The following is a 72,089-nucleotide window of genomic DNA, read 5'->3' as shown; positions in this document are numbered from 1 at the left end:
TCCGGAACTCCGGCCTAACCATCGTCCCCAAACTATCCCGGCTCTCACCCCACGAAAAAAAACTAAACGGGCGGTTAGAACCAAACAGCCACACATCAGCCCTAACTACCGTTTCTGACGCAGATGGCTATGCGAAGCCATGTCAAGACGAACCGCAGCCCTAATCTCCTCAATCTCGTGCGGCCACCACCCTTCCGAACGTTGTTGGTTAGCCATTAAATCGGCCGCCTTGTTTCCTTCTCTAAAGATGTGAGAAACCTGCAGCGAGAAATCATCTAACATCTTTAAAATCCTATTCCACGCCGCCTTAAAACGCCAAGGCACATTCAAAGAACGAGAATTAAGAATGAGTATCACGTAGGTGGAATCGGCTTCAATCCAAAGTCTGTGCCATCCACGATTGTGAGCAATTTGAATCGCCGAGATAACTGCCAGTAGCTCTGCTTCAAAGGCAAAACCCGAGCCACCTTTGAAGTGAAAACAACCACGCACCACATTCCAGTTATCTCTAAACACCCCACCTGCATCAATAGTGCCCGGAGTTCCCGTCGCTGAACCATCAGTATTCACTTTGATCCACGGCGCCACCGGTGGCCACCAATGTACCTCCACAAACTCCGGAGGAGGAGCACTCCTGGTATTAACACCCACTGCCCGGAGAATCAGATAATCCGACCAAGAATTCCACATGTAGCCTAATTTAGCAAAGTTATTATCAATCTCTTTGAAAGCAACTTTCACAGTGTGTATGACACGACGTGCTTCGAACTTTTGATTATCAAAGATACAATTGTTTCTCTGCATCCAAATGGCCCAGATGACCGTGAGAACAGGATAAATTTTCTCAAGTTTAACATGAAAAGATAGGTCATAGATCAATAAAGATGTAACATTATGATATGCCGAAATATTGAATCAGTTTTTTTCCAGAAATATTGAATCAGTTTAAAACATAAATTATTTTCGCACTCTATTAAAAATATTTTTCTAAATCATGAACTATCATCTATCTATTTTCCAGCTCCAAAAAATTGGCGTGGCTCGTCGAATGCCACGATATGTATAAAATTATTCTCATTTATCTCACATAGCGTAAAACGATGTCGCTTTATGCTTTACTAATTATAAAATTCATGTTAAATTTTACAAAAAAGATTTTTTGCAATGAATAATGCACAAAATTAAATTGTTTAGTGCCATATAAGCTAAAATTGATCAATTTTAAATTTATCGTTGCATAGACAATTAGTCACGTCAATTTTTCGAAGTTGAAAAATAGATCGATAGATGGTAGATAATTGATATTAAATCAATAATTCTTTATTTGAAAATATATTTTTAATAATTTAAAATAGAACTAATAATGTAGAAAATAATTTAAAATTTAAAGTGATACTCAAAAGTATTGATATCAGCTAGTGTTTCAACCTTTCCCCTCCCCTTCACCATTGATTTGAAGGGTTCACCTCATTTTGTCTAATTTATCGGAGCCTCTTGAAATTAATGGTGCTACTTCTTGAAAAATGTTTTTTGTTTTGAAATAAAGCTACGCAGTCATATTTTCGGCCGCCAGCCAAAAAAATTTTTGAGTATCAATGAAGAAGGCCAAGGTTCCCACTTTCACTCCCAAAAAATTTTTTGAGTATCAATGAAGGGTGGGACCCACTATCCACCACCATTCCCCTCCCATAAATTAGACAAAATGGGAGGGGAATGGTGGTGGATAGTGGGTCATCTCTCTCTATATATATATAGGGAAGAGCTACAGTAAAAACAACTCTTAAAATAAAAACTACAAATCAACAAAAATGTATGAATTTTATGTAGAACATGTATGAATTCACTGTATAAAGGTATGAATTGCGAAAAATAAATTTTTTGCTACATATGAGATTCGAACTCAGGACCATGAATTCATCCAACAAGGTGATGAATCAACCGTAGATCTTGATGATCTAAGGGCTGAAAATGGTTTCTATTTTATACAATAAAATATATTTTTATTATAGCCCTCCCCTATATATATATATATATATATATATATATATATATAGGGAGAGGTTCAAGAAAGAACCATAAATAAAAAAAGACCGGAGAACCATTTTCAGCCATTCGATCATCAAGATCTACGGTGGATGCATCATCTTGTTGGATGAATGCAGATCCTGGGTTCGAATTCTGAAGGGAGCATTTTTTTTTTATTTTTTTAGTGCATTAATTTTAACAGCGAATGCATTAATTTTTACAGTGGATGCATTAGATTTGATGGTTCTCCCGTTCTCACAAATAATGTAGTTCTCTCTAGAACCACACCCTATATATATATATATATATATATATATATATATATATATATATTATTTTTTGTGATTCATGTTCATGTGCTCAGATTGTAGTGATTATTTGCGGTTTTTGAAGTTTCAACCTTTGGGGTCTTTTTACTATTACAAACAATTACTTCTGAATTTGAACCTAAGTCAAGAAGAAGGTTTCCCTGGTTGCAGAATGTGACCAAGTGGAAGAATGATAATTTAGGATTCTGATTTCAATTCTATGAATTTAATCATAAATATGTATAAAACGACGTAATTTCGTACAAGAATCAAATATTATATTTAAGTTATCGGACATTAACAATTGTGGTGCATGCCAACGAGCCAAATCTGTGCCATATTGATTGTGAATTGGAGGAGAATGAAAATGGTGAGAAAATCGTACAAATGTGAACATTTTTGGTAAAAAAAAAGTAGAATTTTAAAATTCGTGAACAAAGCATATTTCAGTCAAAATTTGTGTAACATGCATTTAATCTTAAAAAATTAAATATCGTGCATATTTCAAACTAAAAACATATCGTGTGTTCGAACCTTATGATATTGCCTATTTTTTATTTATTCATTTATCCATAAACTCACACTAACACAATTAGAATTTAGAAGCACTGTTTCAAAGAATAAGTATGTAACTATTATCCCTTTTGATGTTAAGAACTTATCGTGTGTTCGAACCTTAATATATACCAAAAAAAAAATTATTTTTATTCGTTTATCCATAAACTCACACAAACGCAATTAGAAGCACCGTTTCAAAGAATAACTGAATATAATAATGTAAGTATCCCTAAGATGAGATCATGCGCGTGCTGGGTGGGAGGAGGTTGCGGGGTGCTTTCCAAAGTTGACCCAATTTTTGTGACAGGAGCTTCAAATTAAGCACAGTCAATTAAATTCTACATTCCAAATATCATTATGTAATACAATCTCGAACATATGTAGATATATTATTTCTGTAATTCATGTCCATTTAGTACCTCATTTCGACAATACATGATTCGATGCGCCAAGGACTCGTGGAAACGAGGTAAAAGCAACTTGCACGTGTTTTCTTGAATGATAATTGTTACTAAATCATAATTTTTGCTATATTTTGTTCGATTTTAACTCCATTTAATAATACACCACAATTCGATTCGTAGAAAAAATTCAACATCCTCAAAATAATTAACAAGATTCGTTCGGTAAACGTCATTTATTCACTGAGATGGCGTAATTTTTACGCTGAAAAAGTAATACATGGTGTAATATTATTGAATTTTTTTTTTTTTTTGAAGTGGTGTAGAAATTGTAAACAAGTAATCATAATAGCAGCAAGTAATCATACATGGTGTAGAATTTTTTTTTTTAAAAGCTATCCCAATCTCTAGATTTTAAAAATAGTCGCTTCTATCATCTGCAACAAGTAATCATAATAGCAGCATTTGTTGAAAGGACATTTCAAGCGCAATGAGCATTCGTAAAGCAAGTAGTAGTAGTAATTTAATATTAACAGTCCAAAATTGGAAAAAGAAGTCAGTGATGATTCAAAAAATCATGACGATCAACATGAAGATGAATTAAATTAGGAAAAGACAGCAAAATGAAGGAAGAGAACGCCCACACGGCCACATGCTGCTAAGAGTCGACAACTTACCCAAACAAACCGTGTCCAAACCACCTGCTCGTTTGCAAAAAGACCATCTGCGCGTTTCGTCATTACCATTACCAAAACTGGCAAACACAGTTCGGCATTCCTACCATATGAGATATCCATCTATTACTCAACTCACAAGAATTCCAAACAAACAATCAATCAAGCCCACATGCTGAAAGGATGTCTCGACTTTCATGTTCACACTCGGCCACATGACTGAACATTAAATGAACTAACAAGCATGACTTCCTGAATGCAACTTATATCTAATAAAAGAACATTACCAAATGCAGGGTGTATGAGGATAAACAAAGTCAAACAGACTTGAGAAAAGGAGTGTTATTAGTTCCTGATCAATATATATTCGATACAAGGTGATCTGATGTGAATGTGGAATGTTAGCCTGTTAGGTATCGAGAAGCTGTTAAATCATCATTAATGGTACAGATACAACTAAACTAATATAGGGCCTGAGGCATAAAAGGGTTCAAATTTCCTCAATTTCCCGAGGAGATCAAAATGTGTTTTGCAGTCTAATCTCTCCCTAAAGAAAATCAGAGCCTCTTCTTTTTGGTATCCGCTTCACTTGAAATCTTAGATGGTGCCCACTGTTTTAGATTTATATATATCAAAATCAATACGAACTGAGAGAAACATAAGCTCATAATCACAGCTTCAAAGAGAAAAGGATATTTTTCTGGAGGGGTAACTGTTATGTAGACGATATGAATGACAAGAGAGCAAGCAGATGCAAAAAATTTTAGAATGGATGGAATGGAATCAGACACTCCTGCATCTTTCCTGACACCAGGCGCATGGTAGAGTAGGACGAAAAGACCATACAGAGCAGCATATGGAACTACCAAATTGTCACGCCTTAAAAGAGGGAACATGGAAAGCAAAGCATAGTACATAAACCACCGGAAGACAAATGGTTCTTCCACAGCCAAGAAGCTTGCAGGCAGAAGTGGAAGCAGGATGGATTTCTCATGTACTGTAAAATTGAACCGCCAATTTCAGATCAGATTAGATATAAAAAATGCAGGAGCGAATGATGGACTAAGCATGAACGTCCTGTTAAACATACCTTGGAATGAGAATAGGTAAAATGAGAATGAGCAGTTTAGCAAACCGTGCAGAAAACCACGTTTAGTTGGTGACCATACAAGCTGGATCATGGAAGGAAGACATGTGGAAACAGTTGCAACAAGACTGAGAAGTTTCAGTGATTGTGTTGTAAACAATCTCTTCCATTTCACAGCAACTGAAGTTGTGCACCAAAAGTTTGCAACATAATCCTCATATATACCTCTCTCAAATGGAGCTAACCGAGAAAGAACCTGTTCCAAGCATCAATTTCCATGTGTCACCTACATGTGCAAGTATTTGTCCAGAAGTATTCGCAAAAAACACAATTCTTCTGATAAAATTGCATTGTATGGTAACCATGAAATGACATGTGCATTATAAAACAACCACAAATGACATGAAGATTATGGTAGAACCAGTAAAATGACCTTTTACCAAAATTCAAGATGACTACCTAATAAAACAATGTAGATATAGGACTTTAACATACTGTCTCCATGCTATCATGGATGCAACAGGCCCCATAATGGGAAAAATGGCAATCTGCAGGTGGCAGTATTCAGTCCTGGGCAGTGTCCCTGGAATATATAACATGCGCTGCTAAAATCTTAGACACAAAATTATTTCCGGTCCTCTTGATCCCTGAACTGATACATTTAATGACCCATGCCTATGTCATTATTCTAACACCAATTAGATAATTTCTGCATGCAATTATCTGATAGAAGCCAAAACAAAAGCAATTTTCCCAATTCACTCAAAAATTAATAAAATAAAGATATTCCTATGAAATGCAATGAGACTTGAGACTTATCAATATACACTTGACTGCAGCAAGTACATGTGCTCAGGTACTTGAAGAAGTGGATTTAGTTGTATACTCAGCATTAAACATATAGAGCTTAAGGGCAGAGAGAAAAGAAGGTAAATAAAAATATAGTGACATACCTCCAAAAATGCATCCACTGAATTAAGGTATGGACACCAAACTAGAGCAAAGGTCCCCAAAACCACCAAACCAAGTTTTAAAACCTCAACTATTGGATGCTGGCGTCTCAAGCACTTACCAAAAAGATAAGCAAAAAAAGCAGGTGCATAATACGCACTCATCTGAAAGTTCAAAATTATGAAGCTCAGGAAGTACAGCATTAATAAAATGGGCTGTGTAGAAATGTAATGTTAAGATATTTATCTGACAGATATTACGATCCAGGTAGTTCAGTCTCCATTTCATGAAAAAATATTCTGTAACTGGTTCCAGATAGTGACTTGCGATATATCAAAGACAGATGGAAGCCGTACAATCAAATCGACCTCTACTTTACCATTCAAGAAAGGCTACGAGTCAAAACAGTAACAAACTAATAAAAACTAGTACACACGAAAAATACTTTTGGGTTATGTTGTTATAAGAGCTATACTTTCAATTAAGCTGAGGATGAAGGATGGGAAGTTTGGCTGTGGCTACCATCTTGGTGACTGACAGACATAAATGGCCAAATGAGAGTGGCAGCAACAGTAGGTGTGGCTTAGGCAAAGGTAAATGGCGGCACTATGTTTCCATATGCTTATAGCCTTATACTACCTGTGACCTGTTTCTAACATTTTTTTAAGTTTTAAGACAGGTTATTATTGACTAGGGCATTTGTTAGAAAAGGAAGTAGCTGAGTTCTAAATGGAAATTCCATCAACCACAAGAGTAATCACTCAAGCTAGATTCAAAGGCATAGGGTTCAAAGGATGGATTAGATACTAAGACATACATGCTTCATAAACATATCAAATGGAAGTAATTGCTTCTTTAAGCTCTAGCAACTGAATTACGTAATGTTTTAGCAAATTGGAGCCCTCTGTACAACATAGTTATATCACACAGTTATTTGAACAAGATCCAAACAGAATATAGATGAGAATAATTTCTATTAAATCTTAAGGAGAAAGACACCTGTTTGTGATTAAGAGCAAGGCAAAATAGGATGGAGCCAACAAGGTCTCTGTTTGATAAAATTGCCGCAGCAGCAGCAGTAGTTAACCCCAAACTAATACAATTGTACTGAAAATGAAAAACAACAGAGACATCAAAAGACAGGTACGAGAGAGGGAGAGAGAGGACATTAACACATTATAAGTGGGCTGAATAACTCTTGCATTTCATGTTATACCTGGAAATGGCCATGGTCAATCAAAATGAGACATGGGTTCAACAGAATCATCATAGTGTGCCAAGCCTTATTGCTTTTCTTGCCATTGGGTTTCCCAGAGTAATACACGGTTACAAAATAAAGAACTGCAGGAAAGAATATCATCAAATCAGACATCAGAACCGTCCACCTCATCAACAGCTTCCTACATAAAAGCATCACAAAAATTACAATCAGATAAATCCACATTTTTGTTCTTATATCACTCAAGAATCAATGAAAATAGAAATCCTAATCCACGATTTTAGCTTCTCCCTGAAATCATGTCATGTTCCACATTTCCTCCATGACGAGCAGGGTGATTGTGCGACAGTTGCAACAGCTTTGGAATAATATATACCATAAGTGTTTAGTAGCCAAAACACAAAATTAATTCAAATTAATATAAATTTCAAATTTTAGCTCGTATCAATCTCCAGTTCAGCTAGAAGTGAAAACACAACTTCTAGAGTTTATTTTATTGCCTCTGTGCCCTGTAAACTCCAGTCATAATCCTCAAATCAGTAATGTAAGGCAATCAAAGCATAAATCTTCGTAACAAAGCATAATCCGTAAACCGAACCGGTCAGAAGACATTAACATACACAGAATTAAATGCCACATTATAAACCAGGATCACAAACTCAAATAATCAGCATACCCAATGTAGGACTCATATCCACGAGAATCCGATAGCGCAACCGACGCCGGATCGAACAACCTCAAGAAAATTCCATGGAAGTAACTCTGGTACGCAGTCAGAGGGGGGTAATCGAGTCCCCAATATCCGAGATCATTCACGGTGCTGTTGCGGTACCACTCTTCCGGCGGCAGATTGATAGTAATCTCCATCCAGTGGCGCTGCGCCTCGTAATCGCCGAACATCGGCGGCGTGTTGGCGCCGGAATAGGGGTGGAGCGCGACGGCGAGGCGAATAAAAACGGCGAAGAGGCTTATGCAGAGGAACCATGATTTTGTGCTTCTGGCGGTGATGAATGACCAGAATTCAGATTGTGGATCGGGTTCGGGCATGGTTTTGGGCGGGTCGTTAGGTCCGCTACTCTTCTTCTTTCGGCTCGCCATTGTTGTTTTGCAGGAAAATATTTTGGAATTTCAGCGTAGTGTTTTTCGCCAGAGGCTGCTACGAAATTATCTGTATTGCTTAACTACTAGCTGTGAATGAATCAACCCGCCTGCAAATTATTCACTGCTCGACTTTAAAAAAATTCATTCAAAATTCGTTGTCTTCTAAACCAGTGAAACTCGAATATGAAATCAAACTCGATAAATTATAACTCGAACTTACACATGTTTGACTCATAAGCTCGCAAACATATTCGGCTCGAGCCTTAATGAGCTTGTTCGCGAATAAGATCTCGTATAAGCTCACGAATAAATTCATTAAATAATACTACTAATTTTATACTTCATTTGTCTCACAAAAACATGAACATTTGTAAGTAACACACGAGTTTTAAGAAATACTCCCTCCGTCCCACCCAAGATGCAACATTTTCCTTTTTGGGCTGTCCCAACCAAGATGCTACATTCTTTATTTGGCAAAAACTAACACTAATTAAATATTTTCTTATTACATTCTCTCTCCTACTTTATCACTTTTTTATTTTCTATTTCTTACTTTATCACTAATTAAATATTTTCTTATTACATTCTCTCTCCTACTTTATCACTTTATTACTTCTTCTCTCCTACTTTATCACTCCTTAATATATGACTCCTTAAATCTTGTGCCCAAAAGCAATGTTGCGTCTTGAGTGGGACGGAGGGAGTATTAGGTAAAAGTGTTTTGTTAGTGGAAAAAGGGGTCCCACTTTATGAAAAGTAGAGATGAAAAATAAAGAGATTGTGGTGGGGTAGTGTACCAAAATAAAAATGTTCATGTTTTTATGAGACATCCCAAAATGGCAAAATATTCATATTTTTGTGAGACGGAGAGAGTATATTCTATTCGTTAAATATTTTTTGAAAAATAAAAATAATTCTCATAATTAAAAAATACTAGTAATTTGTACCTAACTTGACAAATTATCTATGAGATAGAAATAAATAATACTCCCTTCGTCCCAACTTAATTTTAGTATTCATATTTCCTTTTTTGGTCGTCCCATATTTTGGTATCCATTTTTATTTTTAGTAAAAGTAGATGGGATCCTTGCTCCAATTTAATTATTGTAACACTCACATAAAATGTGAGATCGTTATTTCTTTTATAACACACACAACCACTTTGTTAAAACTCGTATCACACCTAAATGGATATTAAAAGCTGGGATAAAGGGAATAAGTTATAATTCATATATAGATTTAGAAAAGTAAATATATAAGGTACCATATATATTTAAGGGGTATTAGCTTGTAAATACTCAAACTTTTCTCATTTTTTTTTGTTTTGCACCACCCAACTTTAAAATTTGCCTATAAATATTTAAACTTTGTATTCTTTTTAGGGCAAAGGTGCAGATTAGTCCCTGAACTCGACCCCCCTAGAGCGTTTACCCCCCCACACTCGACCCAGGCGCAAAAACCTCCCCCATAGTCCATGAAAAATATGCAACTTAACCCATGAAGAAAACGGACTTCAAACGCCGTTTCCTTGAATTTTTTATTTTTTTCATTCATTTTGTAGTGGGTCCCACCTTAAATAAATCAACTACTCTCCTCTCTTCCCTTTCCTCTTCCTCCTCTTCCGACCACCACCACCACCACCTCCATTCCTCCGCCTTCTAAGGCAGCAGCGGCGCCTGGGAGAAGCAGGTCCGCCGCTCCTCCGTCCCCCGCCGCCCAAATAGCTTCTCCGTCCTACTCCTCCACCCCCCCGCCGCCCCATTAGCTTCTCCATCCAAGAAGCGCGGAGACGCGGTTCTCTCCGACAACTAGCTCCTCTACACCGTCACATCTGCCGGCGACGCGGGTTCGTGCGGGAGCCACCGCGCCGAGGTTCGCCGGCGCCGCAGAGGAATGGAGGTTGTTGGCGGAATGGAGGTGGTGGTGGTGGTGGTCGGAGGAGGAGGAAGAGGAAGGGGAAGGTGGTGCTCAGCGACGGCTGCGTGACGCCGGCTACCTCAAAGACGCTATCGCCACTGTCAAGGCGTTGAAAAATGGGTGGTTCTTCACCGGCGACGTGGGGGTTATGCATCCCGACGACTACCTAGAGGGGTCAAGGATCAGTCCAAAGACGTGATCATCAACGACGGGGAGAATCTGAGCAACGTGGTGGTGGAGTCGGTGCTGTACGGCCACCGGGCGGTGAATGAGGCGACAGTGGTGGCGCGGTCGGATGAGTTTTGGGGGGAGACACCGTGAAGCAGAAGCTAATATAGAAGCTGTTGGGGCGGCGAGGGGTGGAGGAGCAGGACAGAGAAGCTATTTGGGCGGCGGGGATGGAGGAGCGGCGGACCTGTTTCTCCCAGGCGGCACCGTTGCCTTAGAAGGTGGAGGAATGGAGGTGGTGGTGGTGGTAGTGGTGGTCGGAGGAGGAGGAGGAAGAGGAAAGGGAAGAGAGGAGAGTAGTTGATTTGTTTAAGGTGGGACCCACTACAAAATAAATGAAAAAAATAAAAAATTCAAGGAAACGGCGTTAAAAGTCCGTTTTCTTCGTGGGTTAAGTTGCATATTTTTCATGGACTATGGGGGAGGTTTTTGCACCTGGGTCGAGTGTGGGGGGGTAAACGCTCTAGGGGGGTCGAGTTCAGGGACTAATCTGCACCTTTGCCCTTCTTTTTATTTTGCACTTGACGAATTTTACCCACAAATCGTTGCTAACATGACAGTCGGATTGAGAGGGAAATTTGAAGTGCATAATGAATCAAATAAGTTTGTTGTCAATGTAAAATCTAGAACATGTAATTATAGGGTTTTGGAAAGTCAATTTAGCTGTCATGTCAGCAAAGATTTTGCTGAAGATTTGTCTGGTGCAAAACAAAAAATAATACAAAGTTCAAGTATTTATAAGCAGATTTTAAAGTTGGGGTGCAAAACTTAAAAAAAAAAATCAAATATTTATAGGTCAATACCCTTATATTTAATTTATAGTTTGAAGGGTTAAAGTACAAATCCACCCTTGAAGTGGACACCCCTAAAACGTATCACTCACCATTCTTGACGTTGGTCCAACTAAAACCCCAGAGCCCATAAAAAAAGTACATTTAAACCCAGTGACTAAACGGCAAGTTCACGCTGTTTACATAAAATTTGTTTGTTTGTTTTTTTCCTGAGTGGGTCCCACCACCAACTACCCTTTCTATCTCCTTCTCCCTTTCACACAGAACACACACACCCATAGAGACCTCTCCTCCGCTCTACCTCACACCGCCAGCCCGCTGCGTCACCGGCAGACGGCGCCGCAGCAACCGTAGCGTCGCCGCGCCTCTATTCTTCCTTGCCCTCCTCTCTCGCTCGCTTCCTGGCCGGGCAATGCACAGTAGCAGCGCAGCCGCGCCGCCCGAAGCTTCCCTTCCCTCTCTTCATCGGCCGCCGTGGCACAAGCAGTGCCTGGCGGCATCGTCAGCCGCCTCTCTCTCTCTTTCTTCCGGGCTTGTCAAAAGCAGTTCACCAAAATTTCCCCCATCTCACTCTCTCTCTATTCCTTGTGCAGAAAGATAAAAAATTATTTGATTTGTTTTCTTATGAATTTCAGATGAATGTTTCTTTAAGAAAGTTTAATTTTTGGTATTTATTTCTTGATTCGAAGGTATTGTATATGTGGATTTAAGACTTTTCATCATTGTATTGTGATATGAAATCAATGAGAAAGTAAATTGAACTGCACCTTACTCGACCATCCCTCCGCGAGGAGTTGCTGAGAATTGAGGTTTTTGAGCAAGGAGGTCTTCTTCGAAGAAGGGGATTCCCCGTTGATCCAAGCTCCGCCATTTTCCTGATAATAACAATCAGCCAGTTTAATCCCGCGGGATTGCGCTCGGATTCGACGTTGAGCTCGTCAACCTCCTCCTCCGACGATATACAACTGATAGGGTGAAGGGGAGGGGAATGGTGGTGGATAGTGGGTCCCACTCAGAAAAAAAATTAAGGAAACGGCGTGAACTCACCGTTTTGTCAATGGGTTTAAATGTACCCTTTTTATGGGCTCTGGGGTTTATTTGGGCCAACGTCGAGAATGGAGAGTGATACGCTAGGGGTGTCCACTTCAGGGGTGGATTTGTACCTTAACCCTAGTTTGAAATATTAAAATGAGATTTTATTAAAAGAAGAACGAAAACCTAAAACTCTTGAAAGCACAGCGAAGCAGACTAAGTGCCGAGCCTCATTAAAACCTCAACTTGAGAAAAAAGAGTACTCGTCTAAAGAAGCGAAGAAGAAACTGTGAGATAGCAGAGTGAGGCCACCTCAGATGCTCCGGCCTAACCATCGTCCCTAGGTAGTCTCGGCTACCCAACACAGAAAAGAATAAAAAGTATATTTATAGTTTGAAATATACTACTCCCTTCGTTCATGAAAGAACTTCCTAGGAGGGAGTGGCACGGGTTTTAATAAAATATTGTATAGTGTATTGAGAGTGGAGAAAAAGTTGTAAAGTGTATTGGGAATTGTGAAAAAATATTAATAATTTATTGTGTTGTTTTAATTAATGTTATTTGAGTGGTGGGAATTGTCTTAAAAGGAGAGTATTTTTTAAGTGGTGGGGTATTGTCCCAAAATAGGAAAAAGTAGGAAGTTCTTTCGTGGACGTCCCGAAATAGAAAAATAGGAAGTTCTTTCGTGGACGGAGGGAGTATAAGAAAAGTTATTTCTTTTGAATTTGTCTAATTTTTAGCATATTTGTTTGGCATTTTTTATGTAACTTGAATACTTTTTGTATTTGTAGAATGATATTAGCTAGGAGCTTCGAGATCAAGTGTCATATTTTTCATGATATTAAGTTTGTTATGTAATTTGATAATCATGTCATGTGTTCTTATTTGTGGATTTGTTTTGTGATTTTGTTGTGAAAATTAATTTTAATTTGTGGATTGAAACTTGTAAAATGAACTACAAAATATCTATCAATCGAGTCTGATCTCGATCTCAAACAATATGTTCTTTTTATATATAAATCACGAACCGAACTCGAACCAAGCTCAAATTTGAGCTCTAGTAACAATTCAAAAATACTCTTTGAGCTTGATCTCAAGCTCGCTCTAATCGAATTCAAACTAAGCTTGAGCATAATATTGATCTGCCGAGCCAAGCTCATGCTCAATTTAAGGCTCGAATACAAGTTCGAGCCCAAAAAAATTTTCACGAGCCGAGCCCGAGCCCGAGCCATAAAATATTTGGTTCGGCTCGGTTCGTAAACAACCCTAACTACTAGGGTGCAACCGTTGAATTTGGATAGAGTCACTTTACAATGTTTTTTTACTTTATAATCTCACCCTCTCAAAAGAGTATGCTTAATTTATTTCACACGAGTTTTAATAAATATTAAGTGAATTTATTGTGAGTGAAGTGGAAAAATAATAGAGGATTATATTGATAAAGTGTAAATAAATATTGAAAGTGAACATAAAAATAAAAAGTTAGTAGTGATGTCACATTTAAAAATGAATTGTACATACTTTCATGAGACGGATCATAAATAAAAGTGAACATACTTTTATGAAACGAAAGAATATTATTTTTATAATCAGTATATACTTCTAAAAAAATCATAGTATATACAACAACTTTTATATAAATTATTTTTAAAATTTATTTTAGCAAAATAAAATTGATGGTGCAAGGGAAAACGTATTTTCATAGTTAAAAAAAATGGAATGTTCATTAAAGTTAAAAAAACAATAAAAATTATAAAATAATTATGAAATTAATATAAAAAAAATAACTTTGTGATAAACACTCATTTTGCATAGTTTTTATGGCGTATATTCTGTGGATTATGTCGGAATTGTACTCGTTGTGTTATCGTCTAGAGTTTATTTCATATAATTTCATGATTTCACGTTTGGGTATAGTTTTGGCTAATTTGATGCAGGAATGAGTGTTTCTGGAGCATTATGAACCAAGGGAATATATCTAGGAGAATAGTTAGAAGAGAAACGGGAGACGAGAAAAAACGAGAAAAAGAGAAAAATCTGATTCCAGAAGGAAATCGACGACCGAGAGACAAAGTCGCCGAGTTTGAGTGTTTCGAAGAGGAATTTCGGTGCCCTAATCGGTGGTCGCCGTCTGGCTCGCTGAAGCCCTGCTACTTTTATGTTTGGAGTTGAAAAAACGGCGACCGCCATTTTTATGGAATTTTTAGAAGGATTTCGGCGACTTGATCGGCGGTCGCCGATCGGGCCGCCGGTATCCCCGTGTTTTTCAGTTATTCACGTTTTTATCGGTTATTTTCGATTTTTGTACTGGATTTTTCCTTGAAACTATATATAGGTATTTTATTTGACCTATTTAGGGTTCCAAACTTTATTTTCAGAGTTCATAACTTTTAGTTTTCATTGCTTTCCAGTTTTTTTAGCTTGAATTTGATTTATGCAAGGAGGTTTTTTATATAATTCAATTTAATTGTTGTCTTTTTAATTATGTTTATGTTTTATTTTGCTATATCTGGCTAAGTTCTTTATCTGATTCTAGGGTTTGTAAATAGTTAATTGAATTCACATGATTAATTTGTTAATACATTTTTGTCTTCCAATTTATGATTCATAATTCGTGGTGCTCGAATTCTTGTGAATTACTTGATCAATAATTTGCATGTGTAACTATTCGGTTTGAGACCTAACGTTGATAACTGTTTAGCGGATTCAGGATATATATGATATAATTTTAACATTGAGACCTAACGGAGATAGGTGGATCATAGGAAGTTATTCCTAGGTGCTTTTAGGAGTTAGTAGATTTTCTTGAGACCTAACGGTGTTAGATAATTTACTAATCTACTGTCATTGCTGCTCTAGCGAAAGTAATTGATTAAATGTGTGATCTCTCATCATAGCTGGATTAAACTGGTAAATAAGATTAATAGATTGAATACGTGAGTTGCTTAATGAATTTACTTCCCTAGAATCAGTCGTTTTATCATTTGATTAAGTATTTGCTTTGTTCTAAGATTAGTTTTAATTAAACCTTTCATTTATTTGCATTGCCTGGATATTGCTAAAGTTGTCTTTAGGATTATTTAGAGTAATTCGTTCATTAATCCTCGTGGATGCGATACTCTGCTTGCTATTTGTTGATACAATTACACTGTTATAGTTGCAGGTTTGTCGTTAATAAAATAGTGATCACTTTGCAAATGATAGAATTTAGAAAAACAAGCATTCTTAAATATATGTAAAATTCATAAATACATTTGTTATATTATATCAGACTTTTAAGTATCATTTTACCTAAAGCTTTAAAGTTCGCAATTGGCATGTGAACATTGAACTTTTGAGAATCATTATTTGGAGCTACAAAGACCATATTTAACTTTTGAGCATCATTGAGAACTTGAAAGACCACATTTGACTTATGAGCGTTAGACTTTTGAGCATCATCTTATTTTAATCTTGAAAAACAACATTTAGCTTTTGAGCACCAGATGTCGAAAGCGATGTATCATTTAGAAAGACCATATTTGACTTCTCAGCATCAAATTCTAAGCAATATCTTATCTAGAGCTTGAAGGACCACATCTGATACAAAACAACGTTGTCTTACGTCATGTTATTTAATAAATAAAATAAAAATTATACACAGTGACATTCGACAAGCTCGTCAATATTTCGGGGGATGAAAAACGGACGCGGGATATTTTTGATGCAAAGCCTAATAATTTGAGATTTAAATAATTTTTTCTCATAGTTCAAGATATTTTTTATAAAGCTATATAGTTGGGTTTAAAGTGATATTTAATTTACGTTATGTCATTTAAAAAAAAGTACACAGTAACATCTGACGAACCACTTCAAGATTATGGGGTCTAAATAATGGACGCGAGACATTTTTAGTACAAAGCTGATAATTTAGTGTTTAAATTTATACATATATATAGTCAACTTGTGAGATAGCCATATTGAGCAATGAACTCAATATTTGGCCACACATCTAAAAAACACAAATTAAACATGAAAACGCAATCATTTACTACGCAGTCAAGCCATGCCCACCCCATCTTTCCTTCCTCCATCTCCAAAAGGAAATAGAAATTCGCAGGCAAAACGCGATAGTTTTTCAGTTCAAAGTCTTGTTCGAGATTTTAACTTTGTGGATAGCAGTTTCTATCTTTTCCTAGAGAATCTTATAGCCATAATTTGTACCACAACGACTCTGCCATGACGTTTGCTTCTACAACATTGCAACAGATTCAATGGTAAGCGTGGCTTGGTTGTGCAGAAGATTTTTTTTTTTTTTTAGAAAACCAATTTTTTTACTAACGTAGATTGTATTGGTTTTGGATTAATTTTTTATAATTCTTTGATGAAGGTTCTTACGGTAACATGCAAGATTGCAGATTTTTTCCTTTGCCAGATACACTTGTTTACCTAATTAGTGCTGCAATTAATTTGAAATTGCATTCTCACTATTTTGTAATTTTGATATTATCTTACTAATCGGTGAAGTTTAATTATTTTTCGATGTTATGATTTATTTAATGTAAATTTTTTAAGGTAATTAGATGTCGATTCATGATTATTTCTCATTTCTAGGGGTGGGAAGATAGGGTTCGGGTATAAGGTACCCGAATACCTGACCCGAAAAAATCGGGTATCGGGTACCCAATACCCGAAAAATTAGGGACCGGGTTCGGGATCGGGTATTTAGGGTGGGGAAAAATCGGGTATCGGGTATTGGGTATACCCGAAATACCCGATTTTTATTAAATATATATTAAATTATTTAATTAAATTTTAATTCCTTAATTTCAATTTTCAAATCAAAGGAGTGAACTACTGAACTATAACCCTACCTACAAAATTTTCAATTTTCAATTTTGATTTGATGTTATATATTATTTATTAATACAGATTTTTGAATTTTTTTTAAAAAAAATCGGGTATTTTCGGGTATTAGGGTACCCTAATACCCGATTAAGGAAAACCGGGTACCCTAATACCCGAAATACCCGATTTTACACAGTTTGACCTGAAACATGTAATTTTGACCGGGTAATTAGGGTACCCGAATACCCGACTCGGGTACCCGAGTCGGGTATTAGGGTACCCGATTTTTTTTTCGGGTTCGGGATCGGGTATCGATTTCCCATCTTAATCGGGATCGGGTACCCGATTTTTTCGGGTAGGGTACCCAATTCCCAGCCCTGTTTCATTTCTGTAAGTAGGTAATATGGAAGCAACAAAAGAAATATAAGAAAAAGAAAGGGTGTACAAAAAATAGTTCAAAAGCTAAGCGCATGTCTCTGAAAAAAGCTTCGGTAAACATATTTTGGAAGCATAGGTTCTTATAGGTGAAAATGTAAATAACAGTCTTAATTCCAAGAATGTCATTATGTCCAACTAATCCAACATTACCGTTCAAATTTAAGCATGCCAATTTCCATTAATTGTCTCTTATATTATGATAATCAATAAAAATCAAGGATAATCATTATCTCATGCTTGATTATTTTTACCATGACCGGTATTCACACATGACCAATTCTATGTAGCTATTTCAAAAGTACGTAGTCGAGGTAACCTCAAAATTTAATTTCAGAAGAAGATCAAAATGATAGTCAAATTTCAAAACACCCAATACTAAATATTATAAGGGTTGGAATTAAATCTACCCACTTCAATAAAACATCTTACAAAACTACCCACTTTAAAAGTCAAAACCGAAAAGTACACTTGATGGTGATGGATTGCTTGGTTTTTTGTAAAAGTTCTTACACTTTTCTTACACAAGTACAATTGTGTAAGAAAATGTGTAAGATAGGTAGTTAAAAATGCACAAAACCAGATAAATGTGCAATTATTGTAAGATGATTGACGTATAATGCCCTAAGTTTGAAAATAATGAAGGTAAGTTTGTGTATAATAAAACAGTAATACGAGGATGTAAAAAATTGTACTTTAAGTATATTTGGAAACAAAAAAAAATTCTAAACCTAATGTATACATTATCCGCCAGTAAAAAATAGCCGCTAGAAATAGCCGCCGGGTTTTTTATACTGGCGGCTATTGCTAGCGGCTACTGTTTACTGGCGGATAATGTATACATTAGGTTCAAAATTTTTTTTTGTTTCCAAATATACTTAAAGTACAATTTTTTACATCCTCCTATTACGTTTTTATTATACACAAACTTACCTTAATTTTGTATTCTTTTTTTAAAATATATTCTATGAAGTAGAAATACATAATAGGCTTGTATTTAGACAAATTTGGATCATAGTGGTGTAATAAGTCTCGAATTTTTGATTTTATTTTATTTAACATGAATTAATGTAGCCTAACACATAAAATAATAGAAAATGTTGGATAAAAAACATATATAATCATATATTATGAAGCAGTAAAATATTAGAGAGCCTACCAAATACGTATCCGCCAGTAATTCGTATCCGCTAGAATTAGCCGCGTGAAAGAAACCCTAAGCGGCTACTACTAGCGGATACTTTTTACTGGCGGATAATAGTACCATGTCATTTATAACTGGTTTTTATATCACAATATATATAAATTTTATTTATTAGAGTTCATATTAATGGTTGTTGTATTTTTTTCAATTTTGAAGAGCTAAAGCTAATTCAATTGTGATTGGACAATTGAACCGGCAACTCTAGTATGGGAATCTATAGGCTTTGCAGAAAAGTGTAATTCACGGGTATTGGAATACTTTTGGCACGGCTTTTGTGGGTTTCTTTGACCACATTGAAGATTTGATAAGGTCGAAATCTTGGGTAGGGCCCATTAGGGTAACTTTTTATGTTAAATTAGGGTAGAATTTTTGAGAAGCAGCCGCACCATCACCACATTCAAGAGGGGAAGGACCTCCGTAGCCCCGCCAACATAGTGTATACCATCGACGACTCCGTTGTATCTCACATATATGTATCTCACGAATTCCATCTATAAAACCACATAAAATATAGTATTAAAATACGCTTAAAAAGTTTAAAACATCACAATAAGCTCGAAAAATAAAGTATCCGCCAGAATATTGTTATCCGTCACCAGTAGCCGCTGACCTTGTGGGGTCGGCGGCTATTGTCGGCGGCTAATGAAATTCTGGCGGATAGTTTAGTTTTTTTGTTCAAAACATTCAATTATATTAGAAACAGGTTTAATATTTCTCTAAAAAGCTTTTAAATGTCAGATAATAAAGAAATTCATTAAAATAATGTAAAACATGCTCTCAACGTTAAAAACAACATACGATTAAACATGCAAACTATAATTTATACAAACAATACAGGAGAATCACCTTTTCGGGCTGAAATTCAACACAAATTGCCTGCTCTCGCACAAAACCACTCAAATCTTTAGAGTATGCCTGAATTTCTGAAATTCAAGGTGAGTATTTCAATTTGTGTTTTGGTCATTCACAAATGCAGCCTTATAAGGACTAAACTTGATTCCTTACAAACGTTTCACGTGAAGTGTAGTGTTCATTCAATACGGCTTCAATCTATTATTGCATGTCACCTCACACATGCATAAAATTAGCATTAATGCCCCACTACAACCAAAATTTTTGAAGAGTCACCTTCTCAGTATGTACTTTTAATTTTTTACTATAAAATTAACAAAAAAAAAGCAACAAATACAAAAGAGTAATGCGTATGTTATATTTAAACATTCATAACAAGCTGAAAAATTAACAATTATACATATTTTGACATAAAATAATATTTTCTGCCTCACAGACCCAGTATCCGCCAGAAAATCGTACAAAAGACCCAGTAGCCGCCATATATGTTTTATTAGCGGCTACTGATAAAGAAAATAATTTAATGACGGATACTTTACTTTTTGGCTATAGAATATTATTTCATTTCCGAATATATGAATTTCAAAATAATTGGTATATAATTTCTTATTATTTTATGTGCAAGTCTATTATTTTATGTGTAGTCAAATCATGCATAAAGTGAGTGTTATTACCCCCACTATAATCCAAATTTTGGCAGATTCACTATCTCTCATATTTCCCATCCATGTGTACTTCTTGTACTGTAAATATTTCACTATCTCTCATATTTCCCCTTGTAAAATTAAATAAAAATCTAAAAATAACGGTACATATGTAACAATAAAAAATCACGAAGGATAAAAATTCACAATCATGTTAATTATGAAAAAAAATATTTTTTTGCAGCGAATAACACAAGTATCCGCCAGTAAATAGTAGCCGCTGAATAGTAGCCGCCAGTAACAAACTTCAGCGGCTACTGCGGCCGGCTACGAATTACTGGCGGATACATGGTTCACTGGTTTCAAAAAAAAAAAATTCTTAAGAATTGACATATTTGTGATTTTTTTGGCCTTCTTATCAATGTTTGTAACATACAAACGTCCCCTAATTTATTATAAATTTGCAAATCTATTTAATCTTATAATGCATGAAAGTGACGTGAGGTGACATTTTCTCACATTTTGTACCAATTTTAACTGTTTTCTTACACAACTCTTACACAATTTCCATCATCATCAACTTTTACACAAAAAACCAAGCAACCCATCACCATCAAACTTGCTTTTCGGTCTTTGACTTTCAAAGTGAGTAATTTTGCAAGACATATTATAGATGTGGGTAGATTCCCCTATTAACACATATTATAATGTCAATTCATATTAGATTAAATCACACACACACAAGTACATATATATATATATATATATATATATATAAGTGTAATTAATATTGTACCGAACATCAACGTGCTAGTTTTTAGATTAAATTTGAAATACTCGATAGTAAAAATAAACAACAAAATTTTATGTTATAATATTTTCTTAAAAGATTATGTAATCTAATGATTCTTATAGCCACACACATTAATGCAAAACATGTACCAAAGCTAGAGCTCTAAACAAACAAAGCTGCTCGCAAATTATTCGAAGTTAGACTTGAAAAAAGCTTGTTTAGAGAAGTTCGATAAATAAACAAATCAAACTTGTGCTTGATTATATTCAGCTCGTGAACAAGTTAGTTATGTGATATAACTTGATAAATTATTAGTAGGTATAACTTATACTCCCTCCATCAACCAAAAATAGTCCTAAATGTGGACGAAACGAGTTTTAATAAAAATAATTATTGTATTGTGAGTGGAGAAAGAAGCTCACTAAAAAGTAGTGTTTATAATGATAATCAATTGTATTGTGAGTGGAGAATGACCAACTCACGAAAAGTATTGTGAGTTGTCACTTAAAAGTAGTAGTTTTTATATTTTTATTCAGTTTCTGCATAGCACATAAAATGCCGGGATTACTTGGGGGCGATGGTAAGAACAGAGCTCCCGAAGTTTTCACATGTTTCTGATGCTTTTGATTTTTAGACGAGTACTATTTTTCCTTCTTCTCTGGGAGGTTTTAATGAGGCTCGGCCCTTAGTCTGCTTTGTGCTTTCAAGGGTGTAGTTTTCCTTTTCTTCGTTTTTAATAAAATTTCATTTAAAAGAAAATTTGTATTGTGAGTGGAGAATGAGACCAACCATGTGATAGAAAGTTTCAAAAAATGGAAAGAGACTAATTTTTGTGGACATCCAAAATGACAAAAATGAACTATTTTTTGTGGACGGATGGAGTATTTATCTACTAAAATTAATAATGATTGTATTAAATCTCTAGTTAACTTTGTTTATTATAAGAAAATAATTGATATATTTATTATTATGAATGAAATATTTTTTTCCAAAAAAAAATCAATATTTTAAATATAAATATAAATTTAGAAAGTTCGTATATAATCAATTAAACTTGTGAGCCCTGCCTCACAATATTCAATAAACAAAATTCGGTATTCGACTTGATAGTAAACAAATCAAACTTGAACACATTGTTATTTGGTTCGGCTCGATTTGATTACAGCCCTAACCAAATCTACATAGATTTGGAGATTCTATATATGATTTCGATCTCTATTTATTTTGGTGCCAAATTCTAGACAAAATTGAAAAAGAGAAAAAAATCTAAAATGTCACCAATGTCTATTACTTCCTTCAAATAGCTACTTAGGAGAAGGTAACACGAGTTTTAATAAAAGTTATTTATGTATTTTACGAGTGAAAAATAAATCATACAAAAAATTAAGATTGTGAAAATACTTTTTAATATAATTATTTTAAAAAATAAATTAGAAAAATATTTTGGTAACGAACTAATTAAGATAAAAAAGGAAGATGTTTGAAGGATATAGATAGTAGTAATTTCCTTTAAAAAAAAAGATAGTAGTAGTAAATTTTTTTTTTGAGTGTATTCATAATTGGATACAAGTATGCCGGTCAGTAACATGCTGTTAGAACATCCGCATCGCTTACACGATGCGGCCTATTCGTGTAAGGCCGATATCGTGTAAGCCGATGCAGTCGTTGCCTACACGAGGGCTACACGTTCTAATGTGTAGCCCATTTGCCCATTAATGAAAGGCGCGTGTTTCACACGCGTCATTAAAAAAAAAATAGAAAATTCAATTTTTGAATTTTGAAGGCAGCTTTGACTGCCTCGATTTGATGGAGCATGTTTGAGCACGTTTCGGACCTCTAGGGCCGAAATAGTTATTTGTAGGATTTGTTTTTATTTTATTAAGTTTTATGTAATTTTAAGATTTCAAAATTAATGCAATTTAAATTTGAAGTAAATTGTGTGATTTAAATTTATGCAATTAAATTTAAATGAAAAAAAAAATAAAAAAAAAATTAAAATTAAAAAAATTATGCAGGCTATCATGTAAGCCCAATGCGGATGCTCTACCTAATCGCCAACTTTCACCTATATAAACGGCGCGAAAGGCAACAGTTTGCATTTATCTGTGTGATTTAAGTGTCCTTTTTTTTTTGGTATTTTTTCATTGTATCGATAAGCTCGTACTTCGCCGCCGACCACCGGAGATCGGAGGCGCATTTTCCGACGCGCGTACGGACGTGGAGGCAGAGAAGCGAAACGATGAAGATTTTCGTGAAGACTCTCAAAGGATCGCAGTTCGAGATCGAAGTGAAACCTAACGACGCCGTATGAATATCCTTTCCCCTTTCGCTCGATATGTGCGTGTGTGGGATGCCTAATTGTTTACATGTGCGCGAAATGTGTTGGATTTCCAATTAGTTGGTGTTCTATGTGGCTGGAGAGTGACTAGGGTTTTCGAATGCTCATCATTTTTCAGTTTGTTGATTGGGATTTGTTTTATTGAAATGTTATCGTAATTGAAGTATCAGTAGTAATGTGTTTTTGTGTGTGCTTCTTTTGTCTTGGCTCTATAAAAAGGCGATTACATTTCCCCCGGGTACTTAGTGGCGAGGTGGGAATTGGTTCAGCTGTGAATTTTGACCAATTGATGAGATTTTGAATTCTTAGAGCATTAACTATGTGCAGTAAATGTATGAAATTTTGCACTTGTTGGAGAAGATTATTTCACCAAATTTCCATCGATCTTTGACGCTTGTAGTTGCTCAAATTCACATGTCAAGAATAATACTAGTAGATATTTTCAGATGAATTTGAATTTCTTACTCTTTAAATGAACGGATTAATGTGAACGTTTAATAATGGATGAGGACGAAGCTGTCGCTGTTTGCTCTGGGTCTTTTAGTTACTCAAATTAGAGCAGGTCTTTATCTTTATTGTGCTTGTGCATGCACTTAGAAGCAGAGTTTTCTAGTGCAGTTGTTATATAACCAATGGATATTAGGCGATATGGGAGATGGGGGGATCAGTGCAATTTTTAGCTTTTACTCACTAGTTATGGCGTAGGGTTACACTGTTCCATTCTCTACAACTAGCATATACTGTTACCTTTCAGACTAATTTCTATAGTTACTAAAGCTACATATGGCAGATGTATACTCCTACTCCTTGTTTGTAGATGGTTTGTGCACTTGAATCACTATAAACTGCTTCGTTTATGTGGAAACCTTGTTGGTTGGATCTTGCTTGATACTAGTTTACTCAAAAAAAATTCCCATCAATGCAAATCAATTGCCAGAAGCCTTCTCTTTAGTATTCACTCCCACTTAGTACAAGGTCTCTTCTGCTCTAAGTTTCTAAAAATTAAATAAGGTGTTCAACGTATGTAATTTCAGTTATTTTTCCCTTTCCTGATTCAACACACAATTGTGTTTTGGATGTTCACTAGGACAGGCTAATTTCTATTTTCCGAAAATAACTGCTCCTTGAAGTGGTTATGGGTACCCTGTGAGTCTATGACTATCATTATTCCCATAATAAATTAGTTAATTAATAAATAAATATGTATGACTCCCTTTCAAGTTCTATAGTGCTCCATGTCACTCAACCTGGATCATAGGAGGATTTTAACTCTTCCAAATAAAAAAAAATTCTTATAATCAATTGGGAACTTGATCCAGCGGCCATGAATTTGTGAATATTCCTTGACTAGACGTCTCATCTTCATTTATATTGGTGCTTTTTTCTTAATAAAAATTTTGTTTCTTTTTTACAAAGAAGTAGTGGGACAATCAATAAGATCCTATACCCATCATTGTTTATTCTTTTTAATTGAAAAAAAATAGTAGTTCAAGTTATCTCATTATTTGCAGGTGGCAGATGTAAAGAAGAACATTGAAACAGTTCAGGGTTCTGGTGTCTACCCAGCTGCTCAGCAGATGCTTATCTATCAAGGGAAAGTTCTTAAGGATGAAAGTACACTAGAGCATAACGAAGTTGCTGAGGGAAGTTTTGTTGTGATTATGCTGACTAAGGTAATTTATTATCCTGGAGAAGATTCCTCCCGCAATTACTTCTCATTTTATTTTGAGTGAGAGAGCTTTTTATATATCAGGGGTGATTTGCAAAATATGATAAAGAATTAAGATGCAACTCACACTAAAGGAACATGGGAGGGAATACCTGAAATTGTAATTAATACCCCAAGGAAAGCTTTATCCCTCTATGAGCCAACATATTACTTAAATAAGCTTACCTAGCACTAATGAAAAGTATTGTAGCCCCAGCATATTTGATTATATTTCTGATTGTGTATGTGGGAATTTATAGAAGAAGAGTTCACCGAGTGGATCTGCATCTGCTGCACCATTGAGTACGGTGAGCTAAAATCTCTCTCTATCTCTCTCTCTCTTGTTTGAGATATGTTGCTGTTTTCTTTTTTATGTGTTAGTTGCTCACATATGCTAAGATGTTTACGTGTTTCAAATGCTGATTTAGTGATTTTAGTACTTGATTAGTAAGGGTAGATATGCCCCTACTATCTACTCCAAGGTACAAATAAACTGATAAGGTATTGATATTGCATAAATTATTATACATGCCTTCAATATTAGTTTGTTAGTTTTATTTCTCAAATTCAGTAACTTGTGCTCTAACATCTTCAATACATGCTCTATAATGTCAAATACAAAACTAACAAGCAAAATTATTTATAAATTAGTCAAAAGACACTTTGAGAAGAGCACGATGTGAGCGTTGGTCAACATTAAACTTGTATTTAAACTTAAATATACATTAGTAAATAAATAATTTAAAAACTGCACCACGGTGGACTCGAACCCAGGACCTCAGGCCTTAGGCATTAACCACTTACCGCTAGGCCCACACACACACACACTAAGTAGTTTTTTTTTTTTTTTTTTTTTTTTTTTTTTTTTTTGTAACTTTCAATGGTTGTCCTTACCTTAAGTAAAATTAGGGGCATTTGGCCATTTCCCCAACTTCAATACTATGTTCTTACAAATATTTCATTAACTTATGATTTGGACTAGGCCTGATGGGTTATTTGTCTGTCTACTTTTAAGCTTGCTAAGCATGCAGCATTATTCCAGGACTTCATTTTGTACATTTTTAATATGCCCTCCGTCCCTTAAAATTATGCATTTATTTCCTTTTTGGTACGTCCCCCAAATATATGCACTTTCTATTTTTGGACACTACCTCATACGTAATTTTGACAATTTTACCCTTATAACTTACACTTATTTACAATCAATACACTCAACAATATAGGGGACGGAGGGAGTAATATTGTTGAGATAGGGATGCTTCAGTATTGGCTTCTGCGAGAGAGAAGCATATTTGCCAATGATTTTGTTCATGAATGATTACAAAAAAAAGGAGCTAAAATGCATGAAGTTGTGCATATATGGCTTTTAAATTCGAGCATTTTACTATTTTTGCTGAAAACTTGGAGAATTTGAACTCGAATTTATGTATGTACATTATATACGTATATTTTTTTTGTTCTAATATATATTTGATTGCTTTTGGTTGATATTTCTATTTATTTCTTTAGGTGCAACCTGCAAGTGGCACTCCAGCTGTGCAACCAATTGCAGCTGCTTCAACACATCCATCTACTATTGCACCGTGAGTTGATCTTAGTCCCTTAGTTTTGGCTACATGATTAATTTATTCTCTTATAATTTATTTTCTTGTATTTGTAGTCAACAATCAGATCCTGAATCTGCTCCAGCAGCTGCTCCTGCTCCTAACCCTGCTTTGTGAGTACATTTGATCCGTTCATTACATGCGATGTTAACTTTTCAGGCTGTTTTGATTGCCCTTAATATTTAAGAGATGCTTGTTTTTTTCAATCAGCTCAATAGACATCTATGATCAAGCGGCATCAAATCTTGTAGCAGGAACTAACTTGGAGGCTATTGTTCAGCAGATCCTAGATATGGGTGGAGGAAGCTGGGACCGGGATACTGTTGTCCATGCATTACGCGCTGCATATAATAATCCGGAGCGAGCTGTTGAATACCTCTACTCTGTGAGTCTCTTTATGAAAATCTTGGATTTCTCTACTAAATTATGATTTGATCTTTTGTTGCACTTCCATTGACTTGGAGTTGAAAACTTATTATTAAAAAAGTGGGAAAATAACTTTTAGTTATTGTATACAGCTAACTCTTTCCTCACGTACTCATTTAATGGAGTCATTGTGATAATCCAATAATCCAATCTCAGGGTATTCCAGAGCAAGCAGAAGTTGCTCCTGATGCTCAACCTCCTGCTGGCGCGCAGCCTGTGGCCACTTCAATCGATGATACACAGCCAGCTGTACCTTCCGGTGGACCAAATGCTAATCCTTTAGATCTTTTCCCACAGGTAGAGATACATCTTAACTAAACATTTATTAAAAAAAAAAATCAGAGGACAACATTAATTGTTTCTCTGGGCCAGGGTCTCCCAACAATGGGCTTAAATGCAGGTGCTGGCAGCTTGGAATTTCTTCGCAATAGTCAACAGGTTCGAAACATTGTTTTCTATTAGTTGCCATGTTTGTTTGTATAGACTCCGTGTAATTAATCTCTCTCCCCCGCCTTCTCAGTTTCAAGCCCTGCGAGCTGTAGTCCAAGCCAATCCCCAAATCTTGCAGGTACTTTTTTGACTATTTAGTTAGTTTCTGCAATTTTTAGGTGTCAATGCATTTTTTTGAGATTGTTTCATTCTTTGTATGTAGCCTATGCTTCAAGAGCTGGGAAAGCAAAACCCTCAGCTGGTTCGGTTGATTCAAGAACATCAGGCTGACTTTCTGCAGCTAATGAATGAACCTGTTGAGGAGGGGGAAGGGTGAGAAGTTGTATATTCACTATCATATTCTGCTGTCTCTTTAATCTCCCTCTCGAAATACGTTTTGACTGCCGAGTTTTGCAATGTCTGTAGGAACATATTAGGGCAACTTGCTGAAGCAATGCCACAGGCCGTCGCTGTTACGCCGGAAGAGGGTGAAGCAATTGAACGTGTAAGTTCTTCCCTCTTCCCTATAGCTGATTTTGTTTGGATTTCTTTTTTAGTCTCAGTGGTGATTTATAATCTCACCACTCAGTCAAGGCCTTCACATGTCTTCCCTCATGTTTCTGATTAGCATCTCAACTCTCGTTATTATGACTGATATAGTCGATCACAGTCAATCAAGTCCTTAACTTCTATTGATATGCGGGTTTGTTGGCTGTAGCTCGAGGCAATGGGTTTCGATCGTGCATTGGTATTGGATGTATTCTTCGCGTGCAACAGGAATGAAGAGCTTGCGGCCAACTACCTATTAGACCACATGCACGAGTTTGATGAGTGAAATTTTGCTGATTTCTTCTCATGTACAATCATTTTTTTTCTTCTTCTTGCTCGGTATTAATATATTTCCCAGAGGGCCTTCTATAAGTCATAGTATTGGAACATTTTTCCCAGTTGAACATTTAGACTTTGCATTCATTTCTAGTAGCTGAGGCAATTTTATCTTCTCTTATTGAATTCAACTGTAAGATTGCTGAAAAATCAGTATCACTGCGATTATCTGTTGACAGAGTTTTCTGCTGTGCTGAGATAAGTAGAAACTAGCATTTGTTTGCAATACTGTAAATGTTGTTTTAAAAATGAACATCGTACTTGATTCAATGGAATGCAGCTTCAAATGGAATTCGTAATTTGCGCATCTGAAGTTTTGAAAATCTTAAGGCTTGATTTGAGTAAAACAGAGATTTCGCTATTAGGTATAAACTCAGCCTAGCAAACACAAAAGAGGGCCACAATCAATCACTGCAAACAAAGAAAAAAAATATCCAATGCGGTTTCAACACTATAAATACCTCTGCGCTTGGTTTATCTATCTTGACGAAAAAGTATATCCTACAATGCTAGTACAGATGAATAAACCAGAAAAAGGGCATGAGGGCTAGTAGTAGTAGTCCCTCCAACAAAAAACAGGATATGTAATGCAGCTGTATTACAACAATCATCATGCAACTCCCATGGCCTACTAGGTAAAATTACTCCCCTGCCATTTTCTGAATCATCAGTAGGAGGCAAACTGGACTGAACGTATAGATTACTCAATTCTCTCATGATGCCCTGAAGTAGAGCCCTCTACTTCAGAATCATTGGTTGAGACCACCGAGATGATTCGGTCAATGTTACTGGTCTCTTCAGGACGATGCTCATTAGATGGCTCAGCATGCTCTGCTGATAACTCTGTAGGCTGATTACCTTGCTCTAAAGTGTGAGAAGTCCCAACACAATGTTCATCAGATGCATTGCTATATGAGTCTGTGCTATATGTGCGTTGAACATCCAAAACAGTTTGATTATCTTCATTGTTCGATTCCTTAACCGAAGGTTCAGTACGTTCATCCTCAATTTGATCGGACTGAATATTGGGCAGCTCTTCATCTATATCTGGAAACACCTCAGCGGACTGCTGATGTTCACTGGAACCATCTTCAGGTCTCTGGCCATCTTCCATCTGATTGTTACCATCGGCTATATAAGACGTACTTGCAGCTTCATCAAACTCATGATTTTCAACGTTAGAACTCTCTTTAATGCTAAGAGACATAGAAGCAGAGGGCCCTTGGTCATCGCTGCTTTCTCCGCTGTTATTGCCTGAGACGGATGGGGGACTTTCTGGAGCTGGAGCAGTTTCATTGCCTGAAGCTGGAAAAGACTGGAAAGTATCCCAATCATCCTCCTCATCTTCGTCTTCGACACTACTGTTATTAGAATCCTCTGGTGGGGCTGCTAATGGAACAGAATTCTTGATTACGATTTGCTCAGTCTGTGAAGGTAACTTTATCACTAAGGGCGGTCCAGTGGATGTCATGGGCTGTGGGTTCTTATCTTGGACAACAGAAGCACGGATTATATCCTGGAAGCAGGAACTGAAATCAGAGATAAAATCTAGATTTCTAATCCCTCGAATAGAAAATTAACAAAAAAAAATGGATAATACATGACAAAATTTTCATGATGCGAAAGAAACCAAGAAAAGCAGGAACATCACTTTGGTTTAGAATAATTATTACTTCAACTTGAGAGCATGGAGTTGATACAGAAAGGAATATGCTCAATGAAAAGTATTTGACCCTAAGGACTGTCAAATTCCAAGCGAGCAAAATAAAAAAACCTGAAGCTGCTGTCTTCGCGTAGCAGGCATTGCCAAAAGAATATCCTTGACAGAAGCTGCTGAACTAGGAGTTTGAGCAAGTTGCGAAACAAGCTTAACAGCTATGTTTTGTAAATCATTAGCCTCCTGAAATTGAAGTTGATGATTAGAGCAGGCGAGATTAGAAACAATGTGAACGGATAAAACATTAGCATTACCTGAGAAAGAGAACCATCAGAGGTCACAAATATCATCAGAACAGATTCCAGAAGAAGATGTATTAGGCATTTCTCATAATTGCATTCTTTTGATAATGTCTGAAGAAGCATTAGAAATTTGAGACACTCCCCAGCAATAGCAACTGCTTCTCTGTTAATAGGGTTCTGCAACCAAAAAATCACATGGTAGGCCAATCAGAATGTGAAACCAGCATGATGAAATAACAATAACAATAATGATTCTTGTATTATAGACACAAACATAATATACTATTCTTCTCATGTTTCAATACTTTACTACTCTATAATAATAATAATAAGTACTCCCTCCATCCCATTACAAACGTCCCATTAATTTTGGGCACGGAAATTAAGAAATGTGTAGAAAGTAGATAAAGTGGATTGGTGAAAATTATTTAAATATTAGGTATAGAGAGATAATGTATTGCCAAAAAAGGAATGAGACATTTGTAATGGGACATCCCATTATGGAAAGTGGGACATTTGTAATGGGACGGAGAGAGTATTAAATTATTATAGGAAAACTCCCACCTCTAAAATGTTGTGTAGAATGACGAACATATCGCCAACAAGCTCCCCAAGGTAGAAAATTAAGAAAGGATCAGATTCTGCACCGATTCGTTTTTGTAGCATGACTTTCACAACTTGCAAGCCAACTGCTTGAATCTGCATGTTGACTCTCAGTCAATAGTTTGTATGTGAATGTATCAATATGAAGATATTTACGAAATGGTAACCTGTATGTCAGGATCAGTAAGCACAGCTCGTGTACACTGAATACTATGATGCAAAACCCTATAAAAGACGGGATTCATTTCTTGCCTCTCTCCAGGACCTTCGAAAGTATAAACTAGAGCAGCATAAGTAAAAAGCTGTTCGACTGAATAGGCAAGCTTCAACAGCAGCACCTTGCGCAGATTGGACCTCTTCTCTTCTAGTTGATGAATTGCTTGGACGCAATTATTAGTCAGAATAACCGTTGCATCCACACAAGCTCTGGTTATTGATACAAAGTGTGTAATGCCATCAGACTCAAGTTCGGATTTTCCTGCGAGGAAAGAAACCATCATCCTGATTCATAATTATGCTAAACTCAAAGGAAACTTAGCATATCCAGAACAACATCATAGTTTTGCAGGATGCAGATATTAAGATAGAACTAGATGTTACTCAATATCAAACCTCGGAAAACAGTTTATTTAATTATATATGAGAAACAGCTAGGTCCTTCTCCCCCCTCATTCCATTAACACGGCCAGCTTCCCAGTTCGGAAAGTTCACTCATGATGCAACTTACTCCCTCCGTCAACAAAAAAATTTCCACATTGTGGATGGCACAGGTTTTAATAAAATGTGAGTGGAGTTATTAGTGGCGTAAGGATCCCACTTTAAATGTGAGTGGAGTTATTTTCTTGTTAGTCAAAAATTTATAACCTATATTACTATGCCATTATCCTTCTATTATAGCTTATGTCTAATTACTAAGTGCATCTTCTACAGGGTTACAGCTCCCGAGATACTACAGCAGCATTTAAGAGTAATGCTGTTCTTTTATTTGTTTTATTTAGCGAGTCAATTGAAAAGTTATACACATGTAAAGCTCCCTTCCTCAATGAAGGAAACAACTTTAACTTTCCCATCTGGAGGATGTTAATTCACTAGTGAAGATTGACTTCTAGATGGTCAGATTGCAAGCCAGTAATACCTCACCTAAAGAAGAAGCAGGTTCCACTGTAGCCTCTGAAGAAGCCAGATGGAAGAAAATAAACTAAAAGATATAAAAAAGGCAAGTTCAGCCTTGAACAATCACCTTGAAACTCCCAAGTCATGTTTATGATGATTATGAGACAGAGAGAGATTCAAGAATTCATTTCATAATCACATGTGACTCAGAAATGGAATGGGAGTAAGATTACCTAATTACAACTCGAACTCTTAAAGTTTGAAAAAGGAGTTGAGTGGAGTTCCCATTTGGGACACAAGTGCTTATCCAGATTTTTTCAAATAAAGTATCAGCTAAGAAAAACAGATTGGCGGGTGTAAGGAAACTAGGAAATTCATGATTTCATGAACAGACCTACAGTGTTGGTCAGTGAGGGAAAGAAAAAGCCATTAAGAAGTCCAGTATCACAGGTAAGAAAACAATAAACTTTTAATAGCATCCCTTATCAGGAATCAAATTCATGAGGTACTTGCCGAGTCTTTTCAATGAAGAATTAATAGTCTGGCTAAAGTAGTTTATTCTTGAAAGGGCCATCTCAGTTGATGCTTCTCCGATGCACTTGTAACCAATAAGGAGAAAGGGCAACAATAACTTTAGCTGCATCTGCACGAATTTGCAAACTAATAATAAGTGACACAAGCATGATAAAATGCATCAATGCTTCTGGCATTCAGGACTAAAATTTCGGCACTCATTCACCATCACGAATGTATCCTACCTTAGCTTCAGAGCGTTCCAATAGAGTTGAAGCAGCACTAAGTGAAACAGTAATATTCTTTTCCCAGTCTGACAGTTTCTGAGAACTCCCATTCCCATTGCAACTGATAAAACCAACATCATTATTTCACCCATTATTCTTGGAATTCTTGAAAACATATAACATATATTGTTACCTTACTAAGTCTTTGAAGAGAGAAGTTAGACATATTTCTGTTGCCAAATATGTGAAACTCTCCACTAAAAGGAAATCGTTAGGACAGTTCTGAATAACCTGCAAGGCCAGCCAAGAAATGAGTGCCATGACAATCATGTCCATTGAAACTCCCCTATAATGAAGCACACAGACTTTTCAAGCTTTTAACAGTTATAAACCACTAAACAAACTTGGTTTCTATTGACTCATGCATACATGTATTTGTGAATAAGTTTACTCAGATATCTTGTCCTTACATACTGATAAAAAAAATAATAGTTCCTCTATTTTGATAGGAAACAAAAAAAACTACTCCCTCCGTTCCATAAGAGTGTGCATGATTGTTGGCGGCATGAGTTTTAATAAATGTTAGGTGAGTGTGTTGTTAGTAGAAGAAGGGGCCCGCTTTTATTAGTGAAAGAAGGAGTCCAAAAAAGGAAAGTGCACACTTGTGGGACGTCCCAAAATGGAAAAGAGTGCACACTTATATGGGGCGGAGGGAGTAATTTATTAAGAAAAATACAACTACAAAGGGGGTGAGGAATCCAATATGAAACGAAGAAAGCTAACAAAATTACACTGCTCCAAAACATCAGTAGATCACTCCAACTTTTTTTTAAAAATCCTCCTATTCCTTCCTTTATAAATAGACCAACTATATTGAGTTTACCAAATAAAAGAGAACAAATTTTATTTGCACAATAATCAGCCATTTAACTAGGTGGTTAATTTGAACAGAGTTCATTTATTTGTTTTTATATGGTTAGCTTCATCTACCAAACTGGATGAGTTACAAAAGAAAAGAATAGAAAAAGATAAACCAAAATCATTACCTGCGACAGGAAAAAGACTGCAAGACAATCCCATCTATCTTCCCCGAAAACTAGATAAGAGAATACCTGCATGCAGTGTGTAAAGTGTGAGTTTAAGAGCCACAAAGGTTCACATCCATTTTTTTAAGCCATTGGCACAATGATGTTCTAGCAGTCTCTGGGTAATTTAACAGAACAAACTAAAAAGGCTAGGCTCCAATACAGTAAGAAAGTCTTCCCAATGCCCAAATCTTTGCAGGAGAAACACGTGCAGAATGGAAAAGAATCTGGCATACGTAGGCAGGTATGCTAAAAGTGGTGACAGAAAATTATATTCCTAAAATCATATACTTGAACTCAAGTCACTATCTTTATCTTTCATCAGCTCATTTCCTTAACACAAACATCATATAACTAATTATAATTTTTTTCTATTATTATCTAGAGGAAAATAATTAGGTTCATTCTTTGGTAACTGGAGAGTAATCCTTAAAGTGACTTCCTAGCTTGCATGATTTGAAAGACCATGAATTCCATAATCTTGAGGGGAGCCACATAATATTGAACAGTTTTATCTACTTGAAATATAAGCTTGGGATAATATTGGGACAAGAACTAACAGCATATGGAATATCAAAAAGCTTAAATTGACTGTATGTAAATGTCTGTAATATGCAGAGCATGATGTCCAATACCAGAGTGATATAAATGTATAGAAAAAAGAGACTGTCATTCAATGGCACTATCACACATCGCACACCCAAATCATTCTGTTGCCTTTCCCTTGGTAAAAGATGGAAATCGAACGCATGCATACCTGCAGTAATTCAGTGCAAGCATCCAAACTGAGATATCCAGAACTGAAGAAACTTTTGGTGGACATAAATTGAAAGACTGAGAAGAAAATATTCTTCAAACTTGAAGAACTGGAGTCATCAGCTAAGATTTTACTGCTGAAATTGGATTTTATACGACAAACTGGTATAATATGCTCAATGGGTGTAACATCTTGCTCCTGAAACAGAACCAGCAGTAAAAAACCCCAAAGGAAGTTGAAATCATCAATCTGCAACTCCACCATGCTGTGTCCAGAAGTAGGAATATTTTCTGTTCTGTCTGTTGGAGGAGATTCAATCAAATCCGAATTTGCAGGAACTGCATCCAGCACCAGTGCTTGTAGAATTACAGGCCAAGCTTCTTCTAGACATGGGTGCAACTCAGCTGAAACAACTGATGATTGAATTCCATCAAGAAATGGCTCCCACTGTATTTCAAACAATCAAGGAAATAATAGTTTAGTTTACTCTCAGTGATAATATTAGTTGAAGTAGGTAGCTCAACTGAGAGAAGAAGTTCAAGCTCACATTATCCAAACGTAATTGGAAATGAACAACGCTGTAGTCCTTTAAAAAAGAAAGCCAATATGTTCCCAGAGTGTTTGAACTCTTAGCAAACAGTGGCAACAGAGCTAGATACTCATCGGGAATTTCATCACCTTGTCCCCTTAAGGACGCAAACATGTAGCATTTGAGAGATGCATAGACCGTGAGAAGCCTTACTTTAATCTGTAATTACCAAGACAAAATTAAGCATCTCAGAAAGGCTCCAGCATTCCCCCCCCCCCCCCCCCCCACATTTGCTATCAGTACTGATGAACTATCAATCTAGCACCAAAGAATGAATAACTTGACAAAGCTATATGACATGTTCAAAGGCAATTGAACCTTGCATGAGACCCATTCGGCGTATGATGGATAAAAAAGATCATTGAAGTCATCCAATGGGCGTGAAATCAATGAAAATATTCTCTTGACTGCAACTTGATCCCGGCTAATGATTCCACTTGTTAGCATCTGGAAAACCCATGATATCAGACCATCTGAATTCATAATTGAAAATTTACTTTGATCAAATATCTGCATGCCTTCTATACCTTAGTGGCTAACTGCAGGCCTGCTTCCAGTAAAATTGGGCCTGATAACGAGTCCAAAGCACTTCGGACAGCTGACACCAGTTGGGCCTAGAACCAAGTAAATTCAAGTTACAATTAAGGACTCTGATAAATATGTTGCAATTAGGCATAAATAGCTTCTCAGTAGACACTATAAAACAAGTGTCAAATAGCTAATTATGCAATAAAATTTGCATGACTGATAAGTTCAGCAACTATGGTAGCAAACCTGATACTGTTCCACAAGGAGGTGATCGGGGAGCTCAGGATCCGGAATTGCTGCAAACTAACCACATATAAATATATAAGAATTTACTCGTACAATTATATATCATAAACAACAATGATTCTATTCTATCAAAACCTTCAGTTTTTAGGGCCTCGTCACTTTATTGAATATGGGAGGATTGCAAGACAAGAAATTGTCCAATGTTACTTTTTTTTATATTAAATGGGTGGATAAACCATAGCCCGTGAGTATTTTGGATTTGAGTGACTAAATGATTAATATGTATCTCATCTAATAAAATGGGACATGAATTATCCATCTCTTTCTAGTTAGTACATCAAAGTATGCACGAGATATATTTAGTGGAGTATAATTTATCATATCTAACGTTTAATCCACCAAAAAAAAGAAGAAAAAAATCATTTCTTCAAAGTAAACAAGCCCTAAATATTATATTCAATCACATGTGTCTGATTTTTCTCTTATACTTCATCCAGGCCAAGGTTTAAAATAATTAATTTATCAAATCTATTAGTCATGCAGTGACCTTATTACAGTATTGCAAATAAGCTAGCAATGATGGAATATCATTTCCTTGAATTATGAATAGAAATCTCCACTAAGAAAAGCTTGAATATAATGAATTCAACATGAATTGAAGTTCTTCATGGAATTCACCATCAAGTTTTCTCCGATTATTCACCAGCTTCTTCAGGTAAGGCAAGCGTACATTTGCCATTGATAAATATAGAAACCAAAATTGAGAAAGTAATTGAAGGTTAAATATATAAATTGCATGGTAAACATAATCTAGTTTGTGGTTCTAGTAATAAAAAACAAGTGATGTTTAGGTAAGGTGAAGTACCTTGTCCATAATTGTACACAGAAGTGTAACACCAATTGGCCGCATTTTCTCTAACTGGATGGTGCTTATCTACAACTCAAGATCAGGTATCAACAATCTAAGTCAGTTAATTCAACAAATTGAAGTACAAGTTTAAGATGGCTGTTTAATATGTTCAGCACCTGATAAGCAAGAGAAATGAGCTCTTGCAATTGAAGAACCAGCCAGTCTCCTGAGAGATGCCCCTTAGAAGGTTGTGCCCTTGCCAATGAGAGGTCAAAGTGAGCAGGACTGTCACCAACAGCTTCAGGAAGATGATTCAAGCACCTAATTCCAACCAGATTGACCATTTCAGTCACAATCAGCATGCCATATACAAGGGAATGTCTGCATCTAATAACCTAAGACTAAGTATAACTAAATCGTGTGATTCTCATAGCCACATCAGATCATGGAATTTTAATCAAATACTATATCAAATCAAGCCACACTGCTCAAGCAGACCAGTCCGAACACAGTTATTTCATTTTCGTAGTATGTTTTTATATAGTTAAAATTTGAATCCAACTAGGATACACAAGTAAACAGTCACAAAATAATGACACACTAACAAAATAATTGATCTTATCTTCACAATATCAACAAACTACATGCACGATCAAGAGCAACATACTCAGCAGCAAAAACTCTTGTTCGATATCTGAGGTGCTTATCCCTTGAAAAGTTGGGACTAGAATAGTCAAATGCACGGCGGCGCTTTGGAGATGTTTTGGAGCTAGAGACCATGTTCTCATCGTCATCCCCAACACTCAAGGTTCTTTCACCATCCATACCAGTTGAATCAATCATTGTATTGTTGCTATTGCCTGTATTATGTCTTGATGTAGAAAGAATCTACATAAAATTCATCAGAAACTTTATTTGAGACACAGATCAAATTTCAATAACTTAACATTCTAGATGTAATCAGCATCACAACCAAACAATCACGAAAAGAGCATGTGCATGAAAATATAATAATTCCCATCCCAGTTCATATTTCAGCACTTGATCTCCTCTTGCTCTTAATTATCACTAGAATATCCATTTTCTACAATTAAGGGGTTAATGGACAGTTAATTTGATTTTAAATTAAGCATAGATTATGACATTGATTTCTCCTTAATTTACAAAATTGCAAATGAAATTTAAATCAATTTCAAATTGTTTTTTGGAGATTCTCTTTTTAACATAGTATAAATATGCTGTATATATGTTTTGTGAACACTATTTGTAACTATACTGACAAAAGAAAAATAGACACAATGCCACCAACCATTAACCTAATGTGGAAAATATATATTAGGACTACAATCCAAGTTGAATTTGGAGATATTCTATTATATCTTTTAATTGGGCTGGTCACAAGTGCTGGCTGCCCATAGGCGTTAGTTGCAATTAACATTTTGTGAGTGTGTGTGTGTGGGGGAGGGGGGGATGGGAAGGGATGACATCCCACTTTGAGGAATGACCCTCTTTCACCCTTGGAGGCATGATCAACGGCTGCATCCACAATCATTGATGTCTCACATGCAGGGAGCAAGCTTGAGTTTTAGGTCTTGCAGAGGGTGTAGAGGGAGATTTGGAAGGGGGCAGTGATGACTGATGAGAGAAAAGGGAGCAAGAGAGAAAAGAGTAGGTGAGAGCCTTGATTGAGGTGAGCAGGAGAGTTTCTGAAAAGAGATGAAATGAAAGTGGAGTGACTGGGGCTCAAGGGCAACCCGCCCGGGTTGGCAGTGGACTCGAGGAATCAGTAAAGCTGCTAAAGTTGGGATAAATATTCAATTCAATACATATAATATATTAATGGAAAATCGGTTGGTTTGGTTCAAACAAATTGTTTTTAAGAAAAATCTAGAACGACTGATAAAGATTTGATTTTTGTCCTTTTGCACCAAACTGAACAGATATTATAAAAGCACACTAAAATTGACCAAATTCAGTTTGCTTTCTTTGGTCCAATCGGTTTATGCTCACCACAAACAAGAACAACCGCGGTACATGTTTCTTTTATATAAGTGGATGCAGAAGCTATTAATCATTGCTAAATCATTAAGTCAACCTTGTATTCGTTACCTTTTATTTCATAGGAATATATCTATTTCCATAAAACCAATGCAATCCAATAGTCATATTTAAAATCAAATAGAAAATGCTTGTTGATTTTAAGCCAGTGTAAATTGAGAAGCCACAAGAAATATTTGCATAAATTTTTTAAAACCACACTCCTTATCCATATTTTGGTAAGGAAGAAAGTTACCATCTTGTGGCATATCGACAACCAACGGGATGGACGTGAAGGGCATGATGCATGAAGTAATCTCATAATCGTACTACGAGCTAAATTGCCAATCCTGCAATCACGACACAAGAGTCAAAGTGACGGTGTATGCCAAACACAAATCTTATAATTGAGCATAACATAAAACCTTTAGAAGCAAACTATCCATCTTCAAGTGCATCTATAGTTGGATCAGTTATGAAAATTCAGCTTGGCGCCTAGACAGCCACTGGCTACTGTGATTTGGCATATATGGCCATCTAGGCAGTGCAGTCCTAGATGGACTTTTTTCTATATTTTCTATGAATTTTGTATTCCTTGTTGAATTTGATGGTCTGTTTTAAAACACTGAGTAAGGCACAAAAGAGACGGATACCCTCTAAAAAAGAATATTGGCAGACAGTAACTAAGCCTGATGAAGTTTATGAACCACGTCGTGACAATGGAAATTTCTGCATCCTAAGCACCACTATGAAGTACATTAATACACCCAGCTTTTTTCTTTACCCTTAAGAACAAAGAAAACAGAGCAAATATTCACTCTAAAGAAGCCTCTCCATCTGAACGCCATCATATTGCTTGGGTTCAGTCGGCAGTTGAAGATACTTCCAAGTCATCCTCTACATATCATGAGTACTAATGATTTTAAAGTTATAAAATATTTGTTGAAACTGAATGAACAATTGACATAGCTATGTCATAATGATGAAGAGCAGAGCATATTATTACACCATAGAATCCTAAGGTCTACAAGCCCTAAATCTTGTTGATGAACTCATGAAGAGCAGATACAAGATATGTTCGAATTTTCCAACTAAATGGACCAACTGACATCAGATGAAGCAGCACATCCTTAAGACAGTAAAATCCTAAAGCATAAAAATACCTTAGGACCAGGACAGAGAAAAATATTTGCTAACAAGAGGAAAAGGTAAAGAAAAACAAAGAAAGCAATTCCTCAATATATAAATGATTTGATGCAGAGAAACAATATAGCTTTCAGGCCATAACAATACCCACTTAGTACAGTATATGCAGGGAAACAACTCACTCTGGATCAGTTTCCTCATCCAACATGTGGAACAAAGTTTCTTCAATTTCTTCATCAATTATGGAAACCTGTAAGTTTCTAAACATCAGATTCCAACATAGCATGTTTATATGAATAATGAATCCTATTATGACCAAAAGAAAATGTTGTAGAATATTTTGTATATATGTTTCCTAATTTATCTTGTAACCCTACTTCTGCCTATATATATGTGGGAATCTCTTGTATTCTAAACAACAACATAATATACTATTCTTCATCTCTCCTAAGCTCTATTGCCTCAAAAAGGCAATTTATGGTCTAAAGAAAGCTTGGTTTAATATATTCAGCAGTGCGCTTGGAAATATTGGATTTAAGCAATGCAAGTCGGATCACTCTGTCTTTGTGCGCAATCAAAAATCTGGAATAGTCATTCTCATTATATATGTTGATGACATTCTTATATTTTGTGATGATGTACAGGGGATTGATAAGACTAAGAAGTACTTGTAACAACAGTTTGTTATTAAGGATATGGGGCGTCTTAAGTACTTAGGGATTGAAATTGCTCATAGCAAGTCTGCAGTTTCTTTGTCTCATCAAAAGTATGCTATAGATTTGCTCAGAGAAACTAGATTGCTTTGAACGAAGCCCCTTGATACTCCTATGGATGTTGATCCACGTGTTTGGGATGATAGTGGAGACTCCTTGGAGGACAAAGCTAAGTATAGACAACTTGTTGGGAAACTTATTTACTTGACAGTAACACGGCCCGACATTTCTTTTGCTGTTGGTTTGGTCAATCGTTTATTGGATAAGCCTAAGCAAGTTCATTTGGATGTTGCTATTCGATTTCTTCGATATATCAAGAAATCTCTGGGGAAAGGATTGTTATTCAAGAAGAATGGTCATCTAAAGATTGAAGGATGTTCTGATGTTGATTATGATTGCTCTAAAACTGACGGGAAGTATACTTCTAGATACTGCATCTACATGGGAGGAAATTTGATAACTTAGCGAAGTACGAAACAACACATTGTTGCTAGATCTTCTGCCAAGGCTGAGTATAGAGTTATGGCCACACTACTACTGAGATGACTAGGGTGAAGAATTTACTTGAGGAATTGAGGTTCACTTTCAATGAACCTATGCATTGTGATAACCAAGCAGCTATAAACATTGCCAACAACCCAATGTTTCACAAGAGGACTAAACATATTGAGGTTGACTGCCATTTCATTCGCGAGTGTGTCTGGAGTCAGACTATTGGTACTCTTTTCACTTCTTTGTCCAACCATATTGTTGATATTTTCACTAAGGGTGCGTTTACTTTGATGGAAAATTTATCATGGGAAAAAGAGGGATAACAAAAATTTATGGAGGGATAATATTACCCCTCCTTGAAGTGAAAATAAGGAAGGAAAAATGTTGAACTTCTCTTTTGTATAAAATGTGGGAAAAGAAAGGAGGCATTTAAAGGGAATTTTTTTTGTTATTCCTCATTTCCCCATGATAAATTTATCCATCAAAGTAAACGCACCCTAAACCGTTGGGCAGAAAACGTTCTCAGAACTTTGCACCAAGCTGGACATGATATGATCGATATATATGCTCCAGCTTGAGGGGGAGTCTCTTGTATACTATACAACAACATAGTATACTATTCTTCTTCCCTCCTACATGTCTCAGTATTTTACCATTCTTTAGAGAAATCGGGAAGAGAAGACAAGTCCTCAAAATACCTATTTTGGAATAACATCTTAAAACTTTTCAGGCGGTCTTATAGTTAATTCTTTAAGTGTAACCACAGGGCTGTTGGAATGCTTAAGACAGTTTCTGACGAGTTATACGAAGATATGCTTCTGGGAGATGAACTCAATCTCTCAATATGACCTATCAGCTTTCTTCTTCTTGTATTTATTTATTCTTTTATCTTTATTGTTATGATTCTTTTACTTTAATTTTTTGTGATAAGAAACAGAAAGATCTTATAAGTGCCACATAGTTACTAACCGGATCCTTTTCTATGAGGTGTCGCAGTGTGGACAAAGCTAGATGTCTCAGAGTCGGCTGACATACAAAAAATAGAATTTAGTTAGAGAAATAGATAATCTATCTAAACCCTTTGTATTGGGATTTTAAAGATACCTGTCTTGATGATAAAGTTGGAAGGAGGGTCAGCACATGAGAATGTACAGGAACTGCCTGAGGTGCAAAAAGAACGAGTTGTTGTGTGAAGCGGACACTCCTGCCAAAGTGCCAATATGTAAGCAAAAAGTGAAATTGCAATACTTGCTTCTGTATTCATACAGAAGCTACAATATAAAACTCAGTCAGCTATAAAAATTAACCAACTAAAAGAGTACACATATAAATTCCTATCACTACAAAGGAAAAGCAAAGTCTCAAACTTTAGAGCTGACATACTCGAGAAGTGTTGCGGTCTCTTGGGAGGAGCTGATCTCTGCAACAGCTGACTATGTATAAAAGCATCAATTAGGTGAAATTCAACAATTAAGGCAAAACACCAGCAATGAGTTTTGACACTTAAAAAAGGACTAAATGCCGAAATAACACAATGTTTACCCAAATTTACAAAATTGCAATTGTCACATGACTTTTGAAATGTTGCAATTGATAAAGCTAACCTTGTTTTGAAAAATCTCAAAATTCAATTTCAAGCTCCTCAAGATCATAAATTCTTTTGTGCATTCCTCATTTCCTTTACTTTAAAATATTTATATGCAGCAATGGTACCTACTTGGTTGAGTTTTGGGTAAGTTCACTATTTGAACGATGTGTATTATTTGGGATTCTAGTACTCGATATTTCCAAACACCTAAATAAGTTTCTATTTTCAAATAAGAACATAAACTTATTCAACATGCAAGGAGTAAGGATATTGGAAATAGAAACTAAACTAAAACACAGAATACAAAGGGCAGAACTTTCACCTTGCAGCGGGAGAAAAAAATACTCCCAGGGGCAAGCTCGGGACCTGTGACTGCAACTATAGCATTAATTAGGCGGCCGACTGCCTGCTGCAGGTCAACCCAACCACTCTCCTCTGATAAAATAATTTCCATTGCCAGGCCAAGTGTTGCCTGTTAATAAAAGAAAGCATTTCAAACTTTATAGACATAAGATATTTTAGATAGCCTAGTTTTAGCTGAATAAACTAAAATGGAAATGTAGCAACCCAGCATGCCACAAACTGAAGTGGATGTTCCATAAACAAGACGAAACAAACTTAGTCGTATGTTACTGGTTTTGCATTTATATAAAATTCTTAAGACTTATCAATTACCATATAAAAGACAGTTATAGATACTGAAGATTGAACACATAGGCTTTTTGTTTTCTCTGTTCATTTGTTTGTTGTTTCAAAAAAGTTTATAGAACCTTCAAAATAAAACTTATAAACCACCTGAAATATTCAGGATCTATCTATTTTTCACAAGGTTCAAAAGGAAAAGTAACTTCTCAACAATCAATTTGTGATTAACTCTCATGGACTCATATATTCTAGTCAAAACTGGTGTTTTCTAAATATTTAAAGCTGCGTCTAATAGAGAAACCAAAACCATCAGCGTCAACACTAAAAGCATTTCAATAACTCCAGTATTCGATTCTGATAGTTGATGGATTTATAAGAGGCTTATCTATCTTAAGAGAACAAATTTGAAATTCTAGATCTGTCTTGGCTATTTTTGGAGTTTACAAACAGATCTAAACTTCATGTAATATGAATCCATTATTCCCAAAATCCTCTCAGACCCAAAGCCTTCCATTAAATTCATCCTTAAGATTTTTAAACTCTCATTAGTTATATCCTTCCTGTTGAATTGAGTATATATACTCAAAACATACACAAAAATAATATATATATATATATATATATATATATATATTGATAAGATTAAATTTATAAAAGTCCATTAAAAAGGTTTGCAAGCCCATCTATACCTGAACCTGAGACACATAAGACAAGCCGGCTGCTTCAATGGTCAAAAGAAGTCCATGCAAGGACCAGATTTGTAAACTTGATATTGAACTTTTAGCAAGCGATGAGACAACATTGACCGTGTTAGGAACTAAACTTGACAAGGCCATTCCTCCTGCACTGTAGCAAATTAATGAAAGGAAATTTGTAAGTCCTTCTTAGGATAGTACTCCCGTTGCCATTAGAAACGAGCTTTGCTATATAGTAATTATTTATCAACTATCATTATAATTTAACCCTGATGAATAATTACTCATGTATAAGAATGACAGTAATTAGAGCTTAAGCAGTTGGACATTTTCCCCATGCGTGTGTATAATAACTGAAACACTAATATCAAAAAGATAATAAGTTTTCAAGTAGAGTAGATATATAAACAATTGAAAAGGCTGCACAAGTTACATATGGCACAATGAGAAAGGCCAATTACAACTCCATACTCTCACTTAGTGTAGGTTTAAAATAGAAAAGTAGATTGCTTCATAAGAAGCATTCATTTTGCTTGTCCTGTAATCATTAAAGTAACTATACATCCAATCACAACAAGTTAAGCCATGGTGTAATACTAAATCATGGTTAAAAATGGTGCTGTGGAATAGGCATTCCCTCCACTCCTGCAAGCAAGAAAACATTGAGGACAACTGGGGTAAGACAAGCAGCTGCCAGTCTACCATGACAATATTACTCGCATAAAATTCAACTCTTTTGCATAAGTTGGAAAATCTGAACAAGCTAGTGCATGACATTGGTAGTTGAGGCATAAAATATTATTCTCTTAATGGGTATACAGATCTGTCTGTGTGCATCAGTGATGTGTATATGTGCTTGTTACATTACATGTTTATTGTAAGTCACGATTACCTGCAATGAATGCAACCAAGGGCAAGAGCAATTGATCCAGAATAGTTGAAATCAACATTGCCAGTTACATCACCAAGAAGTTGTTTTGTCTGGTCACAATAAGAACCGTTAAAATGATAACAGAGTTATCAATGACTAATAAGGAAAGGAAAAGGCATAAGTGTTTGTCAATTTGAAGTAAAATTAACTGAACTATTTCTACCTTAAACATCATTGCAGTAAAGTTTTACATAATATTACAAATATAAGTCACAAGTAAGATCTTTGCAATAATCTCAGAGTTTAACACTACCTGCAGTTGACAAACTAAACAAGAATGTGATTTTGTGATGTGGTGATGATAAAATACAGTAAAAGCCTTAGGTCCTTCATAGACATCAGGGTGTACGAAAAGAGGGTTCAGGGAGCTGAACTTTTTAACTTTAGAATCAAGGTTTTAAAATGCGTTTTAAGCCTCGAGGCATTTTCCTATGGCCCGCAAGGAAGCCTCGAGGCGGTCCAAGGCCATAACCGAGGCGTATTCATAAAAACACACGAAAATTATAACATTATAATTAAACACATAGAAACATAGCAAATATATGAAATCACATAAGTTCTAAACTGCTTATTATAAGTCTTTAAAATATTAAACTCGTTTCACATCATTATTAGCCATAATCAAATGTACAAGAGGCTCAAATCATCCCCATCCCCATCTCCATCTTCAACTTCAAGAGACAGAGCGGGAGACTTCTGCAAAATTTTCTTTAGGTTTTAACATTTAGGAGTTTTTTCTTCTTCTTTTTATTTGTTTATTAGGGATGTTTTTTCTTCTAATCGTAAGCAAATAAAATCACTAGAAAGAGCTCAAACAACTAACCAATCTGGCAGTAAATGTATCATTTCCTAGCCGCGCTAATAAACCAAGCCCTTCTGATGATGCTCTACGTTGTGATGCACAAATGTCACCTTCAGCTAAAATACTCTGCCATGATCACAAGATTAACATCTAAGAAAAAAGAAGGATATCATATTTCTGAAGAAAAGAAAATAAAAGAATTGTCAGAACCTGAAAAATAGACTGAGCAGCAGTCAGTATCTCCATTCCCAGGGGTTCAGAGCGTTGAGCAAGCAAGGTCTGGAAGAATAGCTTCATGATGTACAGCGTGCTGGAATAAAACTATGATAGCAAACCTGCTCATGAGATTAGAATGTAACCTTGAGTCCAGCCAGTAACCCCACACAAATATTGGTAACACTGGCTGCATGCCAAGCCTGTCTTTTTCCAGCTTTCAGACATTGATCAACCATGCCAAGAAACGAGAGCATCCCTCTACTATCCTGGGAGAATAGGGAAACAAGATGACAGCATTCAGTTCTTTTCACATAATCACCCACAATGATTCAGACACTAAACCAACAATAGCATCACCTACCTGAGAAGCAAACATGGTTCCAAAGGACAGAAGCATCTGATTGACCAGCATCTTGCTTATGGTCTCAGGCTTCATGGTTTATTACATGTATTGACGTCAGATACCAAGAAACAATAAGTTGTAAAAACTCATTCAACTGCTTAGCTTAAAGTCAATAAAGATAAGGAGACAAAATTTACCTGGGGAAAACTAGGAGGCTCATTTTCCCAAACACATGTCAGTACACCATCTTTGCCCCCTTGAAATGAACGAAGTTCATCTTCAAACCAGTCTCTGAATAATCATATTCAATTAACATAAAAAACTTTAAAGAAAAAGAAACAACCAATAACTGTCTGAGAAAAAGAAACATCAATTAAAACCAATGATGAGGCTAATGACCATAGGAATGGAAAAAAGTTCATAGACAGTACAAGACACAAGTTCACGAAAAATAGGATGAGTACAGAGATTGCACCTTCCAGGAGTCCATGGACCTAACCAGGCATCTCTCTTGTCTAACAACATCCTCAGACAAGAGCTTTCATCACATCTGGAAGCTTCCCTGTTATAAATTTCACATGAAACAACTGCAGATGAACTATGTTCCTTCAAGAAGAAAAAAAATAATCTGAACATATCCCACTTTAATTTACAGTAGAAGTTTCTAGTTTCTTCACAAGTAAACATCTTAACATGCGGATGTAATCTCAGGCAAAGCATTTTACTAATGATTACCTAAAAGGAGTGGTGCATATCTGAATAATTGATGCATGGTCACTTTTGTATAAAGATGGATCTGAGAGTGCTTGATAGGCTGATAACACCCTAACAATAAATACATCCATTGAAGAGCTTATTCCACCTTGTTCTTTGCCTGTTAATTGGGATACAAAGGACAATGCTCTGTTCATAGGAAAAGAAACATAACGTTAGAGATACATACAACCTAGAGGAAACAAGCAAAACAGAGCCAACAGAAGTCCCACTGGAAAATTGGAGCCCGAAAAGAAAACAGTAAAAAAAAATTGTACCCGTTTAGGTATAGCAGAACAGGCTGCAGCAATATTGTATCCACAGGATCAGAAGAAAGAAAACATTTTATACATGATGTAAGAGCATCAATGGCAGCAGACCACACTCTACATAGGAAAAAAATAATATCATAAGTTTAAGAGAAGAAGAAGAAATAAACAAGAAAAGTGCTTCAGAAATTCAAAAATAATGAGTTAAGTATTGAGATCGCATTTTCATTTAAGTATCGAATATATGGGGCAAGACACAAGAAAATTGAAATGTATCTCTCTCTCTCTCTCTGACCTGAACTCTGGATTCCAAACACAAATTCAAGCTGGACACAGATGGTGAGTAAAGAGATGTGGTTCTCGAGGTAGTAACTGCACGGAGAAACTATGCACCACAAACACTTCTCTCTATGAGATAATTTTTCCTTTATCTATTTTCAATCATAAGGTTCTTACAGACATAAATGAACAGTAATCCCCATCCTATTCCAGAATGTAGACTGTTTAAGGTGCTAATACAAACCCATCATTCGCTCCCAAAAATCTTAATATGTAACTAATTACCATGTTCCACAAATTGACTAGCAAAATTTTACACCTTTTTACTGCCTCACAGTTTCTCCATGAGAAGATAGTAAGGCCCAATACCAAAACTTGTTCAGCAATAATTGGAGAGAGATGCAGAAGATGGCACTAAACATGAATATCATACAACTAACCCTATTTCTGATGTGCGGTCTTGAACTTGGTTCATCCGATGTTTAGTATTTCCACTAAATGTGGAAGCCCATAAGGCAAGAATGTCGAAAACTTGGTCGTGAAGCTCCTGAACCATCAAACAGCTACCTTGAGAAACTGAAAAGAAGTTAGGACCTACAAAATAGAACAGTAAAACTTACTTCTTTTGACACAGAAGTTAATAGTGAAGATAGAAGGTTCCACCCAGCTTCTTTTTCTACAGAAGCTGCTATAGGGTTCCTGCTGGATTGCATCAACATCTTCTTGCAAACATCAAGGATGGATTTGGGCAACCTGCACGTAACATACCAAAATAAGTGAAAGATTTCATTAGGGATTGGAAAACCTTGGGTGCTAAAAAAAAATTGTATTTCCACATTTGACAAAAATATGCACGTATGAAACATTACAAGCAATCAGAGAGCATATAGCTCTGCTTTAATGCACTTTGGGCACTTGATAACAATGCAATGCACAATGTAAAGAGAAAAAGAAACCAAAAACTATACCTGGTTGGATATCCAAGAGGTAACTTTGGTGAAGTGGACACTAGTGAAGCCAAAACTGCTGCTAGCCCATGCAGAGAGTCAAGCTCCCTTTTAAAGTTGGATCCCTGGATATCTAAGACAGTAAAACAACTTGTACAAAGAAGAACAGCAAGAGGGAAAACTGAGTATAGATTTATCATCATAATAAGAGAATATGAGCCCAGAATGAAAGGAGAATAATCATAGCATATTAAGCCAAACAGTATCTATCTCCAATGTAATTCTACATGTGACTAGACTTTATTAATACATGCAGAAATCAAAAGGTCTTATCAAAAGATTAGAAATCAAACAGAAGCACATTCCATGAAAGAAATATGTTACACACACACATATATTTATATGTATATACATGAGGTGAAACAATGAAGCATTCACATCCAATTTATGTTTTAACAAATTGATCCCTTTGATTCCAAAGCCTTACTTAAAATGCTGTTATAGATATCCTTTGATGTTCACATCAGAATAACCATTGCCATATTACATAGCTAAAATATATTATATACTTATTTGTGATATTGTTACTGCTACATATTGATATAACCATTGACAAAATCTAATACATATAAGAAAACAAAATATGGGGTCTATATAAGCAAAGATGGTCATCTGAATGCAAATGGGGGTGTACATAAGACCAGAAACTTGAGGTAAAGTTGATGGAGTCAAACATACACATGCACAAACACTTACACATACACATCCAAAGTGAATTTATGATACCACTGAGAAACCCTAGATCATTTTTTGCACATGACAAATTCATTAGTTGTATCTGAATCTGATCAAAGAAAAGTTATGTTACTTCTTCTAAACCTACAGATAGTTATGTGAAAATCTTGCCAAGTCGAGCATATAAGCAGAGAATTACATCAAGTCCAGATATGCCATCTTGGACAACCACCCTACAAACATTTAACCTCTACAAATAATTGAGAGATTCCTCCCAATCTCTCCTATAGCCTATCTACTCATCCGTAGTAGCACTTGCATGTTTCTCCCTGTATTGTTAAGTTCGCTTGCACAGGCAATAAATGAACATACAGAAGTTCCAGGCTCTCTAGGAAGCAGCATAAGTGCATAACACAAAGTGAGCCACACTAAAAAAGTTTTACCTTCTGAAATGAAACATTTTCTCTTGCTGCACTAAGCATTGTCATTGCATATGATATCAAACCACCAACACAAGAAGGATCAACTTCAGCCAGCATACGAACGGTCAAGGCAGCTTCAACTCTTACCTAGCCAAAAATATTACACAGTGCTTAGGAAGAAAAGCACACCAACTATGAAATCTAGAGGAGTAGATGCATCAGGTAGTGCGTACATAACTTTTGACTAAATCAATAGAAGTAAGCCACGTTGTACTACAAAAAGATTGGTTACCATATCCTGCTTGATAACCATACAAGGCATATAACGAGAAAATGTGGCACAATAAGCAAATCAAAAATAAAAGCAGAATGGAAGTAAATGACATACATAATAGATAGTTCCCATAAAGTAAACTAGGTGAACATAAAGAATAGTAATGTAGACAGACAGAACTGCTCTGAAGGTAAACATACATATAGCAATTGTTGCACAGATAATGTGGCACAATAAGCATATATCAATACAAAAGCAGAATCAAAGCAAATGACATACATAGCAGGTGGCTCCCATAGAGTAAATTAGATGATTGTAAGAATTAGCAATATCTTCGCAGACAGCACTGCTCTCTGAAGGTGAACACACAAAATGCAAAACATATCCAGCATTTCAAACCATCCTATTTATGGATATTGCAGAAATTTCAACTGTACAAAACACAAAGTAGGCAGTAGCAAATTAGCCTTATCAAACCAGCCTCTTTCTCACTTGGCCAAAGTAAACACAAACACCATTAAAGACTTATTGTTCCTTAGAATCAAAGATTTTCTTAGTTTTTCTTTCTTTGGTCAGGGAGTTTGGGGGGAGCAAATTAACTATCACCAAAAAGGGCAGCTCCAAGTCTTCTCATATACTCCCTAGCTACCAGAGCTGGGAGAGGAAAACCGCTTGGGCCAACGATGGTGAGATATAATATCCAGGAAGCTAAACACTATGCCACTTACATCCTAATTAGAATACTGAAGCCATAACTTTTATCAGATTTGAATATTCAAACACATTCACAACCAAAAAGAGAAGAATTTCACTAAGTTACCAAAACAATGAACCATAGGTCCATAGCATGTGTAAATAAGTTCATATATGTAACATAGATGACTGGGCACATTTATCTAACTTTACCAGAGCATTATAATATGTGCCAACTGCCAACGTAACAAAGGTTATCCGTTAGAAATCTTCTCTAATATAAACATGGCTGTATACATGATTAAAATTGAAGTAAAATAATACTATCAGAAGCTTACCAATGCTGAATTATGGGAAAGCGCTGCAACAACTGTGTCATCAAGGACTTCCTTGAATTCATGTGGAACCTATGGTTAAACATGTGAAGCATATTATCGTAAAGTGTATTTGCAATGAACCCCACTAAATCATATGTACAAGCAGTTCCCACAGGCAACAGTTAACAAATAATGCACAAACCAGGGCAGTAAGCAGAATGTATAAGTAGTAGCCCTGAGGCTTTGCAAGTGGTGTTCCGCTCAGGACACCACTAGTTATAGAAAATGGCAGATTGTATGCAATTAAACCAACTTCGTGTAGAAGCATATACTGCCTGGACTTCGGCTTCTGTATCAGTATGAGAGGGCAGACTACAATGATTCATGACCAATGTCAACTGGTCATTGGAACCAAAAAGCAAATTAAGAAGAAAGGAAAAGAAAAATTCATAGTTTGGCTCCAACCAGTAGTAACCAAAGTTGGTCTGCCAATTCAAGCCAACCATTCCATTCTTCATGGGCTCTTGACACTTGGCAATATCTTATTGGACATATGATTTTTTAGATATGATTTTTATATATAATATTTTAAATAATTATATCAAATTTTGCATTTTTATAATTTCTTAAAATACAGCCCAATTTAAATAACTAATTTGTATCTGTAATTTAATATTTCATGCATCTATTTACAGCTTTTTTTTTTCAATTTCATAATCCAATTTTGTAATTTTTAATTTGTTATTGAGTTTGTAGCTTAAGTTAAGTGTGTGGTAATTTTCATTATTATCAATTATAAATTTAAAATATAATACAAATGGACCATAAATAACAAATAACAATAAATAATGGAAAAGGAAAATATATTTTAGGTCGGGTTGAGTCATTGCTAAAACATAAAGGTTGTTGAATTGAGGTAAATTGTAGATTGTATATGTGGAAGAGAGAGAAATGATTTTTTTATTAAAAGGCTGGGTTGGATTGAGTTATTGATAAATATAGTCTTATACAGTACACACGCTATGTTAGTCTATCTGGCAGGAACAATTAAAAAAAAAATTGTCAAATACATTGAGTAATGTTGGATGGCGTGTGGGAAGGATTGAAGGTCAACGTACTATTGTGGATATCCAAAAACAGAAAAGTCACGATACGGTTTTTGGTGAACAAAGGACCTTTTGTAGTACATGAACATCTTGTCCCCATACAAAAAGAAGATTCTAAGCATAAACATCATCCCCTAAATCCTAATTCAAATAATTTCCTAAGTCTTGTTTTGTATATGCTTTCGTGTGTATGTGTATCAGACTATCAGTTTGGAGGTATTCCCAGCATGTAGCTTTTTGCTAATTAGAAGATATTTACCCCTTAAGTTTTCCAAGACAAGCCATTTATCGATCTTCAAACTCAAATAAATGGTTCCTTCTGCTTTTGAAACCATATTAAATGGTGATACTTAATATGAGGACAGAGATTGGAAAACAGAAATCAGTTGTGAATATATGTTAAAGCAATGAATGTACCTCTCCAAGTGTTTTCAGCACATATGACAGAGTTCGTAAAGCAGCAACTCTCATGGATGGGGTGGAATCTGAAGATAAAAGCTGCAGAATATGTTTATTAACAAGTCAGCAATAATGAAACAGCCAGCAGAAGTATTACAATTCCAGTTGGACCATGTAGAAAAACCTGCTTGGCAAGAAAAACTGAAAAGCTTCTCTGAATTGGTTCGCTCATTTGATCTATCATACCAACTCGCACGATATACAGCACACAAGCCTTGAAACAAGGAAGAGGAATATGAGAATTTGAGTTTACCAAAGCCGATGTGTATACAAGAAATTACTAAATTCATTAGGTGATCAAAAGTAAGAAGTGGTCAAATGATAGAGAAACTGTAGATGGGTGACGAAGCTCTTCTGGGAGCAAACTGAAAACCCTGACAGATTAATCTTATATAATGTGTGTTTGAAATATGTACTGGGCAAGCAAATATTTTTAATGTGAGCAAGAGAAGTTCTCCTCTATCTGAACGGAAATGTAATGCCATAGGGACAATCACTCAATAACTTGCCTACTATAAATATCCAAGCAACAGAGAGAAACAAGTTAATGAAAATTTTACGATGAACAAATACAGATGAAAATGTCAACAAATAATTACTACAAAGTATGCTTGCTTATTCAACCCTCAAATGAGGTATTCTCACTTTCTCAGCCATTCAACTAGGTTTTTTTATTGCAGATACTTTTTCTACGAGATTTCTATTTTGCTCATACAAAAGAGTCCAGAGATATCTCTCTATACCTGATAATAGACCAGCTGCATATAAACTATAAGAAATATAGCCAAAAGCTATGTTCACCAATATATATGCAAAATAGCTTCTATCGCAACTACATTATTTAACATCAGATACCAGTGCTTGAGCATCAACAGATGTATCCGAGCGGAGCATATCCATGACCAGCAGAGCATAGTTTTGTAGCTCGCTATCTGGGTGTAGATACTTTAAACACATAGCCTGCAGATGCACGCTAATACAATATTAATCCAAAAAGAAAACAGAAAACATAAGAATTTAGAAAGAAAACGAAAAAAATATAGTTAAGACCTCCAAATTTTTAATAAAAAATGATAGTTTACTGACAAAAATATAATATCTACTAACCTTACACCAGGCTCAACATTATAGTATTAACCGTTTTTACTTTCTCAGTCTTACCTATCTTTATTCTTTACATCTATTTTTCTTTAGATCTTAAACCCATGCAGAACCAGTGTTCACACTCTCTAGTGTCGGCAAAATTGCAATATGATGGCATTGGGATATAAAATGGGCGCTAAGAGTCCAGTAACCATTTATTTTCTCATCCAGAAGAATATCGACAAATTCCCAAGTATAACTTCAAAGGTTTGTATGTGGAAAATGGTCTAATTACACAGCATTAACCTTTCAGAGATTGAGAACCTTCAAAATTCCCAGTGGATAATTTTTCAGTTGCACACTTGCACAGGCACTAAGCTAAGCTTGTTATGATAATAACTGAATAAGAAAGTTTTGAGGAAACTAATTTAACTTCTTCTTGCTTCACATGGTTTTTCTTCCCCCTCAGCTATCCAAAGAAGAATAAGAGTGGGAAATCTCTGAGATCCAGCAGATACGAATTTGAGACAAATATCTTCCCATTTTCCACTATACCTAACAATATCAAGAATTTTCCAAACATGAAAAGGCAAGACTCAAGAGCATAAATTTGTCAAAAAGTATCTCACCGTGACAAGGCATGTTTCTTTTTCTAATTCTGGAAAGAAAGTATTAATAATTAGGACTCACCCATTACCTGTAAAAAGCATACCCATGACAAGGTAATGCCAATACGTACATCCTTCAGACGAGGTCCACTGACTGCAAGTTTACATTCACAGATGAAGATGAAGATGAAGAATGAAAGCCAAAAATATGGAGAAGTAACTATATATACAGAAATTATAATGAAAATATTGCCAAGCTGAAAAGGCAAAAGCAAATACATTCTTGGGTAAATCAAGTTTTCGAACACATTTCTGAATTAGTTATAATCTGCATAATAAAAATTGGACTTTCCTGTAATGGGTGAATCTGATAGCTTAGTAACTATCCATAGTAGATAATCATCTCAAAAAATTTATCTGCCAACAACATATACTAATGATTTAAGAGAAGCACAAGAGCCAATCATGCACTAAAGCATACCTTTGGTAAATGGGAGCGCTAAGTGCTTCTGTAAGCCCCCTTCTAGCTTCTTAGGAGTAGCACCCTTTCCCCTTGGTTGTACCTAACACGAGATGATAAATCACTAGATCCAAAAAACAAAAAAAAGCAGGTAGATGCTGATGACAGAAAGTGATACCTGTGCATCAGGATTCATTCCGAGAGCCAGTAATGCTCCTAAAGCGTCAGCAAAGGCATCTCTTACAGGTTTAACAGGATCCTCAAGAGCCTATAGTAGACAAAACAAAACTACAATTATATGTAAAAGGAAGGTTTTACAAAAATGGTAAGAAGAAGAATAGATGGAACATGAAGATTTAAGAACCTTGACACAATAAGACAAGCAATTTTCAAGTTCTCCAATCCCCAATCCTGGTCCTCCAATATTTGCAAAAGCCTTCAGACATCTTGCAGCAGCTATTTTGACACGTGGAGACTTATCCCCAACTCCGGCCCGCATAATTACACGAAAAGCCTCAGTATACGCTGCAGAAGCAGCACTACCATCAGAACCCTCCAAAGCATTGTGAAGCATGCGCAGAGCCTCTTGTCTCACAAAATCCTAAATCAGCATGCCGTTAGGCAAGGTACATAAAAACGAATAAAATTTACATCCTGAACAATTAAAAAATGATAATTATATCAATCCAGAGATGTCATTTCAGTCAGAATTCAGAAATATCTCAAAAGCATAGTCTTATTGGCTGATGGATCAGCTTACGCATAACACAGTTCAAATGAATAATCTGACACGTGTAGGAAAAAAACTAAAGGGTTAATAGCCGAAAAATACACGAACTATCACGGGATTTGCATGTTGCACAAGGCGAAAATTCCGGCAGCTCTTAAGTTTGACCGGCGATGACGTGGACAATATTTAACATTACATGGCATTACTCGTGGCTTTTTTTACACGCTGGCAAGCCACATGGGCAAAACGACGTCGTTTTGCCCAGAAATTAAATTAAAAGGTGATTTTAATTAAACAAAGTCTGAAATTAAATTAAAAGGTGATTTAAGCAGAGGCGGCGGCGCTCTAAGGGAATGAAACCCTAGGCGGCGCGATTTTTTTCCAGCAAATCCTAGAAGGGTCAGGGGCGTGAGCGGAGCGGTGTTCGTCAGAGAAGGAGCCACAACAGAGGAAGTAAGAGTCAGGGGCGTGAGCTGCTGTTGTCTCCGAAGCAAGAGAGGAAGAGGAAGGCTTAGGACCGGAATCAGCGGCGGTGGTTTCTTGTTGTTCTTCGCCGGAAATCGAAGAAGAAGGTGGAGGCTGGAAATTGGGGATCTAGGTTTGAGAGAGGTGAGCTAAAGAAAAGGGTGAGAGAAGGCGTCGCCATCGCCTCCCTCAAACCCCTCCTCTCCAACAACGCCGCAGCCTTCATCCTCTCCCTGCCCTTCCTCCTCATCCCCGTCCTCTACTTCTCTCTCCTCACTGTAGGCGTTGCTGCTGCCTCTGGAGCCGATGAGGCGAACGACGCCTCCCTCTCTCTCAACCCTTCAATTTTGATGATTGAGTCCTGGGTCCTTACCAACAACAGCCGTCTTTCTCCTCTGTTTCAAGTTTCTTTTCCGTTTCATAAAGAATTTTGTGGCGAAGAATTAATGGTCTTTGCCATGTGCAAGAATGTGCGAATTTGGAGTGCTGGTGTTTGAGACAGTGACAAATAGGTGGGATTTTGGGAAGAGAGAAAGTGGGGTGGTTGAGTGGGTGAAGCTGCATTACCCGGGAAATGTGGAGGATTTAATCGACGGGAGGATGGAGAAGACGACGGAGATGGTTTCCGCGGCGGCGTTTTTTTTGGAAGCAGCATTTTTTTTCTTTTTTTTTCTTTTTTTTAAAAAAAATTATTTAAGAAAAGCTTGATAAAACGACGTCGTTTTACATGCCCGGCGGTTAGTCCACGTCTGCAATTTTCGGCTGCCACGTCAACTACGCTTAAGGTGATGGTCAACGCGTGTGCAAATTACAATTAAATCAAAAGGTGATGTATTCTAAGGCTAATTTTGAAAGTCATGTGCAATTTGCAAATTTGGTGATAGTTCGTGTATTTTTTGGTTATTAACCCAAAACTAAAACAGTTAAGATCTTTGTGGGTGTGGAAACTATATTCACAGAAAAACCAAAACTATAGGAGGTCTACTATAGTAGCATAGGTCCATTAATATGTGACTCATTTAAAAATGATCAACAAGAACTACTGATACTCGTATTATTTTTTGGAGTCTAAACAACATACAAACTTGTAGTGAAAGGACAGATTACTTGACTGATACTACCACTCATTGTTTTTAGATTTCACACAAATTATTGCCCCCTAACAACAATAATTTTGAGATACAACATATCAACTACTGCCTCTCAGTTCTTTTAGGGAAATCAGATTATGTGAAAACAGCTACATCTAAGGCCTTGCAATTCATTCTCTTTTATTTGGGAAAATGAGCAGTGTTAAAATTGGCTAGGGAAAATCCTCTACTATACTGACAAACCTATAGAGGTACAAGGAGAAGAAACCAAGACTTTTGCATCTCCAGTAGGAAACTGGGCTTATTCACCACGAAAATAAATGACATTAAATACGTCAAAGTCACCACTATAGACACTACCAGAACTCTAAGAGAACAAAAGGTGTAACTCCCCCATGAATTTGAACATAAAGCGCATCGAAATAAAATAGCATCTACTTGAATTTGAGAATAAACGAATCCTCAATAAGTCTCTTAAGATTTTTTATATGAAATCTTATACACATACATCACAAGATTTCCAAGCTTCAACAACTATCCCTGTCACACCTACCTAACGCACAGGAACCACTTTGCAATAGTTAAGTAAAGAAAATTCCTAACATATCTCTAATGTAAAGGAAATTAGAACAATACTAGTTATTAACAAGTATAGACCCCTCCATGTCAAAGAAAAACTTATGCAAGTTTGCCAGGGCCAGGGCTTTCTGACTTTTTATAGTCCTTGTCTAGTTTAAGCACCAATAATATTCTTGCATGGCGTTATAGGAGTTAAAATTGGGTAACTAGTGATGGACTGGGAATTTATATACCTCATTAAACTTTAGTAACTTTGAAACAATATTAGTTGTTTCCAGTAGCCCAGAAACAATTCGTCTCCCAAAGTACCGGTACAATATTCCCAAGCATTGAGAAGCACCTGTGGCAGCAATGAAAAAAGTAATAAAGTTAGAAATTAATTTTTCTGAATTAATTAAAACCCTCAACAGATCTTGTGCAGCAGAGAAGAAAGAAGATTTAATGTCATTCTTTAGTCAAGTAAGATTAACACAAACCAAAAAAGTTAATACAAAAGTGATGCTATGACCATGAGGAATTTAATTAGAACAAGGTCTGCCCTAAATCTCCTTTCTTGATAAGGAGCAACGTTTATCAGAACAGAAGTAGAGATTAAAAAACGGATGAGATCACAACAGCCTAGCTACAAATACAAATCCAATCTCTAGTAATGAATAATACAGGAAAGAGCTTATAAAATATATAATTACTCAATTTCGGATATTAAAATAACTAAATCTGAATTGAAGAACTAAATAGAAAATGAACATCAACAGTTTAAGCCTATGCAACTCGGAAAATAAAGCAATATTAAAGCCTGTGAATATCGTCTTCAAGTAGACCAACCCTTTGCACCATAAAGCCTCTTGCGGTGGTCAAGTGGGTGAGCTTGTACCCAAAGTTCACAAGTTCAAATCCCACCAATGCCTTCTAGGTCGAGCCCCAGGCCCCGTGTCACAGGACTTGACTAGTGTAGTTTGCTTCTCCTATGCAGTTTACAGGCTGTGAGCTATATTCCACAAGTGCAAGGTTTAGGTTTACCTAGAGTGCACCCACGAATAGCAGTTGCAAGTTTTTCCTCGTCCGCCAAAATAATAAATAAACAAAGCTACTATATAAAGGTTGAGTACAATACACAAGTTGTACATTTTATTCTTCTACACTTTCTTACTAGATCTGTTTGCAATTCCAAGGATAAATAATGTATGGCACTGCATATGCACATAAGAGACTATTCAAGCTCATCATTTACAACCTAGAAGTGTGATTCACACTTCACAATTTGTAAATTTGATATGAGCATCTTCCAGTTTGTGAATTTGTGCATATATTTGGTCTTCTAATTATTACTAGGTGCTAATGCCATCGTTAGGTAATTCACGCAGCCCTCGAAAGTCTACAGCTTAGGGGCTGAAAAATCTCCTTGCAATTAAAATATTCCGCCTAGCACCAAATATATAAGCAATTTCACCATTCTAAATTTCAAAAGAGCAGAATCTAGAGTTCACCAAGATAGAGGCATACTGAAGATTAAGGCTTCTGAAGAACCGGAGACACACAGGTGCAACAGCAGGTTTCAGAATGAAGTTCCCCTTTGCATATAAAGTATTTATACTTAAGTAAAATTTATACTCTTACTTTCTGAATGTAAGTGTTACTGTCCAACGCAGAGCTAATTTTCTGTAATTGGCCAGTTCAGATAGAATGTTCCCTAGGTAATATGAATAACAAATTTATCAAGGCACTACCCAACTCGCAACATGTGATACGACAGGCAGATGCATAAAGACAGTCAAGAAAAAGAAGATACTGTCTCCATTCATGTCTAACACCATACACCGTCTTTGTACTCAAAGAAGAAGTAAATAGCGCCTCTTATGGGATGTCATGAAATGAAAGGCGTGAGAAAAGGCACAGCCAGCAATTATATAAATATATATAATGGCGAGTTGGATTAACAAAAATGTCAAGTTTGACATTCTAGTTTTTAATATGGTAAAACAAATTTTATAGTTTCAAGACATATATGAATCACATTGAAGATGAAACTTCATGAACATAAGTCACTTTATTCTCAATTAGGTCTCTCAGTTCCATTTGAGAAAGCTTGTTGAATAGCACCTATTTCTTTTACTAGACACAAAAATTATTAAAAAACAAAAAAGAAGGAATTGCAGAGGGATGAGAAACCCCAAAGGTGAAATCAACCATACTACAAATACAACTCCAATGTCTAGCGATATCTAACACAAAAAAAATTGTAAGGCTTTAGATTTGAGACCCACCATACAACTCGAAGCTTAACTCAATCCCACGCCTCTTTTAACGATTCTTCTTTATCCTCAAATCTTCTCATATTCCTTTCTAACCACAAAGACCAACAAAAGGGCTGGAACAATGACGCCCCATAACACTATGCATTTTTAACAAATCAGACTACCAAGATTAGACAAAAGTAAAATCATTTACCAGACGTGGCAAAATCCATTGTACACCTAATTCATTAAGCAATTTATACCAAAGTCCAAGTGAGAAAGAGAAACGTAGAAAGACATGGTCGAGATTTTCAGATCGAATTTCCATAGGACGCACCACTTTGGGGATAGAAAATTGTGTTGGAAGCATCTTTGTAATGCATCACAAGTGCCTTCCCAATATACATGCATTGTTCGTATTGTTTCGATGTTTTTGCTCCATCCCTCACTCATCATTTAAGAAAACAGAGTTTAAGTTTGGTCAATCCTATTCAAAATCAGCTAAATTACACGTCATCTGGATCAAAAAAATTCAAGGGTTTTTGAGTGACGTGATAATGGTTTCCCATTCCCTCTCTATTGCTCAAGCTTTTAGTACACATGCACCAGGGGGGAGATTTTAATCGTCCACGCTCATAAACTGGCCCAATAAGGAAGCTGGAGTTGTTAGAGGAAGGAATATAGCTCTTACTCTGAAGAGAAGGGTGAGGACTCTTTATTCACCAAAAATATGTATTCCACTTTCCCTAAATAATCCAGCAGGATTTGTATTTATTTCATTACAATATGCAAACTCTCTGGATGGGCTGGAAATTTAAAGGCACACATATATGAGATATAACAGAGGACTAGTCCTATGAAAAGCGAAAATGAAAATGAGAATACTTGAAGTACAGTAAATATCCTATCATAACCAGATCGCCCAGGCTAACACTGCAGGAATGTACAGCTCTTGTTAAAAGAAAAAAATAATCTCAAAGCTACATCTGAAATACCAGCAGACCAACAAATATCCATAATGTATAAGAAACTGCATAGATACAAACCAGCAACTTTTTGAGCTTCGCTCCTCTTGCCATCAGAAAGAAATCCCTGAAGGCTGCTTGCTCTAGAGTATATTGAGATTGAATCACCCTTCAATATAATATTGGCCATTGCCTCTGATGCCAGATGCCGCACGGGCCTACGAGCTCCGAGCACCAGCAATGAATATAGTGCATCCTCACATTTCCTTTGCCATTGCAATACGGACTCCTGGATTTCAGAAACTTATCATGAGAGTTCTTATTTCCCGCACCGGACATAATGTAAAAAAATCAATTAAAAAAAATGAAGCTAAGGAAGTCTAAGGTGAAATAATTAAAGACTTGTATGAATTCATGAACAATCATTGAAGAGTCTGTATTTACAGTATGCCTTCAGCAACAAATGCAACATCAGCCAGAAAACATATGCGAAATTTGCTAGCAGTTGTTCTGTAAATGTTCCAACCACATCAATACGCTACGTTATGAGAAGAAACCGCAGTGCAGGGAATAATGGAAAATGAAAAAATCGATATCTTAAATTATTTCTTCTCCTTCCAGCAGCTGAAGTTTTGTACGAGTAATTAAGATAGATCTTAATGTACTGATTAGTGAAAATAAGTAAGTGGCCAAGTTTTACTTTTCATTTTTGCACTAAATCAATGTCAGGGCAGACTCAGCGAAGTGCAACGGCACACAAGTTAACACGGATCAGTCAGCCACCGAGTGCAATGTATGTGAAATAAGGGGGGAAAGTGAACATCAATCTCAGACCTTGGGCTCTTCTTCAATGGCGGAGATGAGATCAGACAAAAGATCGAAACAGAGAAGTGCGTCCGGTGGCTTGTGCGCGGCGGAGGCGACTATTGATTCGAGCTGCGCCACCAGTACGCCGAACCTCGAGAGCTGCATGTTCTCTCTGGCGTAATTCCTCGCCATTTTGCGGCGGAGCGCGTGAGTGTGTGCGAAATGGCAAGTCTGCTTGCCTGTGTTAGGATCTGAGAAGGTGCTGTTTGGTGGCAAAGGTCGATTTTGGGTTTTGGGGATCAAATTTAGGATTTCGCAACTCTATTTTCATTGAAGTGAAATGAAATTAAAAATGAGAGATAAAAGAGTAAATATCTTTTTATCTTTGTTTATTAGGAGAGAAAAATATAATCTTATTCAATATTGGAGAAAAAAATGAAATATTCGAGAGAAAATGAGTGAAAATAAGTTGTCCGATAAAATATTTTACCATGCTCAATGATAAACATGCATTTTTACCTTAATTGTGAGGATTTTGTGTGTTTGATGGTTAATTTGAATGAATATTGGTTTATTGTTGAGAACTTGTTATTTCCCTGTTATTTAAGAGAATTTAAAGAAATATTGACAGAGTAAGTGATTTTAATTGTTCATATCATATTGGTCAGGATTGCAAGTTATTGAGGCTATGGTTTGAGTTTGTCGTGAATGCAAGATTTTGATTATGAATTTCAAATGCATGTTTGTGTTTTTGAAATTATAAAGCCACCATGTCATCATTGTTCCTACGTTCTTAATGATTCATTTATGTCTAATCTTTGTTTTGTTCAAAGACGGGCAATGGTTCAAGTTTGGTGGTTAATAAATATGCATTTTTACCTTTTGGTGTGTCATATTTGATGCATAGTTGTGAGGATTTTGTATGTTTGATAGTTTGTTTGAGTAAATATTAGTTTATTGTCGATAACTTTTTACTTTTTTGTTGTTTGAGCGAATTTACAGAAATAGATAAGCATAATTTGAAAGAATTGTCTGAAATAAAAATTATAGATCATCTCGATATGAGTTCGTGGGCGCAAACGGATCGCAAATCGGAGTTTGGACGAGAGAAATATGGCCAAAACAACAAAGTCACGCAACATTGAAACAACGGCGACCGGGAAACGAAGATCGCCGATTTTTTCAAATTTTTTTATTTTTATCAGTATTTTCGAGCTCTATACAGTATTTGACACCCTGATCAATAAATACCCCTTGAAAGTTTCAATTAAAAAAAAAATCTTAAACTTCATATTTGCTTATATTTACATTTAGGGATTCATCATGGCTTTACGGGTTTTATTGTTGGATGATTTATTTTATTCTTAATTGTTCATTGCGAGTTCATATGTCTATGTGTGACTATTACGTTTTTATCCTAGGGTTTGACAGTAAACAGATGATGGTTTTCTGACTTTATTTAATTTAATTAATCAAGACTTATTTTATCATTTTTGTGTTATTGTGCTTATTGTTTGTTTTATTGATTAGCCACCAATTCTGGATGATTATTGGTATTAATTTGACAACATGAGATGATTATTACTGCCTTAATTAAGAACACAGAACATATTTGTTAATATTAGTCAAAAGAACTTGAGACTTGTGTGAGCACTTTAATCCTATGAACTTTTAGGAGTTATATGTTTAAGAGTGATTCGGAGACGGTAGCCTTACATGTAATTCACGATTTGTATGCCACAGGAGTGGGTATTGATTAGAATTGGGATTGTCTCAGGAAGTTGAATTGAATTTGTCTAATTTCCTGAATCTGTTGAAACCAAAGCTTTGAGATATTTATTCTTCATAGGTTTCTCTCTTCCCGCTTGTGAATTTTATTTATGCTTTATTTATTTTTCTTAGTTTAAAACAAAACCTTATTTTATGTCATCTAGATAGAGGATAATAGTTTAGGATAATAATCATTAGGAATCAATCTCTGTGGAATACATGATACTCAATTGCACCGGTCACTTGCGGCATATAAAAAATAAGCGCACATTCAGAGAAATTTTTCTATCATATTAAACATTTAAAATTATGAAAAAATGATGAAAATATATATTTTCTCTTTTTTCATCAAAATAAATGCACTTTAAATTGTTGTCCCTATAAAAAGATTAAATGTCTTTAAATTGAAAGGAAATGGTTGATGTAATTATTTATTATTAGACTACGTTTATCCACGCTCGATCGTCAAAAATCATAGCTAGAAAGACAAATTGAAATAAATAAATAAAATGTAAAAATGGCATAAAACTAATAACCGATTATGCAAAGAGTTGCAAACCCACTTCTGCCAACTTTTGACAACCTCTTCAAAATCGATTCTATAATATTTATTATGACACGTGGCAAAATTTCATTGAATGAATAAATTGATTATTAAATAAAAATATATGTATTTTAGGTTGTAGTAAGTTATTAATAAAATATAAAGGTTGTTAAATTATAGGTTATGTATGTGTAAGAGAGAGAAATAATTTTTTTATTAAAAAGCTGGATTGGTGTAGGTTATTGATAAAGATAGTCTTAGTATAAAACCTATTACGATATTAGTTGTAGCTCTTTTTAAGAATAAACAAAACAATTTTAATTCATTCATGACAGTAGACTCGAATTAGAGATATTTGGTATTTGGCTTAACCATTTTATTATTAGGCCAACAACACTTGCACACATTAGCTTTGATGTGAATATGTTAAGGATCCAATTTCCTCATGCTTCCAACAAGAAAATGTATGTGGATTTGATTTAAAAAATATTTAAGACGTTTACTTTTAAAAATTAATCTAAGTAGACCAAAGAAAATAGTATAAGTGAATTCCTTATTTACTAGGATTGATTGAAACCTTAGAACATTTCAAAGTGTTTGATAATTTCTATCATTTAAATTAATTTTATTTAAGGGAAAAGGTGCAGATCCACCCTTGAAGTGGTAGCCCCTATAATGTATAACCTATCTTACTCACTGTGTGTGCAACTAAACCCCCGAACTCAAAAAAGGGCTCAATTTAGCCCCTATGACCAAACGGTGTTATCCCACTGTTAGTCAATTTTTTTTAATTGAAATGTGGGACCCATCTTTTGCAACCAGAAAAAATTATTCTCTGAACACACACACACTCACACTCAATCGGCTCTCTCTCTCTCGGTTCACACTAAATTCGCCCCCTCCACCTTCTTCATCACTCTTCTCTTCTCCGGCAACAACAGCCGACGGCTGCCTCCTCTTATCTCTCGGCCTCTCCACTTTCTCTCCCTCTTGAGATCCGGCGAAGTGGCAACAACAAGCCACCACTTCGACTCACATCTCTCGCCCTCTGTCTCACCAAACCCGGCAGAAACAGCCTCCACGCTGCCTCCGCCTTTCTCCTTGGCGACGGCGAGGCACCACCGCCTCCCTCGTGGCTGCCCATGTTGAATTTGTGGCCGTTGACAGGATCTGTGAAGTAGTTATTGATGATTCCCTGATAAGCAGGGTACAATTCAGTGACAATCGAGTAGTGATTGAGGAAAGTTAGGGTTGGGAAGACCGGAATCAATCCAACTTTCTCTCTCACACATACACAGTGCACAATCAGCCACTGTAAAATTGAACATGTTTGACCCAGTGCAGCTGGAAATTAGGGCTGAAAAGCTTCCTTAACATGGCGATGTTGAAAAGATAACCACTGATGGTGTCGTGCTTGGTTATGGGGTCTCTGAACTTGACGCGCTCGTCGTACGCCATCGGATTGATTCCTCGATCATCGAACAGGTGGGGAAGGTCCTCGTACAGGAAATCAACCAGCCGCTGCACGTCCAAGGTCTTAGGTTTTGGCGGGAGTTGTTCTTGGGCGGCGACGCTTCTCACCTACTTTAAAGACTTCACTTGGTTAGTGGTCCTCAGTGGCACAAAGCTATTGTTTTTTTGCATCCGTGTTGTGGGGAAAAAAGAGGTGGTGGTGGTCGGGAGCGGATGAAAGTTGGCGGCGCACAGCCGTGTGGTCGACCGTGGAACAGTGGCTGGGAAGTGTGAGACGGCCATTTGTGGTTACGAAGATAGTTTTTGATTGTTGATTGATTAATATTTGGTGGAATTTTTAAATTTTGCGGCTGTGCTTCTAACAACAATAACATGAAAATATCTTGAAATAGATGCATCAAAGCAATAAACTGCGAGCTTACCAGACAGGGGCGGAGGCGATACGCCGCCGGCGATTTCGCCGGAGATAGGCTAACAAGCCGATGGAGAAAAAATTGAGAGAGAGAAAGATAGTGTTAGAGAATGATGAAGGTAGGCCCCACAATTTAATTAAAAAATAAAAAAAATATGGTTGACTATCGGTGGGATAACACCGTTTGGTCAGAGGGGCTAAATTGAGCTCTTTTTTGAGTTCGGGGGTTTAGTTGCACACACAGTGAGTAAGGGGGTTATACGCTATAGGGGCTACCACTTCAAGGGTGGATCTGCACATTTTCCCTTTATTTAATTTATAACTAATTTAAAGGATTAAATCTTAATAAAGAGGATAGAAAACATATATTTGATCTAATTTTATTTAATTTATACCTAGTTTAAAGGGTTAAATCTTAATAATGAGGATAAAAAACATGTATTTCATCAATCATAAATAACTTGTAGATCCAGCTTATCACCGCTGCAGAAATGCACAATTGCTATTCAACAACTTACAAATAGAGGAGCGGCTGACCAATACAATGAGTACTTGTGGATTGCGGAGTCTACATCATTAGAGTGCTTGACCAAATTCTGTCGAGTTATCGTCCAACTCTTTGACTCGAAATACTTGAGGAGGCCAATGTCCGCTGATTGTGAAAGGCTTCTTGCACTGCACGAGGCAAAGTACAGGTTCTCTGAGATGCTAGGGAGCCTGGATTGCATGCACTGAACATGAAAGAAGTGTCTGGTGTCGTGGTAAGGAGCAAACACTAAAGGTGATAAGGGCAAGGCAATGATACAAATCGTCGTTGTTTAATGAAGTTCTTGAAGGAATGGCTTCACCGATCACATTTCAAGCCAATGACACCTACTACACGATGAAGTATTACTTGATCGACGACATCTACCTCGATTTGCCCACTTTCATGAGAAGTCTTCCCTTTCTTTCAGACAAGAAGAGTATGAGATTCAAGTTGATATAAGAAGCAGTTCGAAAGGATATCGAACGAGCTTTCAGCGTCCTTCAATCGATGGCCAATCGTTAAAGGACCAACTCGTCTTTGAAAGAAGAAGCAATTAAGAGACATCATGTTTACACGCATTATTTGCACAACATGATCATCGAAGACGAAGGCGAGAACACATCGAAATGGGAAGATAAGGGCAACAACGAGGCTTCATGTAGCTCGGCCGCATCTCGTCCTCGCACCGGAGCTCCACCGAAATTTCGACAATAGTGGACTCGAGTAATCGAACTGAGCCGAACCGAATAGTGGTGTGCTCAAGTTTGGTTTGTTTAGTATCAAATCGAATCCCGAACTTTACTTACCGAATACTTTTAGGCTCACGAGCCTAATCGAGCCAATACGAACTTTCTAAATTTATATTTATATTCAAAATATTGATTATTTTATTTTATATATTAATTATTTTCTTATAACAAACAAAATTAATTAGAGATTTAAAACAATTATTATTAATTTTAGTGGATAAAATATAAGTTGTATCTACTAATAATTTATAATTTTCAAGCTAAATCACTTGACGAACATGTTCACGAGCTAACGAACCGAATACTATTAAGCTCAAGTTTGGTTTGTTTATTTATCGAGCTTCTTTAAACGAAATGAGCTTTTTTCGAACCGAGCTCCAAATAGTTCACGTGCAGCTTAGTTTGCTTACAGCCCTATCAACGATCCTCCATTTGCAACCGCCAACTTCACAATCGCCTCAACTCATATTTGATCGAGCACATTTGGGCTCGTTTTTGGGAGGTATATTAATATTTTAATACTTCAGCCACGTTTATTTCGATGCATCACCTTTTTATTCAAAAAACAAAAGTATGCTACACACACTAACCACATAATTTCCCGTGTTAAACCGTCGAGGACTCGAGGGGAATAATTCAAGTGCACCAAACACGAAGAGAAAGGAACAGTATATTTATCCTATAATATTTGGCAATTCATCACCTCCGACGAAATGTAAAGACAATGCAGGTACAGGAAAATATTGCGGCAATTAACGAACAAATGCATGGAATAAACTCTCAGGTTGCAGGGACACCAATGATGCCGTATGCAGGATGCAACGAGGCGTAGGCCCCAGAGCGACGCTGCACACTTTTCTTCTTGCAGAAGCTAACATACTCCAATCATCAGTAGGAAAATGAATCAAAGGCTTAAAGACCCCTTTCCTTCCTGTTGAAGCATGTATTCTTTCTTCATTTTTTCCAAGACAGAATCATTTGTGCTGTAAGAAACAGATACAACGTCAGAGATTTCATACACCGGGAATACTTGATTTACTTTCTGATAGCTGAAGCTGAAAATTGGTTACTGTATCCTCAGGCAGCATAAGTTATAGTAATATGTTTTCTAGAGCTGCGACTATACAAAGATCCAAGAACTTGAGAATATAGAAGTTGCAATGCTAAGTACATATAAACACTTGTTGGGTCTCAGTATTTCATATCTCATTCTCATGATACTGTGTTAAGGCTGAACTGAAATTAATACTTTTCACTACTTTGACAAGTATGAAATTTGATGCTCTTATATATATATATATATACATATATATATATATATATTGACATGGGAAACAATAACTGGAGTCTAGTACTTGTTCATTTTCTTTCTTAGAATGAACCATATAAAAATGAACAAGAAGTACTAGACTCCAGTTAACGGTTAATCAATAAATCTTTCCCAGGTAACCTCAGTTTTTTAGTGGCTCTCCAGAAGTTCAGGAAACTCTTGCCTTTTCCTTTCCTTTTATTCTTCTTCAGTTGGGAAGAGAAAAAGAAAGGATTGCACAAACACACCTCTGAGAGCCTCCACCAGTGAGTTGGGAAGCTAGGGAACTTTTTTAATTTTATTTTTTCTAGTCAGACCATTTTACCCAATATTAGCATGTAAAATATTTTCCAAGCCACTTCTATGAGTATAAATGTATAATGAATCAAAGACCCCCATAAGAACAAGATATGGAGGGAAAGTAAAAAAATCAGTAAAAAGAAGACCTACAACAGAATAGGAAAAAGAAGCAAGACTACTTTCATCAAACTCCAAAGATCTTAAGAAGTACATCAAAATAAAAATAATATAATGAAAGAAAAAAGAAAGCACCGGATGCTGTGTGTGTGTGTGTATTGGGGGGAAATTTTCAACCGCGTAGAAACAAATAACGATTTCTCCATACCAACACTATTAGCATATACTACAGAACAAACGGCAAACAAAGTACGAAGAGGCCATATTAAATTTTAAGAAAATAATACTAGCAAAGATATAAAGAAAGAGACAAATCTGACTTACTACTGATGGAGGCATGTATTCAATTCCTTAGCTTCACCGCGACATTTCCAAACAACGGACAATGTTCTGCCTACAGCACATTCAGCATATTTGGACACGTATTGATCGCATTCTTTCAGTGCTTTCTGTTTCATCTTACTGCGCAAAGCTGGAGTATTTGATGAATAAATATTTGCATAATAGTAATTAACTCAGAAACCCAAAATAATTATTTCTGGCCTCAACTTACTTCATAATGACAGATGAAACTGTTGAAAGTCAACTTTGGATATGATATGATAGTGCAACCAAAAAAAAGTGCATACCAACCAGTTGATTAAACGGACTATATTACAGACACTAAATACAAATCAGCACAAGGAGCAAGTGTTCCATAAGTTCAAGGAGACGTACTTCTTTCTAATCGCATAATTGTAAACTTATCATTAGAACACCCCCCCCACCCACCCACCCAAAAACAAAACAAAAGGGAAAAAGTATAGTCAATTGATGAAAACAGAGATTAAGCCATAACTAACTTGTCATAGCAGGAGAACCCCAAAAGCATCATATACAAATGAGGATACAAATAAAAATCATATAAAAGGAGGGAATTACTACTTCCCCATTGAGATGAATGATTTATTGCCTTAAACACTTACAATTTGATGTTGGTCTGCATGGAATCTTGGTACACGAAAAGCAAAGAACATGAGAAGTAAGATAAATAGGTTCTTTTGTTTATCTCCTCGAAGTTTTATGTAACGCTCTACATTGCACCAGCAATTGGGATCAGGCAACGATACAGTTAGCAAGACTTTATCGCGCACTTAAAAGGTGTGGCTATTGACCTCCTTCCTATAAAGCTCACCCCCGCATTTGGTTACAGAAACAAAAATTTCCTTGAGCCCCCGAAAGCATGTAATTGATTCTCAAGCTTATCTACCGTGTAAAATCCATTATTTCCAATCTACAACGTTGACTATATTCGCCCTATTTCAAAACCTCGTGCACCAGTGTATCCATATAAAAACATATATAAACACTAATTTCTCACCAAGGTATACTAAAAAACGAATTATTTATCAAAATAAAAAATTTGCTGCATGATAGCATCGTTTTCCAATCAAAGACAGATTAAATTTTTTCACTCCCCCCCTGCAATTAAAGACTGAAATGGAAGTCTGAAAAATTAAACACCTCGTTTAAGAAAAACACAGCCACGACACCTTATCAAACAAATCAGAAAAGAATGCGCAAGGCAGTGCAATTAGCAAAGCATAAAAAAGTAAGCACGAATAGGGTTTAAGGGGATTTCTGATAAATCATGGAGTATTGAATAACAGAAGAAATTACCTTCTTCGACCTTCTTCTTGACGTGATTTTCTCTGGCTTCTTGTACGTAGCCCATTTTAACTGATTCAGAGTCACAAATTGAACTCCTTAGCAGAAATGGAGTGTGACGGTGTGTTCCAGTTACATCTGCTAAACAATAATGCTTGTGAGGTACTTCTGCAATTCTTGCCCCTTCAACTAAAAGCGTTAAATAAATTCGCCCCTAATTAACTAATTCGCCGATTTTTGCTTCTGTAGTTGACGTTGATAGATAAATTGTGCGTTAGAAAAAAAAGAGATCACTTAAAGTCCTAAATTATGTATTATGATAAATATTATTAAATTATTAATAATATCAATCAAAGGTTTGAATAATCAACTTTATATTATCTCCCATTATTTAAGACACCATTTTCTTTTTGGTTGTTCCAAGTACCAAGACATGCTTTTATTTTAAGTAAAAATTAATTTACAATTAACATCTAGTTAATCACCTAACTAAATAGATTATAAATAACTAAACCCTAATTTTTTAAACTAATTTCTCACCCTCTCTTCTATGCCCAACTCCTTTCACTTAGCTTTGCAAATCGGACAAAGGGGCGGCGAGCGAGGTTGAGTGGATGGACGATTTTTCCGGCAAAGAGGGGGAAATGGGTAACGATTTGGATTAGAGGAGAAATTGGACGAAGAGACTTTGGCACTAGGCGAATGGGAACCTGATGAAGGGGATTGTTGTTGGTTCTAAGTTTGGATTAAGGGAGAAATCGGACAAAAGGGCGACTGATGAATGATTGTTGTTGGTTTATAGGTTTGGATTAGGAGAGAAATCGGGCGAATAGGCAGCTGATGTAGGAGATTGTTGTGTATTCTGGGTTTAGGGGGTCAAATCGAACGAAGGGCCGGCTGATGAAAGGGATTGTTGTTGGTTCTGGGTTTGGATCAAAGGAGAAATCGGACAGATGCAAGATGGTGCTGGGCTGGTCGAGGGGGGGAGTGCAGCCGGTAGAGGCGGCGGCGGTGTAGCGTTGTCACAGCGGCGGTGGCAGAGAGGATGGCGGAGGGGCCGGAGATGGCGGTAGAAGAGTGGTTGCTGCATAAGTCAAAATACGCTAAACATTTAAAATTTACACTAAACATAATGGACCAACATTGTGCCGAAAAAATTTGTGTTTTCATTATTGGGAGTCGGGACCGAAGGAAGTATTAATGATTCAAATTACGTTTCCCATCATAGAAATGTGATATGTATTTTTGAGAAAAAAAAATCAATATTGACCATAAAAAATGACACCGTTTTGTCATTTGTTTAGAACATCCCAAACACGTCAAAATTTTACTCACACACTTGAGAATTGGAGAAATAGGAATAGAAGCCAAATCATTGTGTTTCGAGTAAGCCATATTGGATTTTGGGCTATAAATTTTCAACCATAACCCTAAATTTTAGGGTTTCG

At 36.1% G+C, this 72,089-nt stretch overlaps 4 protein-coding genes across 4 annotated transcripts; 1 reads left to right on the top strand and 3 right to left on the bottom strand.

The window, feature by feature from the left end:
* Positions 1 to 4,293: 4,293 nt before the first annotated feature.
* On the bottom strand, positions 4,294 to 8,490 carry LOC131001570 (probable dolichyl pyrophosphate Man9GlcNAc2 alpha-1,3-glucosyltransferase). The gene is made up of 6 exons (XM_057928040.1): positions 7,900 to 8,490; positions 7,221 to 7,404; positions 7,004 to 7,111; positions 6,007 to 6,168; positions 5,057 to 5,309; positions 4,294 to 4,963 (listed from the first exon to the last, which is right to left on the bottom strand). The coding sequence occupies exons 1-6, from the start codon at positions 8,319 to 8,321 to the stop codon at positions 4,524 to 4,526; spliced, it is 1,569 nt and encodes a 522-aa protein (XP_057784023.1). The 5' UTR covers positions 8,322 to 8,490; the 3' UTR covers positions 4,294 to 4,523.
* A 14,610-nt stretch (positions 8,491 to 23,100) lies between these two features.
* Positions 23,101 to 28,615, top strand: LOC131001617 (ubiquitin receptor RAD23d-like). Its single transcript, XM_057928145.1, has 12 exons — positions 23,101 to 23,352; positions 24,897 to 25,058; positions 25,354 to 25,401; positions 26,603 to 26,676; positions 26,754 to 26,810; positions 26,908 to 27,082; positions 27,280 to 27,420; positions 27,496 to 27,561; positions 27,644 to 27,691; positions 27,776 to 27,885; positions 27,979 to 28,057; positions 28,271 to 28,615. The coding sequence occupies exons 1-12, from the start codon at positions 23,287 to 23,289 to the stop codon at positions 28,385 to 28,387; spliced, it is 1,143 nt and encodes a 380-aa protein (XP_057784128.1). The 5' UTR covers positions 23,101 to 23,286; the 3' UTR covers positions 28,388 to 28,615.
* Positions 28,616 to 28,880: 265 nt separating this feature from the next.
* Positions 28,881 to 62,142, bottom strand: LOC131001528 (protein SWEETIE). Its single transcript, XM_057927930.1, has 48 exons — positions 61,819 to 62,142; positions 61,066 to 61,273; positions 58,019 to 58,125; positions 55,285 to 55,521; positions 55,099 to 55,188; positions 54,942 to 55,023; positions 54,550 to 54,614; positions 53,625 to 53,729; positions 52,894 to 52,983; positions 52,728 to 52,808; positions 51,226 to 51,294; positions 49,942 to 50,067; positions 48,785 to 48,888; positions 48,437 to 48,569; positions 48,257 to 48,363; positions 47,547 to 47,654; positions 47,251 to 47,418; positions 46,991 to 47,077; positions 46,713 to 46,806; positions 46,534 to 46,602; positions 46,316 to 46,438; positions 46,167 to 46,235; positions 45,978 to 46,082; positions 45,116 to 45,204; positions 44,218 to 44,374; positions 43,206 to 43,355; positions 42,679 to 42,728; positions 42,400 to 42,499; positions 42,265 to 42,321; positions 40,273 to 40,340; positions 39,201 to 39,294; positions 37,575 to 37,795; positions 37,084 to 37,228; positions 36,923 to 36,991; positions 36,058 to 36,114; positions 35,811 to 35,897; positions 35,602 to 35,730; positions 35,242 to 35,442; positions 34,695 to 35,141; positions 33,899 to 33,964; positions 33,046 to 33,143; positions 32,871 to 32,973; positions 32,626 to 32,755; positions 31,167 to 31,477; positions 30,961 to 31,095; positions 30,409 to 30,573; positions 30,212 to 30,337; positions 28,881 to 29,953 (listed from the first exon to the last, which is right to left on the bottom strand). Exons 1-48 carry the CDS (start codon positions 61,981 to 61,983, stop codon positions 29,138 to 29,140), a joined length of 6,663 nt encoding a protein of 2,220 aa, XP_057783913.1. The 5' UTR covers positions 61,984 to 62,142; the 3' UTR covers positions 28,881 to 29,137.
* Positions 62,143 to 67,800: 5,658 nt separating this feature from the next.
* On the bottom strand, positions 67,801 to 71,807 carry LOC131001705 (uncharacterized). Its single transcript, XM_057928287.1, has 3 exons — positions 70,654 to 71,807; positions 69,319 to 69,466; positions 67,801 to 68,251 (listed from the first exon to the last, which is right to left on the bottom strand). The coding sequence occupies exons 1-3, from the start codon at positions 70,706 to 70,708 to the stop codon at positions 68,173 to 68,175; spliced, it is 282 nt and encodes a 93-aa protein (XP_057784270.1). The 5' UTR covers positions 70,709 to 71,807; the 3' UTR covers positions 67,801 to 68,172.
* Between the last annotated feature and the right edge of the window lie 282 nt (positions 71,808 to 72,089).

Source organism: Salvia miltiorrhiza, chromosome 8 (genome assembly GCF_028751815.1).
Source record: "Salvia miltiorrhiza cultivar Shanhuang (shh) chromosome 8, IMPLAD_Smil_shh, whole genome shotgun sequence".
Lineage (NCBI taxonomy): Eukaryota > Viridiplantae > Streptophyta > Magnoliopsida > Lamiales > Lamiaceae > Salvia > Salvia miltiorrhiza.
The sequence above is the reverse complement of the archived record's forward strand: the minus strand, read 5'-3'. Positions and strand labels throughout refer to the sequence as shown.

Coding starts and splice junctions, on each gene's coding strand:
- LOC131001705 (XM_057928287.1), bottom strand. CDS start 70,708: ATGGGCTACGTACAAGAAGCCAGAGAAAATCACGTCAAGAAGAAGGTC. Junction 69,467..70,653: donor CAAGAAGAAGGTCGAAGAAG/GTAATTTCTTCT, acceptor CAAATACTCCAG/CTTTGCGCAGTAAGATGAAA. Junction 68,252..69,318: donor AATACATGCCTCCATCAGTA/GTAAGTCAGATT, acceptor TGTTTCTTACAG/CACAAATGATTCTGTCTTGG.
- LOC131001570 (XM_057928040.1), bottom strand. CDS start 8,321: ATGGCGAGCCGAAAGAAGAAGAGTAGCGGACCTAACGACCCGCCCAAA. Junction 6,169..7,003: donor TTGCTCTTAATCACAAACAG/GTGTCTTTCTCC, acceptor TTGAACTTTCAG/ATGAGTGCGTATTATGCACC. Junction 4,964..5,056: donor TTACCTATTCTCATTCCAAG/GTATGTTTAACA, acceptor TCAATTTTACAG/TACATGAGAAATCCATCCTG.
- LOC131001617 (XM_057928145.1), top strand. CDS start 23,287: ATGAAGATTTTCGTGAAGACTCTCAAAGGATCGCAGTTCGAGATCGAA. Junction 27,692..27,775: donor CCAATCCCCAAATCTTGCAG/GTACTTTTTTGA, acceptor CTTTGTATGTAG/CCTATGCTTCAAGAGCTGGG. Junction 27,886..27,978: donor CCTGTTGAGGAGGGGGAAGG/GTGAGAAGTTGT, acceptor CAATGTCTGTAG/GAACATATTAGGGCAACTTG.
- LOC131001528 (XM_057927930.1), bottom strand. CDS start 61,983: ATGGCGAGGAATTACGCCAGAGAGAACATGCAGCTCTCGAGGTTCGGC. Junction 51,295..52,727: donor TGCTGAAAACACTTGGAGAG/GTACATTCATTG, acceptor GTTTAACCATAG/GTTCCACATGAATTCAAGGA. Junction 36,115..36,922: donor TGTGTACAATTATGGACAAG/GTACTTCACCTT, acceptor ATATGTGGTTAG/TTTGCAGCAATTCCGGATCC.